A 66691-nucleotide genomic window follows, 5' to 3' on the forward strand; every position below is an offset into this window, starting at 1 on the left:
CTGCTGATCCATGAGGTCCTGGCCCCCGGCTGCCTGGATGCGTTCCCCCTGCTCTCGGCATATGTGGCGCGCCTCAGCGCCCGGCCCAAGCTCAAGGCCTTCCTGGCCTCCCCTGAGCACGTGAACCTCCCCATCAACGGCAACGGGAAACAGTGAGGCTGGGGGGGACTCTGAGCGGGAGGCAGGAGCTGTTGCCTCCCTTTCTCCAGGACCAATAAAATTTCTAAGAGAGCTGCTGTGAGCACTGTGTTTCCTGGGAAGGGGCTCAGGGGTCCTCAGCTCTCAGCCTTGAGGTCAGCGGGATGGCAGAGCAGAGGGCTAGAAAACGGTTCCTCTAGCACAGTCAGTGGCTTCCTGGAGCCCTCAGCCTAGCTGTGTTTACTGAACGTCACAAACCGGAAGAGGAAAAAGAAAGAGAGAGAAACAAAGAGAAATAACCATGGCCACTGTCCTGGAGCACCACACAGTGTAGAGAAGGAGAAAAGTCTCTTAGAAACATGCTTTCTAGGCACAGCAGGCGCCTGTCAGGGGGACAGACTCCAGGACAGAGGGAAATGAGGGATCCTGGGAAGGAGGGATGTGAGGAGTTCCCTGTCCTGGGACTTTGAGGGATTGGCTGAGTAGCTCCGAGCAGCCCACGCTGGTGGGAGGGTCATTCTGCTTGGATGGGGGCTCTCCTGGCTTCCTGCTGACTTGTGAGTTTTGGTGCTTCCTAGGCAAGCGATGACACTACTGTATTAGGATTCTCCAGAGAAGCTAAGCCAGTAAGATACTGTAGGGCAGGCAAAATTTTATCTCTGTCCTTTCAGAGTTTTTTGGCTGGGCCCGAGAACTAAAGACATGAGCAGGAGAAAAGCATTCCGATTTATGTAGGCTGGGCATGGTGGCTCATGCCTGTAATCCCAGCACTTTGGGAGGCTGAGGCAGGTGGATCACTTGAGGTCAGGAGTTCAAGACCAGCCTGACCAACATGGTGAAACCCTGTCTTTACTAAAAATACAAAAATTAGCCAGGCATGTTGGCCGGTACCTGTAGTCCCAGCTACTCGGGAGGCTGAGGCATGAGAATCGCCTTCTCTCTCTCTCCTGCCACCTTGTAAAGATGTGCCTGCTTCCCCTTCACCTTCCACCCTGATTGTAAGTTTCCTGAGGCTTCCCAGTCATGCTTCCTGTTAAGCCTGCAAAACTGTGAGTCAATTAAACCTTTTTTCTTCATAAATTAATCAGTCTCAGATAGTTCTTTATAGCAGTGTGAGAATGGACTAATACACTTTTGTTTTGTTTTTGAGACGGAGTCTCACTCTGGTGCCTAGGCTGGAGTACAGTGGTGCAGTCTCTGCTCACTGTAACCTCTGCCTCTCAGGCTCAAGCAATTCTCCTGCCTCAGCCTCCTGAGTAGCTGGGATTACAGGTGCCCACCACCATGCACGGCTAATTTTTGTATTTTTAGTAGAGATGGGCTTTCATCATGTTGACCAGGCTGGTTTCGGACTTTTAACCTCAGGTGAGCCACTCGCCTTGGCCTCCCAAAGTGCTGGGATTACAGGCGTGAGCCACTGCACCCAGCCTAATACACTATATTAATCAGAAACTGCCAACTAACTTCTAACTTGGGACTTTTCACCAGTCAAAATTGTTTTCTTTGTCTGGCTTCTGCAAATACATGATTAAGTTTCACTTCCCCTCTAATAGAAGCACTAGCTGCTTTGGTCTGGTGCTATCTTAATTCATGTGTCAGTGAATGCTCAAATAAGCTCTTTAAAATGTAAATGAGCTTAAGTTTATCTTTTAGCAGATCTGATGTCAGAAGTAGGATCCTTCAGAAGGACATCAGAAGGATCTGAAGGGTTTCTCCCCATCCCGGGCCCAATGGTGGCCTCCAGGAGCAATGAGCAAACAGGTGTAGGCATTTCACTGAGCCCCCTGCACGCTGCTTCCCGCAGCATATTTGAAGTTCATCACTGGTAAGTCCCACTCAGATACTGTATTAGTCCCTTCTCACACTGCTAAAAGAACTACCTGAGACTGGGTAATTTATAAAGAAAAGAGGCTAAGCCAGGTGTGGTGGCTTATACCTGTAATCCCAACACTGGGTTTTTTTTTTTTTTTGGTGGTTGTTGTTGTTGTTTTTTGAGTCAGAGTCTCACTCTGTCGCCCAGGCTGGAGTGCAGTGGCATGATCTCAGCTCACTGCAACCTCCACTTCCTGGGTTCAAGTGATTCTCCTGCCTCTGCCTCCCAAGTAGCTAGGATTACAGGCACATGCCACCACGCCTGGCTAATTTTTGTATTTTTAGTAGAGACAGGGTTTCACCATGTTGGCCAGGCTGGTGTCAAAACTCCTGATCTCAGGTGATCCACTCGCCTCGGCCTCTCAAAGTGCTGGGATTACAGGTGTAAGCCACTGCACCCGGCCAATCCCAGCACTTCAGGAGGCCGAGGCGAGCAGATCACTTGAGGTCAGGAGTTGGAGACCCGCCTGGCCAACATGGTGAAATCCCATTTCTACTAAAAATACAAAAAAAATTAGCTGGGCATAGTGGCATGTGCCTGTAATCACAGCTACTCGGGAGGCTGAGGTAGGAGAATCCCTTGAACCTGGGAGGCAGAGGCTGCAGTGAGCTGAGATCACGCCTCTGCACTCCAGCCTGGGTGACAGAGGCTTGATTGACTCACAGTTCTGCATGACTGGGGAGGCCTCAGGAAACTTACAATCATGGCAGAAGGTGAATAAGAAGCAAGGCACATCTTACATGGTGGCAGGGGAGGTAAGGGGGGAAGTTCCACACCCTTTTACATCAACAGAGCATGTGAGAACTCACTGTCACGATAACAGCAAGGGGGAAATTCGCCCCCATGATCCAATCACCTCCCACTAAGTCCCTCCCTCAACACGTGGAGATTACAATTCAAGATGAGATTTGGGTGGGGACACAGAGCCAAACTATATCACATACAAACTCCAGAACTTAAATTGAGTTCTCTGAGTTTAGCTGATCTGGATGGGGTTTGGAAGTTGTGATAGAAGTTTAACAAATTCTGTAGGGAGGCTTCAGGTATCTGACTGGGTCAGACAGAAACTGAAATGGTTTTAGTAAAAGACCTCTAATAGGTAAGGTTCCAGGAAAACAAACAATTCTGGGCTCATTTAAATCCAGGGGGCCTGGGACTCCATTGCAGGACTTGTGCTTTTCTAGAGAAATGAGTGAATCTTACCAAAAATAATTTAGAATTTTAGTGGCCACAGTGGGGAAGTTTTTACCTAAATAAAACTGCTCATCTCCAGACTGCATTGAAAAAAAAAGAGGGGGCATCCCAAACACCCCAGAAATAATGGGATGTATTTTTGGTGGCAAGCAGAGGGTTCTAAGTTCTCCATCTTTCTCACTAGCCTCCTCTGAATCTGCTGACTTCTTTGCTTGGTTACTTTCCCACCTTGACGATGCAATGAAAAAAAAAACCCCAGCTAGATAAATTATACAAGTTAGGCTGTCAAATCAACCATGTCTGCTTCTTTACCCTTATGCCATGGTTAAAATCTTAAGCTCAGAGCAATAATGAAAGGTATCCCTGTCCAGCATAGAAAATGCTTTGTCTGCCCTATTTGTTAATGGGTTCCACCCTGACCTCAGTAATCTAGTTACACATATGTTGATAGGACCTGAGAAAGCTCAAAATTGGATGCAAGAGGCAGAATGGTATTGCTCTGAGGACAATATCCAAGGTCCACAAGCCCCTATTTGGTCCATATATAGGCCAGAGAAAAACACAAACTTTTGGCCGGGCGCAGTGGCTCACGCCTGTAATCCCAGGACTTTGGGAGGCCGAGGCGGGCGGATCACGAGGTAAGGAGATCAAGACCATCCTGGCTAACACGGTGAAACCCTGTCTCTACTAAAAATACAAAAAAATTAGCCGGGTGTGGTGGCAGGCACCTGTAGTCCCAGCTACTCAGGAGGCTGAGGCAGGAGAATGGCGTGAACCCGGGAGGTGGAGCTTACGGTGAGCCAAGATCACACCACTGCACTCCAGCCTGGGCGACAGAGCGAGACTCCATCTCAAAAAAAAAAAAAAAAAAACTTTTGAGATCACGCCACCGCACTCCAGCCTGGGTGACAGAGCGAGACTCTGTCTCAAAAAAAAAATCGATGCCTGAAAGCATTTTAATTTATCAGTTAGTCTAGAAACTACATGAGGAGAAAGAACAAAATACCCTTAAACAACTACCCCCGGGCAGGGAGACTCATTTTCATGTCTCTCCGGGCCTGATACGTTTTGCATAGCTCGCATTCTTCACACTGCTCTAAGCTACTTTTCTTTCTCATTTCCCCCTTTTGATAGATATTTTTCTCTTCTGAAAGCATTGATGATCGACATTTTATTTATACGTATGATTTTTGTTCACTGTCACATAAGATTCAGGAATCAACGTTTTAGATGCAAATTTGTCCCATGTCACTGGGAAGGCTTATTCCCAGGTCATCTGTCCTACTTCAGAGGGAAAGAGGAGAGGTACCTACGGTTTAAGAATTTAGTGAAGGTGCCGGGCACAGTAGTTTACGCCTGTAATCCCAGCACTTTGGGAGGCCAAGGCGGGTGGATCACCTGAGGTAAGGAGTTCGAGACCAGCCTGGCCAACATGGTGAAACCCATCTCTACTAAAAATACAAACATTACCCGGGCGTGGTGTTGCATGCCTGTAATCCCAGCTACTCGGGAGGCTGAGGCAGGAGAATCGCTTGAACCTGGGAAGCAGAGGTTGCAGTGAGCCAAGGTCACACCATTGCACTCCAGCCTGGGTGACAAGAGCAAGACTTTGTTAAAAAAAAATAATAATTTAGTGTAGTCTCAAAGCCAAATGGATTAGAAACACAGAGGGACAAAGCAATGGGAACTTAGTCGAGCCATCTGCTTACAAAAGAGCCGTGACATGTGAGAGCATTTCTAAGCATGTAGCTATCATGATTTTATTTTTTGTTGTGGACTTAAGACATCTAGAAATGCAAAGCATAATCAATTAAAGAATAAAAAATACTGGCTGGGCATGGTGGCTCACACCTGTAATCCCAGCACTTTGGGAGGCTGAGATGGGCAGATCACCTGAGGTTAGGAGTTTGAGACCAGCCTGGCCAACATGGTGAAACCTGTCTCTACTAAAAACACAAAAATTAGCCAGGTGTGGTGGCAGAAGCCTGTAATCCCAGCTACCGAGGAGGCCGAGGCAGGAGATTCGCTTGAACCCTGGAGGCGGAGGTTGCAGTGAGCTGAGATGGTGCCACTGCACTCCAGCCTAGCGACAAGAGTGAAACTGTATCAAAAAAAAATATGATGCAAATAAAGACAGTTATTAACAAAACAAGTTGAAATCCAGATCTGAAAAGTGTTCTTATTTGTGAAGGTAACGAATCAAATAGATCATGTAATGGGTTTGTCTTTTTGACAGCTTGCAGCCATTTAGCCTTTTAAGTGATCTTTCCAAACCGAGTTTCCACTTCTCATTCAGGTTTGAAGAACAAGGTGACTGGTTGTGGTCAGCTTCGGTGGGACATCTCTGGTGATGAAAGATGTCCACTCAGGTGGGGCTGCCTTTTTGAAGTGAAAAAAAAAAAATGTGAATCCATGAGTCAATGCCCCTGATGTTAGCTGCACAAAGACTGGTTAACAGTACGTGACATGATCCCTTCCAACATGGTCGGAGGGAGTACTTTATTTGATGATGTTTCCAATAAACAAAATCTCCAGATTGGAAGCTGTGATCTTTGATGTCTGTCTCCAGGGAGATTACTTTTTAAAAGAATTCTTCATTAATTAAAATTTTTTTTTAAGTGAGAAGCTTTATAAGGACCTGGCAATCATGAAGTATAGCATTTTTAAGAAAAGCTGGCTCATAGACTCCTGCATTCAGGCACATGGCCTTCCTGTTATTTCAAAGAAAGAAAGCTGATGTTGTTGAAATGGGGTAGAAAGTGAATTAAGCAATACCAGTGGAACATTCTTAGGCCAGAGAAGTTTCAAGTTTCCATAAGCTTGACCGGGCACGGTGGCTTACGCCTGTAATCCCAGCACTTTGGGAGGCCGAGGCAGACGGATCACCTGAGGCCAGGAGTTCGAGACCAGCCTGGCCAACATGGCGAAACCCGTCTCTACTAAAAAGTACAAAAATTAGCTGGGCATGGTGGTGGGTGCCTGTAATCCCAGCTACTCAGGAGGCTGAGGCAGGAGAATTGCTTGAACCTGGGAGGTGGAGGTTGCAGTGAGCTGAGATCGCGCCACTGCACTCTAGCCTGAGTGACAAGAGGGAGACTGTCTCAAAAAAAAAAAAAAAAAACCAGTTTCTCTAAGCTTTGCCAATTTGATTTTTATTATTTGTGCATTTCACAAGTCTGGAAGACTGAGGGTGGTATGGACAATGGAAATGTTGAAAAATCAGCCATACATTACAAATAAACTGAATTATTTGACCAGTGAAATGGGTTCCTTAGTTTCCACGAAGATTGGAGGGAGCTCTCCAAGAAGGAAGAGGGCAAGATTTAAAGTGGTCATGGTCAAAGATGCAATCAACAAAGAAATTTGGTCGTTTTATTTTCTTGTGGCCTACTGGAACGGGAAGGGTTCCCCTGTCCCCCTCGCAGGGCGTGTGATGGGGCTGTGGCTCGCTTCTTCAGTGCCCCGCTGCTCAGACCCGCAGGGGAGCATACAGATGGGCAGGCTGTGGGCTCCAACCCACGGCAGCATCTAGGGGTGGATGTTTACAGCTCCTGAAGCCCCAGTGGGCATGTGTTACAGGGTGCTCTTTTAGTTTTTTTTGTTTTTGTTTTTGTTTTTTTTTGAGACGGAGCCTTGCTCTGTTGCCCAGGCTGGAGTGCAGTGGCGCAATCTCGGCTCACTGCAAGCTCCGCCTCCTGGGTTCACGCCATTCTCCTGCCTCAGCCTCTCCGAGTAGCTGGGACTACAGGCGCCCGCCACCACACCCGGCTAATTTTTTTGTTTTTTTGTTTTTTTTTTTTAGTAGAGACGGGGTTTCACCGTGGTCTCGATCTCCTGACCTCGTGATCCGCCCGCCTCGGCCTCCCAAAGTACCGGGATTACAAGCCTGAGCCACCGTGCCTGGCCACTCTTTTAGTTTTGCCATCTATAGGCAGCTTGTGTTAACCAGCAGCTCAATTAGACCCTCCGCTTTGTTACGAGGACAGAGGGATTTCTGTATCCAAGGTTCTTGCCTTGGTGTACTGGAAGAATAGGATCACACCTGGGCTTGGAGAATGAGTGCAAGGTTTTATTGCGTGGAGGTAACTCTCAGCAGCTGGAGGAAGCCAGAAGGGCATGGAGTGGGAATGTTTTCATTCCCACTGAGCAGTCAGTCAGGCTGCTCAGCGGCTCGGGCTCTCCTTTGACCGCCCAGCCAAACTGTGCCTCGTTCTGCAGGTGGATGGCCTGCCGGCATGCCGGCGTCTGTCGTGTGCTCTTCCACCAGCGTGCTCCCTTCTGTGGCGGATCCGTCAGAGAGGTGGGAAAAACTATAGGGAAAGGACGCAAACCTTCTGAAAGGTGGGAAGGTTCTGCAGAGCCCTGGGGGAGAAGAACTGAAGGTAGCTGTTCTATAACCCTGAGGCAGAGGGCAAGGAGTAGGTATAAGGGAGTATGGGGGATTTTATCTTAAATAGGCTTGTTTACTTATGTTGACCAGGAACTGACCTTTGATCATCTATGATCACCTATGATCATGTTTCAGGGAACATGAGGCTCCCTGAAAGGGGAACAATAAATATTAATTACCTACACATTGTGTTGGCTCCAGGTTTTCGACATTGTGCCTGCACTGAATAAAAGCAAAGCAGCTCCAGCTTCTTCCACTAGAGCCAGGCAGTCACCTAGCTGCTCTTACACTGCATACCTGTGTCTGGGTACTCATTTCATCTGTCGGCCAGGGTCTGCGGGACAGAGCTGGCACCCCTCAACGACCTCTCAATGTCCAGCTACTTGTGTCTTCTTCTGCCAATGTGTTCCTCTCCACGTCCAGTTGCTTGTGTGTCTGCTTGCTAGGGTCTCAGGGTTTTTATAGGCACAGGATAGGGATGTGGTGGGCCAGAGTGCTCTTGGGAAATGCAATATTTGGGCAGGAAAACAAAAATGCCTGTCTTCACCCAGGTCCATGGGCACAGGCCCGGGGGTGGAGCCCTAGCCAGGGACCACGCATTCCTCTACCCAGCACTTCCCTGCCCTCCTTCTGTATCACTATAATTCAATATAATACTTACAATAATGACTGATAATATATACCAACACATACCAGATTTTTAGGAATCTCATACAATTTTGGAACACATATTAATAACACATTTCATAAATATAACTCAAAGAAAGTTAAATGTCACTTCTTTTTTGACAATGCTTGCTGTGTAATTTTTACATGCCAAATAATACCAAGTTCTCTTGAACTTACATGGGTTTTTTTTTTCTCTTTTTCAAATGTTGAAAAGTTAGTTTGAGGTCAAAATGGCTTAATTTAGAATTCGAATTTTCATTTTTGGGAGTTTGTTAAATACCAAAGCTTTAAAACACTTGATATTAAAATAGAAAAGGTTTAAAAGACTTGTTCAAAATAGAATCATGGGGAACTTCAAAATAATAGTCATTCATTTAGCCAAAGTGATAATTGAAAGATTTCAGAAAAGCTGGGTGTGGTGACTCACACCTGTAATCCCAGCACTTTGGGAAGCCAAGGTGGGAAGATCACCTGAAGTCAGGAGTTCGAGACCAGTCTGGCCAACATGGTGAAACCCTGTCTCCCCTAAAAATACAAAATTAATTGGGCGTGGTGGCAGGTGCCTGTAATCCCCGCTACTCAGGAGGCTAAGGCAGGGGAATTGCTTGAACACGGCGGGGTGGAGGTTGCATTGAGCCAAGTTCACACCATTGCACTCTAGCTTGGGCAAAAAGAGCAAAACTCCATCTAAAAAAAAAAAAAAGATTTCAGAAAGCAAAAACCTTTATTGTTTGATAGAGAGGAGACTCAGTTTTCCAAACAATCAGAAGACCTAATGAAGTAATCATAAGGCAAACTCTCTCCTCTTTTTTTATTTTTTTCACTTTGCAGTTTACTCAAAAGGCAAACAAAAATCTTTTACTATCTCTTATTACTACTACATGAAAATCTTGTTTAAAAGAGAAAACTAAATTCTACCTTTACATTAGTGTATTATTAATGCTACAGCTAATTATAATAATTATAATAAAATCTTGCAAACAGATCCATCTAATCTCAATCACTTTTGACCACTACTCAAGATAAAGTTTCTATATACCTTTTATATTCTCTTACAATGTTTTTCTTTTTCTTTTTTCTTTTTTTTTTTTTTTTTTGAGATGGAGTCTCGCTCTGTCACCCAGGCTAGAGTGCAGTGGCACAACCTCTGCTCACTACAACTTCCGCCTCCTGGGTTCAAGCGATTCTCCTGCCTCAGCCTCTGAAGTAGCTGGGACTACAGGCACCTGCCACCATGCTAGGCTAATTTTTGTATTTTTAGTAGAGACAGGGTTTCACCATATTGGCCAGGCTGGTCTCGAACTCCTGACCTTGTGATCTGCCCACCTCAGTCTCCCAAAGTGCTGGGATTACAGGTGTGAGCCACCATGCCTGGCCACAATGTTTTTCATTGTCTTTCTTTCTCCAGCTTTGTTTATTCATTTGGCTTTATCTATCTCATATATATATGATATAATAAATACACACAGAGATGCATATATATACGTATGCATATATACACACACACATACACGAACACATATAATCATATATATTTCTTAATGGGATATATATAAATTTTAGAGATGGGGTATTGCTCTATTGTCCAGGCTGGAGTGCAGTGGCAAAATCAGAGCTCCTGGGCTCAGGCAATCCTCCTGCCTCAGGCTTCTGAATAGCTGAGACTACAGGCATGAACCACCATGCCCAGCTAATTAAAAAAAAAATTTATCGGGCCAGGCATAGTGGCTCGTGCCTGTAATCCCAGCACTTCAGGAGGCTGAGGCACGTGGATCACTTGAGCTCAGGAGTTTGAGACCAGCCTGAGCAACATGCCAAAACCTCGTTTCTACAAAAAATACAAAAGTTAGCCAGGTGTGGTGACACAGGCCTGTAGTCCTAGCTAGTTAGGGGGCTGAGGTGGGAGGATTGCTTGAGCCCGAATTCTTTTTGGTTTCTCCAATTTAAGTATCTCCCACTTTTCTGACTTGTAATCATTAAGAACAAGGATTGCTTTGTTCCTAAAGCCCTACAAGCAGGATATGGACGACTGGATTAAACATCAGAGAAAACCCCTCATGCCTGATGTAGGGAGCACTCGAGGAGTTTGCTGAAATGCCTTCTGCCATAAACAGAGATATTAAAACCACAAATCAGGAAAATATGCTTTGAGCTTCAATCTAGGAATCTTGATTAACTGACCCCTGGACTCAGAGACTAAATTTATGGTTTGTTCTGGTTATCTCCCTGAGCGAGAACTGAGCCCATTCAACCCAGATTCATATGTTTTCAAGGTGTCCTTGAAAAGGAGAGAGAGAGAGAGAACAAGGTGAAGACACACTTGTTCCCGGCTGCCCAGGCCTGGAAGTGACACACTTCATTTCTGCCCCATTTGGATGCAAGGAGACTGAGAAACAGTTTAGCTCTTTGTCTGAGAAGAGGAAATGAGTTTGTGATATCTAGCTAGTCTCTATCACATACAATCAACCCATGCTTTAAAAATGAAAAATAAAATAAAATAAAAAATAAAACAAATTCATGGCTATCCTGGAACTCAGTATGTACTAGCAGTGGTATCATAAATAAGTTTGAAAAGAAGAGTTATTTGGATAGCATTAGTGAAACTGATTCCACCTATTAAGAAAAATTACTGGAACCTCACACCATGTACAATAAAGTCTAAACAGATCAGTGGTTCTTGATAGGAGGCAATGTTGTCACCCAGAGGATATTTGGTAATATCTGGAGACATTTTTGTTGTCCCAACTTGTGGGGTGCTATTGACAACTAGGGATGCTGCTCAACATCCTCCAATGCACAGGACAGCTAGCAAATAAAGCCCCAGTGGCCATAGTGTCAAGGGTGAGAAGCCCTGCACTAGGGTTCACCTACACTTGAGAGAGAAAAATAAAATACTAACAGAAAAAAATAATTAAAGAAAGTTTCTTATGACCTTGGGCTAGGGATAGATTTCTTAAACAAGGCCCCTAAATGAATGAATTTAACTATATCAAAGCAAAAGATTTCTCTTTTTAAATTTTTAATGGATACATTGTACTTGTACATATTTATGGAGTACAATTTGGTGGTTCCATATACATATATGTGTTTTATAATGATCAAATTAGGCAGGCTGGGCATTGTGGCTCACATCTAGCATCCCAGAACTTTGGGAGGCCCAGGCAGAAGAACTGTTTGAGCCCAGGAGTTCAAGGTCATCCTGGGCAACATTATGAGACCCCCATCTCTATAAAAAACTTAAAAATTAGTGGGGTGTGGTGGTTCCTGCCTGTGGTCCCAGCTACTTTGGAGCTGAGGCGGGAGGATTGCTTGAGCCCAAGAGGCCAAGGCTGTAGTGAGCTATATTCTCATCACTGCACTCCAGCCTGGGTAATAGAGAGAGATCCTGTCTCAAAAACAAACAAATTAGGATATTTAGTGTGACCATCACCCATGCATTTATCTGAAGTTTTCTCTTGTAGAATGACTATTATTGTTTATCAGATTATCAGATAGATGATAAAGGAAATATTTGCAACATTTGACAGGAAGAGGGAGGACCTGTGGTTTTTAATGGTGGAGCTGGGATTCCCACTAATCCTTCAGAATACCCCAAAAGCCACAAAGACCATGAAAAACCAAAACATGCATTCCATCCAAATACACACTTTATCTCTTATGAAAGTAGGAGACTCCCAGCACTTTGGGAGGCCGAGACAGGCAGATTACCTGAGGTCAGGAGATCGAGACCAGCCTGGCCAACATGGTGAAATCCTGTCTCTACTGAAAATACAAAAATTAGCCGGTCCCAGTGGCATGCACCTGTAATCCCAGCTACTCGGGAGGCAGAGGCACAAGAATCACTTGAACCTGGGAGGTGGAGGTTGCAGTGAGCCGAGATGGTGCCACTGTACTCCAGCCTGGGTGACAAAGCGAGACTCTGTCTCAAAAAAAAAAAAAAAAAAAAGAAGAAGAAAGAAAGAGGGAGACATCGCGAGTGACTACAGTTAAGAGCATCTATGCACCAAGTAACATATCTGGGCACCTATACAACAAAAGCTCACAGGTAGACAAGGACTCTGGCAGTTTTAAACAACAGATTTCAAACTCTGCCATAGGAAAGCAGAGAGGCACCACCCTTCAATTGCTCTTGGGACATTTACTATAATAATTATGTATTATGCCTTAAAGGAAGTTTTAGAACATTCCAGGGATTAAGAGGGGTGGGGAGACGGAGAGAAATAGTACAGATGACAGTCTTTCATTATGAGGCAATAAAACGAAAAATAACAAAACCAGGAAACAAAATCCCCCTAACACCTGTACGTTTATAAATCTTTCGTAAAATGACTCCTGTCAAAGGAGAAATCAAAACCAAAATTGCAGAACATCTAGCGAATGATGATAAAGATGCACTATATGTAAGAACTATTGGTCTACTTGACTGGATTGCTATGGCTTTAGAATCAGTCTTGCTATCTGCCAGGGCAAAACCCACCACCCACCCCATCTTCTTCTTCAAAATTGTCTTGGCTATTCTTGGCCCTTTGTTGTTCTATATACATTTTGGTGTCAGCTTTCTCACTTCCATGAAAAGCCCTGGTGGGATTTTGATGGGAATTTGCAGTGAATTTATAGATTAATTTGAAAAGATGTGACACCTTTATGATATTAAGTCATCCACCTGGTGACAGCCCTGTGAACCAGCCTGGCTCCCCCATCCTCCCAGCAGCTGAGGGGCCGACTGGTGGGGACTGTGGGTGCACGATAAAGGAAGGAAGCCATAAATACTGGCCATGGCCTCATGACTGGCTGCAGCCACAGAGGTCCCCTTCAATGTCCTTTGTGGCTTTGAGTTTTGCATAGTGGGAGGAAGTTGTCTTTGCAAGGTGCAAAGTGGCCCCAGGAGGAAGAAAATGTAATAGAAGACAACTGCTCAACCTGTTTCTGATCATAAAAACTCAACAGTCTTTTTCTTTTTCTTTTTGCTGATTTATAAGATGAGGCCTGACATTTCTAAAACCTGAACCATTGAGGAATGGGGAAGACGAGTTTCACATTTCTCACAGTTTAGAAGGGGCATTGAAGGGGTGCGTAAGCTTTTCCTGGTGTCTGTCATCCCAGATAGCCATCAAGGACTATGAGGAGTGAAAAAGAAGAGACTAGAGCTTTTGTGTTAAGGGACAAGAGCTTTTGTATTAAGGGACAAAGGGGGTGTAGGCAAGACTTCAGGTGACAACAGGGGGATGGGCAAAGGACCAATGCAGAAACAATCGTTACCTAGACCTGATCTTCTGGGTTTCCGGGTGTGAGTTTGCTGCAGGGAGGCACCAGCAGGACTGGACCCAGGGAACTGATACCAGTACCTGGGGTCTGTGCATGCCCAAGACCTCCCTGGTCCTCCATGATGGAAACTGCAGACCGTGTCTAATGCGTCAGGATGGTATATGCCAAAGAGGGACCCTGAGACACTGGCAGAGTGAGGAGAGTGGCCACACCAGGACGGCAGCACGGAGGGTATTCCATGGCCCCCAAGCTGGGCCAGCAGGGACAGAGGCCTGGGCCTGATTCGTCATTTATTGTGCTGCTTGCCTTAAATACGTTCACCTCGTCCTTTGCGTGCCCCACCGGCCGTGATTGATTGACCTTACTCTTTCCAGTTTAAATTCATGGGAAAAAAAAGATTTCCGGTTCAAGACAGCAGGATACAACCTGAAATCCACTATGTCTTTCTCAAACACATCAAGACCAGAGAAGAAAAACTATAAAAACTTTTTTTTTGTTTTTAAGATGGAGTCTTGCTCTGTCACCCAGGCTGGAGTGCAATGGTACAATCTCGGTCCACTGCAATCTCTGCCTCCTGGGTTCAAGCAATTCTCCTGCCTCAGCCTCCCGAGTAGCTGGGATTGCAGGCACCTGCCACCATGCCCGGTTAATTTTTTGTATTTTCAGCAGAGACGAGGTTTCACCATGTTAGCCAGGATGGTCTCGAATTCCTGGCCTCAAGTGATCCACCCGCCTCGGCCTCCCAAAGTGTTGGGATTACAGGCTTGAGCCACCGCACCTGGCATGCATTTCCTATTTAGCATTCTTTCCCTGTATTTCTCCTTTACTCTGTTTTCTTGTCTTCAGTTGAATTGAGTTTTTTTGTGCTAGTCTCTTCTCCCCTACTATTGGAAGTTACACATTTTACTTTTATTTTTAGTGATTACTCTTAAATTTTTAGATCATACCTAAATTTCATGTCCAAGCAAAAGCTAATTAATATCTTTATCCCCCTTCCTGAATATGAAGCGAAAACAAAAACAGAGTGTATGTCCAGGTGCAGTGGCTCACGCCTGTAATCCCAACACTTTGGGAGGCCGAGGTGGGCGGATCACCTGAGGTCAGGAGTTTGAGACCAGCCTGGCCAACATGGAGAAACTCTGTCTCTACTAAAAAAAAAAAAAAAAAAAAAATAGCCGGGCGTGGTGGCGCATGAGTGAGCCGAGAGTTCACGAGTTCAAGAAAAAGTAACAATTTGGCCAGGTTCAGTGGCTTATGCCTGTTATCCCAGCACTTTGGGAGGCCGAGGTGAGTGGATCACTTGAGGCCAGGAATTAGAAACCAGCCTGGCTAACATGGCAAAACTCCATCTCTACTAAAAACACAAAAATAGCCAGGTGTGGTGGCACACACCTGTAATCCCAGCTACTAAGGAGGCTGAGGCAGGAGAATTGCTTGAACCTAAGTGGTGGAGGTTGCAATGAGCCAAGATCACACCACTGCACTCCAGCCTGGCTGATAGACCAAGACTCTGTCTCAAAAAAATAAATAAAATAAATAAAATAGAAAAATTAACAATTCATCAAGAAAACTTTCTTTATAAGTGATCAAAATTGGCTCAAGGAAATAGATAAATAACCATAAAAGAAATGGAGGCCAGGCGCGGTGGCTCACGCCTGTAATCGCAGCACTTTGTGAGGCTGAGGCGGGTGGATCATGAGGTCAGGAGATCGAGACCATCCTAGCTAACACGGTGAAACCCCGTCTGTACCAAAAATACAAAATATTAGCTGGGTGTGGTGGCACGTGCCTATAGTCCCAGCTACTTGGGAGGCTGAGGCAGGAAAATTGCTTGAACCCGGGAGACGGAGGTTTCAGTGAGCCAAGATCGCACACTGCACTCCTGCCTGGGTGACGGAGCAAGACTCCATCTCAAAAAAAAAAAAAAAAGAAAAAGAAAAAGAAATGGAGATAGTGTTTCAATCACCCCTAAGCAGAGGTCCCAGCTCCAGATAGCTTTACAATAAGTTATAGACATGCTTCAGGAAATACATAATTTTTAACCTGAGCAAACTCTTCCAAAATGTGGAAAAAGATGGGAAGTGGCCCACCTCATTTTAAGGGGCTAGCATAATCTTGTAGCAAAACTGAACAAGATCCCCCGGAGAAAGTAAAACTAGAGGCTACCCTCTCTTGTGAGCACTGGTGTAGAAACTGAATAAAATGTTAGCAAAACAAATGCAGCAGGACAGTGAAATCATATTACATCATGACCAATTGGTGTTTATACCCAGAATAAGAAAAAATAAGAATAGCAAGCACTTACATGGAGATTAAAACATGTAATCGTCACAACATCACCTTGAAACAGAGAGAGGCCAAGGAACTTGCTCCATAACACGCAGCTGATTCAGTGTAAGAATCCAGAATTAAGTCCAGAGAGGCCTCCTTCTGTGTTCTCAGCCACTGCGCTCTGCTGCCCCGTTAGGTCAACAAATTAGAAAAATGACTGATGTGATTAACCACAGATTAAAGAAGAAAAACAACATCATCTCAGATGCAGAAAAAGCCTTCCATGAAACTGAGCACACCTTCATGATAGAACTGTGCTCTCAAAGGGAATTTTCATAACATAATCGTGGTCTCTGCCAAAAGCCTCAGCAAACCACATACTTACTGGTTGCTATGACAACTGTCACACATACTAATTGTTTTAAGATAAATAGGCCAGAGTTCTCAGCATGTTTTACCTTCATGCCCGATAGAAGGAGAGGCCTGCTTCCGAGATGCCTCTGAGCAACCAGGCAAGCCATACCCAGATTAGTTAGGGCAAATGGAATTTTGTAGCCCTGAACTACAATTACCTACAACTCAGTTTTGTTTTTTTGAGACGGAGTCTTGCTCTGTCACCAGCCTGTGGTGCAGTGGTGCGATCTCGGCTCACTGCAACCTCCAACTCCCTGGTTCAAGTGATTCTCCTGCCTCAGCCCCCCAAGCAGCTGGGATTACAGGCACGGGCCACCACGCCCGGGTAATTTTTCTATTTTTATTTTTATTTTTTTCAGTAGAAGTCTTGCTCTGTCTCTCAGGCTGGAGTTCAGCGGCGTTATCTCGGCTCACTGCAAGCTCCGCCTCCCGGGTTCACGCCATTCTCCTGCCTCAGCCTCCCAAGTAGCTGGGACTACAGGCGCCCACCATCACGCCCGGCTAATTTTTTTGTATTTTTAGTAGAGACGGGGTTTCACCGTGTTAGCCAGGATGGTATTGATCTCCTGACCTCTTGATCCGCCCGTCTTGGCCTCCCAAAGTGCTGGGATTACAGGCGTGAGCCATCGCGCCCGGCCAATTTTTCTGTTTTTAGTAGAGACGGGGTTTCCCCCATGTTGGCCAGGATGGTCTCAGTCTCCTGACCTCGTGATCCACCCGCCTCAGCCTCCCAAAGTGCTGAGATTACAGGCGTGAGCCATCATGCTCAACCTACACACCCAGTTTTTAAGCAAGCCATTTGGAAGCTAAAGGTACTTTCTTAAGAATGCAGTGGGTGTCATGAAAGAAACCTCTGGGTGATTGGGGAAGAAGACATAGCAGAAGAGGACAATAACAAGATGTCAGAGGCCAGGTACGGTGGCTTATGCCTGTAATCCCAGCACTTTGGGAGGCCAAGGCAGGTGGATCACCTGAGGTCAGGAGTTCGAGACCAGCCCGATCAATATGGTGAAACCCTGTCTCTACTAAAAATACAAAATTAGCTGGATGTAGTGGTGTGCACCTGTAATCCCAGCTACTTGGGAGAGTGAAAAAAAAAAAAGATGTCAGAGAAGAGAGTAAGCTAGAGACTGGTGAATGTTTCCGACTGCCATCTTTATCTAATGAGGTTTAAGGTGTTATTGTTGAGAATTTTATCTCCCTTTGCGCCTGGATCGACAGTTCTTTTCTGCAGTCACTCTGTCTTTACCTTATTTTTCACAAGTAGCTACTAATAATTAGGGGGAATATAATCAGAAACTGACACACAGGAATTCTGTTTCTGAGCATCCAGCGGAAAACTTCTGGCCTAAGGCATTTGATATGAAAAGATAAAAAAAAATTAACAAATGGAACTGAGGACCTTAATATTGTCAACAAAAAGAGTCAAACTCTGTACAATATTTGAAGAGATGTATTTTTATTATTTTTTTTGGACAGAGTTTTGCTCTGTTGCACAGGCTGGAGTGCAATGGCATGATCTTGGCTCACTGCAACCTCTGCCTCCAGGTTCAAGCAATTATCATGCCTCAGCCTCCCCAGTAGCTGAGGTTACAGGCATGCGCCACCATGCCTGGCTAATTTTTTGTATTTTTAGTAGAGACGGGGTTTCACCATGTTGGCCAGGCTGGTCTTGAACTCCTGACCTCAGGAGATCTGCCTGCCTCAGCTTCCCAAAGTGCTGGGATTACAGGCGTGAGCCACTGTGCCCAGCTGATATTTATTCTAGGTTGAATAAGAGTGACTGGTGGTCTGTGACACAGCCCCCAGGAGATGCTGAGAACATGTGCCCAAGGTGGTTGGGCCACAACTTAATTTTATACATTTTAGGGAGACATAAGACATCAATCAAGACATGTAAGATTCTAGACAATAGGAAGCAGGTTGGGGGCTGCTTCCAGGTAGTAGGTGGACTCAAAGATTTTTCTGATTGGCAATCAGTTGAAAGAGTGATCAACAGAAAGGAATGTCTAGGTTACAAAGGGGTTGTGGAGACCAAGGTTTTGTCATGCAGATAAAGCCTCCAGGTAGCAGGCTTCGGAGAGAATAGATCATCAATGTTCCTTGTCAGATGTAAGAGTCTGTTCTATCAGTAATTCTGAAAGAGAGGAGTGTGTAATGAGGCATGTCTGGCTCCCCTTTTCATCACGGCCTGAACTAGCTTTTCAGGTTAACTTTGGAAAGCCCTTGCTGAGAGGAGGGGTCTACTCGGATGGGTGGGGGGCTTAGAGTTTTCCTTTTGGTTTATAATATCAAACCTTTACACATTCCTGTTAAAGTCACACCCCAGGTAAGGAAGCTTGCTATCACTACTATTCAGCCTTATCCTGAAGTTTTTAGTTGGTGCAATAATGAAAAGAAACGAGACACCTGATGTTAGAAAGGAAGAGACACCATCCTTACTATTTCTCAACAGTGTGATCACCAGCAGAGAAAACAGAAAAGCAGGCCGGGCGCAGTGGCTCAGGCCTGTAGTCTCAGCACTTTGGGAGGCTGAGGTGGGAGAATCACCTGAGCCTGGGAGGGCAAGGCTGTGGTGAGCTGTGATCATGCCACTGTACTCCAACCTATGTGATGGAGTGAGACCCTGTCTCAAAAAACAACAACAACTACAGCAAGAACAAAACAAGAAAAGCTTGAAAGGATACAATTTTATTTATTTTATTTTTTACTTCCCACACTACACTGATGTAGCCTTTTAAAAATCATTTATTTAGTTAGTTTTTTTGTTTTGCTTTTGAGACAGGGTCTCGCTCTCTTACCCAAGCTGGAGCACAGTGGTGCTATCAGGGCTCACTGCAGTCTCACCTTCCCAGGCTCAAACCACCTTCCCACCTTAGCATCCCAAGGAGCTGGGATTACAGGTGTGCACCACCATGGCTGGCTAAGTTTTTACTTTTTTTTTTTTTTTTGTAGAGATGGGGTCTCACTCTGTTGCCAGGGCTGGTCTTGTACTCCTGGACTCAAGCAATCCTCCTGCCTCAGCCTCCCAAAGTTCTGGGGTTACAGGCGTGAGCTGCACACCTGGCCTGGATAAACTTTTATAATAGCAGAGTCCATTAAGTGATCTAGATACAATATCAATAAGGGTAAATCGATAATATTCCATTCACAAGCAACAACCAATTAGAAATGTAATCAGAAAAGGGATTACAAAAACATAAAACCACAAAATACCACATAAAATTCCTGCACTAAAAAATTATAGACTTAAAAAATAATTCTAAGTCTTTAGTGAAAGAGCTAAAAGATCTGAAACAATGGGAGTGACCACATTCCCGGGTGGGAAGATGCATGATTGTAAAGACATGGTTCTTCTCTGAATTCATTTAGAATTCTGGGCACTAAGTTAAACACTCTTGGGACACTTGCTGTGTGTCAGGCATGGCTCTGAGCACTTTACAAGCACCTCATTTACTTTCTCAGTAACTCTAACCATCACTCCTTTAGGGTATATGTTATCCTCATTTTCCACTTGAGGAAACTGAGGCAGGGGTCATAAAATCTCATTGGTAGGAAGTGGCAGAAGCAGGATTTTGAATCCAAGCCCTTAACCTTGAAGCTTTGGCGTCACTTGCAGATAATCATGTTTCTAAATCTATTTGTGCCAACATAGACTAATCTCAAAAACATCGTGTTGAATGAAAAAAGCAAGGTGTAGACTTATTACATCGAAATACTAGGCTGGGTGCAGCAGCTCACGCCTGTATTCCCAGTACTTTGGGAGGCAAAGACCAGAGGATTGCTTAAGCCCAGGAGTTCGAGACCAGCCCTGGGCAACATAGAGAGCCCTTGCATATACAAATTTTAAAAAACTAGCCCGGTATGGTTTCGCACACCTTTGGCTCCAGCTACTCAGGAGGGTGAGGCGGGAGGATCCCTTGAGGCCGGGAGGTCAAGGCTGCAGTGAGCCATGATCATGCCACTGCACTCCAGCCTAGGTGACAGAGCGAGACCTGTCTCAAACCAAACATACAAAATGCCATTACTGCAAATAAAAAGCACCAAACACTCATATTTTTCTGTGGGTAAATATATACACAAGTAAAATAATTTTTTAAAAGGATTGGAAGATGATATCAGATTCAACAGCATTTGGCTCCAAGATAGTAAGAGGGGACTTTACAATTTTTTTGTAAAGGTCTAAATTTCTTTTTTTTTTTTTTTTTTTTTGAGACAGAGTCTCACTCTGTCGCCCAGGCTGGAGCGCAGTGGCGTGATCTCAGCTCACTGCAAGCTCTGCCTCCCGGTTTCACGCCATTCTCCTGCCTCAGCCTCCTGAGTAGCTGGGACTACAGGCGCCCGCCACTACCCCTGGCTAATTTTTTATATTTTTAGTAGAGACGAGGTTTCACCGTGTTAGCCAGGATGGTCTCGATCTCCTGACCTCATGATCTGCCTGCCTCGGCCTCCCAAAGCGCTGGGATTACAGGCGTGAGTCACCACGCCCCGCCTGTAAAAGTCTAAATTTTTAAGAACCAGTATATTAATATGCTACTGTGAAGTGTTTTAAAATCACCTAGAAAACCGGCTGGGCACAGTGTCTCACGCCTATAATCCCAGTACTTTGGGAGGCTGAGGTGGGTGAATCACCTGAGGTCAGGAGTTCGAGACCAGCCTGGTCAACATGGTGAAACCCTGTCTCTACTAAAAATACAAAAATTAGCCAGGTGTGGTGGTGTGCACCTGTAATCCCAGCTACTTGGGAGGCTGAGGCAGGAGAATCACTTGAACCCAGGAGGCAGAGGTTGCAGCAAGTTGATTGCACCACTACACTCTGGCCTGGGTGGCAAGAACGAGACTCCATCTCAATAAATAAATATTTTTTAAAAAATCACCTAGAAACAGTAACAGGTATTGTCAGGATGGTCATAATATGTTATTACTTTCTTCTTGCTTTTTTGGTATTTCTCCAATTTCAAACACAGGAAAAAAATTGATGTTTTTCATTTTTCAAATATAATATTTGATTACAATATTGAGTAAGTCCCTCCCTTGAGAAGCTCTGTGCTGGGGGTTGGGGAAGATCTGATCGTGCCTTACTCACACAGGGTCTGACAATAGGTGCTCAAGATAGTTGTATGGGGTTGTTGTAGGACCAACAGGTTTGTATGCCCATATGTATGCAGTAACAGACCAATTACACTGAGATAGCAGGGTTTGCAGCAGAGAAAGAGTTTAATGATTGCAGGGCACCAAGTTTGGAGATGGGAGGAGACCTTCAAATCCATCTCCGCAAGGAGTTTTGGGCGGGGTTTTTTAAGGAGATTGTGGAGGGCAAGGGGCTGGAAATTTGGGATTGTTGATTGTCTAAGCAAGGGGCATGAAATAATTGGGATTGGAAACCTCATTCTTTGGTGAGCCAGCTCCTCATGGGGACCAGTTGAGTCAGTAGTTTTATCAGCATGCAGGACCTGAAGGAATATTTCAAAAGGAAAATTTAACCTTTCATGTCCAAGTTGTTATTTGTACAGCAGTTAAGGGCAGCTATAATCTGGGGTCTTTGTGACTCCGGGACAACAGGCACCAACTAGCCATGAGGAAGCAGGTCAGAGAGGAGCTGACCTCATGATGAATGCTGAGTGTGCTGCAGGCTTGGTTTATTTTCATCTTTCCCCCCTACTTCTTCCCTAATTGGTTTTATAAAGTTTATAGGGATGGTTGTAGGGTGGTTGCAGAAAGCTTCCTGGGGGAGGTGACGTCCAAAGGGCTCCTAGGAGGAATAGGGCCAAGTCGGGAGGAAGACAGATCCTCTGGTGCAGATCCAACTTGTATGGGCAAAACCAAAGGAGCTGGAACTGGGGAGGTTGACAGGTGGCAGCCACAAAGGACCTTGAATGCCAGGCCAAAGGGTCTTGAGCTTTGTTCTGAGGGCAGTGGGGAACCACAAAAACTCTCAGGCAGGAAAGGGGCAAAACGAGTCTGAGATTTATAATAATCCTACTGTTCTATGTTTGCAGAGAACGGGCTGGAGGAGCCAAGATGTGAGGGTGGGAGGCCCCAAGGACACATTGTTAATTTCAGGTGAGAGATGACAGGGCCACAGCCATCTCTCACTGTGCAGGGAATGTTTGGAAGGTAAAGTTGACCAGATAGACACAGTGGATGTGGGGCCAGTGGGACAGGGAGGAGCCCTTGATACCTCTTGGCTTGTGGCCTGGAGGCTGGCTGGGGAGGCTGATACACAGAGTGACACAGGATGGGATGGGTGCTGAGGAGGTGAGAGCCAGGACCTGAGACACTGCAGAGAAGGCTCCTTGGAGATGACATCGGAGTGGATCTCCTTCTTCGCTTGAGAAGCCTGGCAAGTAGGTGCTCCAGTGGGTGGGGACCAGTGGGGCATTTGTTGTTAGGAGACCTCAGGCCGAGTTCTGACAGTTGTGTCATCCTACAGGCTACTCAGCAATGCTGATACCCTGCTTCTGAAAACAGGGCTCATCATTCCTGAGGCTGGAGTTTTGGAGGATTAAGGAGGCAACACAGGCAAGTGCTTGGCCCAGAGCCTGGCACTGAATGAACAGAGGATCCTTCCCCTCACTCTCCGTTTTCCACACCCCCCATGCCCAGCATCTCCTGTCCGCAGCATCCCCAATCTGCCTCTCCCTCAGCCTGTATTCCTTTGACCCAGTTAGAGAGAGATGAGGAAGGAACCCACCCGCTGGCTCTGACCTGCCCCCCTTCTTCTGCCCCAAAGGGAGGGATCCGAGGACTCAGGTCTGAGCCTGGATTAGCTGTGTAATCCCCAGCTTTGCCTAGGCAACCTCTTTCCCTGACCAAGAGAGGGGGCCTGGGGCTGGCAGCCAGGACTCCTGGGCTCTGGGCCTGATACTACCCTATCTGTCTGGGAAACCTCAGACAGGGAAGAGATCTCTTGGTGCCTCTCTTGGGAATGTCACTGATGTCCACAGTGACTGTCACATGTGTGTCAGTTGTTCTGTGTGTTTGCTGTGTGCAGGGCACTGTGGAAGGGAAGAAAGGCCTAGATTCCCGTCCAGCTCCACCACTCAGCAGCTTCATGCCCACAGACAAAGGACAAAATCCCCCTCAGCCTCAGTTTTTTCGTGGACAAAATGGAGTGAACACCTTGCGGGGCTGCTGTGGGGTATGTGAGAAAATAGCTGCAAAGGAGTTTTGTAAATAGCACGTTTTAGAGAGATCAGGAAGGATGATTACAGCACAAAAGAAGAGATGGTTCCTCCCCATGAGAAAAGAGCTGGGGAGAGCAGGCCAAAAAGGTCACTCTTATCACGAGGACCACAGCACAGGGTTCCAGGAAACTGAAAAAGACGAGTTCATCAGGCTTCCAAGACTTCCTGGGAAGGCAAAGGACAGAGGGACCTCCTCAGGTCAGGGGAAAACCGAGGCAGGGGGACAGCCACACAAACACCCTAAAGTCTAATGACAGCAGAAAAGGGTCTTGGGGGACGGGAGTGGGGTTCACAGCAGTGGCCTGGGCGTGATGATCCTGGCGAAGGACGGGGTCGCAGAGCCCTTAAATCCTGGACCAGTGGCTGATTCCAAAGGCAGCAGGGACCATGCCAGGATTTTGGGCAGAAGCACAAAGTGCTGGACTCTCCTGACAAGAGCTGAGAGAACTCAGCGGCGCCAGCAAGAGGATGTGCCGTGCACTGACCATCTGCATCCTCTCTGCCTCACCTCAGCCTAGGATTCCGTGACAGGCCCTCCGGGAAGACCTCCGCGAGCAACCCCCTGCCTTGGAGTCTGCAATCCTTCCTCGAGCACACGGACGCCCGGGGTGGGGAAGCCCACAGTCTGGCAAGGCTCGGACTGGGCAGAATAATTGCAACGTAGTCATGAGGATCGGGCTATGACCTGCCTGACTTTTCCCTCCTCCCATGATACACGGATGCATACCGCAGGTGCACACTAAACGCCGAATCTATAGAAAGTGGAACACACCAGGACCCAGCAGAAGGCGACATGCGAGGTTTGTTTACTTGTGGCATCAAAAGCTGGGAGCCGGCGGGCGTAGTCCACGAAGTGAAGCGGGCTAAGGAGGGAGCGAAAGAGCGGTGGGGACAGCTGCCGCTAAATGCCAGCCCGGCGGATAAAGGAAGGCGGGCCCCACGCCGGCGGGACCACACCTCCCAGAAGCCCCGGCGCCAAGGCACTGGCCTCGCCGTCCTCCCCCGAGGAGGCGGGGCCGCAGCGATACCGGTGCGCGGTGCCGGCGTCGGGCGCGTGACGTCTTTCCTGCGCGCCACCTAGCGTCTCTATCGCGCCAGTTCCTCAGCCTCAGTGCTGTGAAGGTGACAGCGTGAGGTGACCCAGCTGGCCCCCCGCGATGCTGGCAGCACGGCGGCTGCTCGGCTGGTCGCTTCCCGCGCGGGTATCTGTGCGTTTCAGCGGAGACACGGTGAGGCCCGGCCTGGCTGGGGCCAGGGGTGTTCGGGGCCGGGTGTCGCGTCCGCGCCTGTGCACGAGCAGTCCCTGGGGTCTGTAGTGGCCTCTGGAGAGCCCTTTTCCCCAGGCCAGGCGGGAAGGCCCCTGCTCCGGCCTGGTTGAAGTAGGGGAACGGGTCCCAACGCGGGGCCGACTCCCTTGGCCCTCTGGCTTGCTGGCTTCCCTTGTTTCACAGTCCTCGGTCTGGCGGAAGTTTTGCAGGTTATGAAGCGCCCTAGTCTTTCATTCCCTCTTTGTCACAGCCTTGTAGGGCGTGAAGGGGTCATTGCCCCATTTAGGGATGCACACCTCCTGATTTCCCGTCCACTGCTCTGCGCCCTGAAGTGGCTGAAAAGTGCTCTTAAACGGATGGGAATCCCGTCGCCCTCAGCTGGGGCGCTCTCCACTGGGTCGTGGGGCTCCTCATTTCATCCTCAGTGTGCCCCTCCATCACCTGTGTGTTAAGGAGGCATTTCTTTCCCATCAGTAAACACATTTCGCCTCTTCGGCCGAGTTAGGAATATAAAAGGCCCCTGGCCTACCCAAGTTTTGGTCCAGCAGGGGAGCCAGGCCAGGAAAGGGCCAAGCCGCCACACTCGGCTTGTGGGGCGGTGTGGTGCCGTGATGCAGCTGTGGGCTTTGGCCACTGACAGACCTGGGCTCAAATTGGACTTGCTGCTTTTGACTGAGACTTTCCATAAGTTCCTTTTGCTCCGAGCCTCAGTTTTCTCCTCTGTGAAATAGAGAAAATCGTTCCTATCAGAGTTGTTAGGAGGATGAAATGGGATTTTGGATGTAAAATGCTTCCATTCACTACCTGCTAAACAAAATGCTTACCAATGGCCGGGCGCGGTGGCTCACTTCTGTAATCCCAGCACTTTGGGAGGCTGAGGCGGGCGGATTGCTTGAGGTCAGGAGTTCGAGACCAGCCTGGCCAATATGGTGAAACCCTGTCTCTACTAAAAGTGCAAAAATTACCCGGGCGTGGTGGTGAGTGCCTGTAATCCCAGCTATCCAGAGGCTGAGGCACAAGAATTATTTGAACCTGGGAGGTGGAGGTTGCAGTGAGCTGAGATTACGCCACTGCACTCCAGCCTAGGCAACAGAGCAAGAGTCTGTCTCGAAAAAAAAAATGCTTACTAAGTGGCAGTGGTAGCTATGATGCTATAGATGCTTCCCTAGCCCTAGCCCAGCCCCTCCTAAATAGGGAGACCCAAGATTCCGTAGTTTCTGGCCCAATCCCTCATGGCTCCAGAGCGCTGCTGGGCCTCCTGACCCTTTGTCTCCCTAGACAGCACCCAAGAAAACCTCATTTGGCTCGCTGAAGGATGAAGACCGGATTTTCACCAACCTATACGGCCGCCATGACTGGAGGTGAGACAGTGCCCTTAGTGTGCAGGGTCCCGGAGCAAGGCGTCCCCTTCACTGCCTTCCCTATTCTGTCCAGGCTGAAAGGTGCCCTGAGTCGAGGTGACTGGTACAAGACAAAGGAGATCCTGCTGAAGGGGCCCGACTGGATCCTGGGCGAGATCAAGACATCGGGTTTGCGGGGCCGTGGAGGCGCTGGCTTCCCCACTGGCCTCAAGTGGAGCTTCATGAATAAGCCCTCAGATGGCAGGTGTGTGTTGGGGGGGTGGGGCAGATGTGGCTGTGGGAGAGACCTTGGGGGTGGCTGGGGTTTCCCTGGGCCTTTGGGCTCTTTCCTTAGAAACTTAGCATGAACGAGGTGGGCACATGTTCCCAGGCCTTAAATGGATGGGACTTACTCTGTGGACTTCCACAGGAGAGACTTATGTAGCAGAATCAACACATGATTTTGACTCAGGCAGACTTAGTTCAAATCCTAGCTCTGCTTCCTAATCATAGAGGTTTGGGCAATTTCCTGGCCTTTGTGAACCTTAGCTTCCTTTTTGTAAATAGGTACAGTGATATCATGCAAGGATTAAAGAGATAATGTTCATACAGCTTTTGGCCCGTAGGCTGGTTGGCACATAAAGCAAATGATAAATGTCACCTGCTTTACCTCCTTTTGATGGTAGAGCTTGAGGAATGCTCTTTGTCACCAAGAGTAGAATCTGGCTCTCAGGGGCAGACACAAGGGGAGATGTTTGGATGAGCTGAATGAAGACCTTTCTTGTGGTCATAGCCACGCAAAGATAGAATAGGCAGTGAGTTCCCTGTCATTGGTGGTGAGCAAGCAGAGCCTCTGGGACATGTTGGGAGAGCAGTGAAGGATTGGCTATCAGAGGAGACATCTTTGAGGCCTCCCTGGGTGGAGTGGGGTGGCATGGAGTTGAAGACCCAGTCCTGGTGGCCCTGTAGCCTGTCTGACCTGTGGGCCCCTGCAGGCCCAAGTATCTGGTGGTGAACGCAGATGAGGGGGAGCCGGGCACCTGCAAAGACCGGGAGATCATACGCCATGATCCTCACAAGCTGGTGGAAGGCTGCCTGGTGGGGGGCCGGGCCATGGGCGCCCGCGCCGCCTATATCTACATCCGAGGGGAATTCTACAATGAGGCCTCCAATCTGCAGGTGGGCAGGGAGCGACGTGGACAGATGAAAAGGTGCTCAGTGTGCACTCACACACCCCTCACCCAGCACAGTTGTTCTGAGGTGTTAGTACCTGGTCTCTCGGTGGTTGAACTGGGGGAGTGGTGGCCAGTCCTGCATGCATCCCAAATGGAACTTGGCTCCCAAAGCCTCCTTCCAGGGCTCCTAATGCTGCTGGTGTAAATTTTTTTTTTTTGCTTCAAAAATATAGTATTTTTTATAATAACAAGTAGCAAGAAGAAAAACCCTAAGTGGAACTACATGTTTAGCAAGAGAGCTGAATAATTATGAATATAAACAATTCCTATTTGGAGAAAATACATTATGTTCATTGCTTGGAACTATGAATAATACTTATATCTGTAGGAAATATAGAAAAATAAAATAGGTTAAGGCAATAGGATATAGGCAATTACATTTTCATTTTAATTTTATAAAGACTTTTATTTTTCCTTACAGACTAGGGTAGTTAGGAGACCTGATAATAGCTACTTTGTTTTTATTTTCCTGGCAGCAAAGCAGCTTACTTACGTGTTCCTTCTTGCTTATCTGTTCCGGATCATAGTCAAGTTTTCCAATTCGTTTTACTAAGCTAGCAAAATTTTTTATACCAGGAGCATTAGGAGCTTCACTGTGGGAAGCCTTCAAGGGCTTCATGACTCCTGAAGTTATAGGCTGACTCCTGGGCTGGGGGTGGGCTGGGAAACTCACACCTTTGTCCTGCAGGTGGCCATCCGAGAGGCCTATGAGGCAGGTCTGATTGGCAAGAATGCCTGTGGCTCTGGCTATGATTTTGACGTGTTTGTGGTGCGCGGGGCTGGGGCCTACATCTGTGGAGAGGAGACAGCGCTCATCGAGTCCATCGAGGGCAAGCAGGGCAAGCCCCGCCTGAAGCCCCCCTTCCCCGCAGACGTGGGTAAGGCCTGGCGCAATCCTGGGTCAGACTGTGTCCTGTGATACCCAGGATCTGGCTAGGCTCACTTTGGATTGTTCTTAGGGATTTCTGAGTGCCTTCCCGGCTGGGGCCAGGGGCCAGATAGAGAGTAGGCTGGCAACAACACGCAGGCTCCCCCAGGGCCGCCTACAGTCCCTCCTCCTGCCTCGGTGCCCCCGCACCAGTGCTGCTCTGTGGCTCCACCTTCACAGTGCCTGTTCTGAAGCTAAGGGCATGGTGGTGAACAAGGCAATGAGGCATCTCTGGAGTTTGGGGTCCAGCAGGGATAAGAATGATAAGGGGATATTAGAGCAGGGGCTCTGCCATGGTAGCAGGACCCTGGGACACACCTCCCTGCCAGGAAACTTGCCCCACCCCCTAGCAGCCACCAGTTCTCTTCCCATTTCCCTGAAGGAGTGTTTGGCTGCCCTACAACTGTGGCCAACGTGGAGACAGTGGCAGTGTCCCCCACAATCTGCCGCCGTGGGGGTACCTGGTTTGCTGGCTTTGGCAGAGAACGCAACTCAGGCACCAAACTATTTAACATCTCTGGCCATGTCAACCACCCTTGCACTGTGGAGGAGGAGATGTCTGTGCCCTTGAAAGAACTGATTGAGAAGCATGCTGGTAAGGCCTGGGGCCAGCCAGGTGGTGGGGGGTGCGCAGTGGGGGTAGGTGTCCACGAAGAGAGCCTGGGTGGGAGGGCTCAGGAGACGGGGCTGGGTCTAGAGGCTGACTAAGGGCCTGGGCTCAGGACTAGGCAGGTGTGCTGGCCCCAGCCCTGACCATGCATCCCTTTGGGGACCGACTTGGGGCTCCAGGGGGTGTCACGGGCGGCTGGGACAACCTCCTTGCTGTGATCCCTGGCGGCTCGTCTACCCCACTGATCCCCAAGTCTGTGTGTGAGACGGTGCTGATGGACTTCGACGCGCTGGTGCAGGCACAGACAGGCCTGGGCACAGCTGCGGTGATCGTCATGGACCGCTCGGTAAGGGTTCACACATCAGCCCCGGTCCCTGCCCTCCTGGTTGCTGTCTCCCTCCCTGGGCCTCCCAGAAAACCCTCTTGCCAGCACTCAGGTCTCAGTTCCTGCAGCCTGAGATAAAGCAAGGTGGAAGAGGAGGGAGGAAGGCTGCTCTGAAGAGAATACCCCGGAGTCTGGACAACACAGGGGACCCAGGGAGGCTGGAGGAGGCCAGAACGCTGGGTGGGCTGGGAAGAGCTTCTGGAACTGGTGGAGGGGCTGCTGCTAGGGGGCTGAGGCCCAGGCTTCTGTCTGGCCGTGGGTGCCTGCTGATTGCCCCTCGTCACCCAGACGGACATCGTGAAAGCCATCGCCCGCCTCATTGAATTCTATAAGCACGAGAGCTGTGGCCAGTGTACCCCATGCCGTGAGGGTGAGCATCGGGCAGGTTGGGGGTTTGCTTGCTGTGGCTTCATTTAACCTCTACCCCACCACGTGGCCTGCACCCCTCAAGCGCCGCCCCACATCCTGGCTGGGGAGATCATCAGGCCCTCTCTTGTGGCTGTGGCTACAGGTGTGGACTGGATGAACAAGGTGATGGCACGTTTCGTGAGGGGGGACGCCCGGCCGGCCGAGATCGACTCCCTGTGGGAGATCAGCAAGCAGATAGAAGGCCATACAATTTGTGCTCTGGGTGATGGGGCCGCCTGGCCTGTGCAGGTATTCACTACCCTTCTGCGTAGCACGGAGGGTGGGTGGCATCAAGGGCCCAGGGTGTTGGGGAATTTTTGGACTGTGTTTCACACGCTCCCCCCACCGACCCTAGGGTCTGATCCGCCACTTTCGGCCGGAGCTCGAGGAGCGGATGCAGCAGTTTGCCCAGCAGCATCAGGCCCGGCAGGCTGCCTCTTAGCCCACCACCCTGGCCTGCTGTCCTACGTCTATCCTTCTGGAATGCTGGACAATAAAGCGAGTGCTGCCCACCCTCCCGCTGCAGCTGCTGTGACTGTGCTCTTTACCCTTTACCCAGCACAGGATCTTCAAGGGTGGGAGGGGAGAACAGGGTCCAGTCTGGCCCATGGCCAGAGAAAGGACAGGGTCTTGTCTGGCTTGAAGGAGATGTTTATTTAGGCTCCATGATTTGGGGTGGGGTGAATGTGAAGGCGGGGAGAGAGGAAACACCTCTCTGACTTGGGGCTGGGCATGATGGGTAAGGCAGCCCCAGCCTCCACCATTTTTGTGGGGACGTTTCAGGCAGCTGTAGTGGAGGGGCGGCAGTCAGGGCCCATGGGCTAGTCGCTGAGCTGGACAGGCTTGCTGTCCAGCGGGTGCCACAGCTCCAGGCAGTGGTCACTGTGGCGCAGGCAATCCCCACTGGCATGGCTGCCCAGCTGCACCCCGCCTGCCTTGGGGGATGGGTCAAGAACTGCCAGGAGCCTACTGGGCCCCCACCCCAGCTCCTCATGTTCTCACTCACCAATGAAGTCATCAGCCGTGCCTAGGTCATAGTCCCACACGGACACCAGCAGCGTCTTTTGGGCCAGCTCCTCCCGTGGGCCTGAGTAAAAGAATTCCTGCAGGGAGAAGGGCAGAGAGGCGGGAAGGAGGCAGCCTCGGCTCTCCCACAGCTTAAGAAGCAGGCCACGGTAGGGTAGTGGCTCAGCATGTCAAGACCAGGGTTGGCTGGGACCTGCCTGGCCCTGGCTCACCTCATTGAACTCAGGGTTCAGGGTCTTCCTGCGAACACTGGTCTTGAATTTAGATTTCTTCCCTGCATTCGGATGCAGGAAACTGATCGGGGAAGATCGGTGGGTTAGGTGTGGCCCTGGAGAGGTGAGGAGTCACCGCCTTGTCCTCACCTCCCGCCTGCCTACCCCAGTTCACTCACAGGCGCACGAAGGGGTCTGAGTAACTGTTGGCATCCATGGGGGCCAGGTGGGCGCAGCGCAGCACACCCACCAGCAAGCCACCCCGCTGAGAGCTGTAGCACAGTGACAGCAGGATGCACCCATGTTCCTCCCAGGCCACCTCTGTCTCCACCTCCTCCTGCAGGTGTAGGCTGAGGTCAGCCCCCATCCAGCCCAAAGCCCACCTCCTTTAGCTTCTGTGCTCTGGGCAGGAAAGCTCAACCCAGCCCCAAAGAAATCGGGGGCAATGACTTCATTTCCCAATACAGCCACTTGCCCAGTGCCATGGAAGTGGCCCTATGGGTCAGCTGTACCCTCCAGGGCCTGACCAAAGGCAAGGCTTGCTGACCACGTGACCAGTCAGATACGTCTGTCATGGAGGGGAAGCGAACTGGCTGACATGCCAGTAGCTCCCTAAGTGGCCTCCCATCCAGTGCCTTAGCCACCCCTGTACGCAAGCGGCTCTGAGAGGATGTTCACTTCCCAAGGAGAAGCAGATCTCTTCAAAACCCCACCCTCTTCGCCCCCTACTTCCCTGGGGACCAGATTCTGAGTGTCCTTTGTCACACTCTGGGCTCTGGTGCTGCTGAACAGGCTCAGGGAGGAAGCCCTGGGAGGATGCACTGCTCTCATCCGCAGGGTAGGTTTCCATTTGCAGAAAGCCCCACCACTTTGCTCACAGGCGGTTCTCAGGAATGCGAGAGTGCTCTGTGAGCACCCACCATGCTCCGGGCGCTGTTGTGCTTGGGATCTGGGGCGGAGGGTACACAGGGCTGGCGCTGGGTGAAGTGGCCTGTCCATGCCACCTTGGGCTTCAGCCACTTGGGCTCAGCTAATCGACAGCTGCAGCAACTTGTGGCTCCACCAGGGGGCAGGGCACCTGGCACTTTGGGGAGGAGCTGGTAGGGGGCCCTGCTCTCAGCCTCCCAGCTGCCTCCCCCACCGACCACAGGGGTTCTAACTAGGTCTTTGGTCTCCAGTGGCGTCAAAGAAACCCCTGCAGTCACCCTCACTGCCTCCGGACAAGGGCCTGTCTAGGACAGCCTGCCCCAGGAGTGGCCTCCACACTCCCCTCAGGCCAGACCCCAGCCAGGGAGCCCCACCCATCTGTCCTCTTCCACCTCGCCTAGCCTCCCATCTCGGGCCATGGACAAATACCGCCAGTTTCAGCCTCTGCCTCAAGGCAGGTCTCTGCCCAGCTGCGCCCCCAAGGGCTCTGCTTGTCCCAGTGCCCCACAGCTCCTCTGGGCCGTCCTGGCAAGGGAGTCACACTCACTTTGCCATTGGGTATCTGGCTGTCCCCTGTGAAAATGAGGGCTCACAGGGCCTATGAGAGCTGGCCTCAGGTTCCTCCAAGTCCCCTACGCCCCTGCCACCAGGCCTGCCCCCTCATCCCTGCTCAGCCCAGCTGTCCTACCCACCTCATAGAGGGACATGCCGTGGGCTGTGTCCAGGCTCTTGGGCCTCTTGGCCTGAAAGGGCAGAGGGCCCAGTCATCCTGGCCAGATGCTGCCCAGGTCCCCCTCCCTGTTCCTCCCCTCCAGCTCCCCCTATCACAAGGTTCCTGGCCTCTGCAGTCCCACCCTGTGCTCCAGCCCCACTCACCAGCCTCCGCTTCTCCAGACAGATGTTGAAGCTCCTGGCTCGGTTTGGCATCAGCTTCCTCAGGGGCACCCGCAGCTCCCCCAGGGGAGGCACCTGCTGCCGTCGCCGCAGCCATGGGTCCTCGCACACACACAGCCTGGTGGCCGCCCAGGTCGGACCTGGCCAGGCCAGCCCCATCCCTCTGCTCCACCCCCAGGTGGCCCAGGCCGGATCCTCACCTACGGGTGTTGCATGCAGCATCCTGGCGGGTGAAGCCGTGATAGGTGAGTATCTCCTACCAGACAGGTATCCTCATGCCCCGAACGGTGCGTGTCCGAAGCTGGCTGGCCTAGGGCCCAACAGGGTGGGTCAGGGCCTCCTGGGGCTAGGACTGTTCTGCAACCCCCTACCCTACCTCCCTGGTAGGACCGCCCACTATTTGCACATCCCAGCAACTGAGACCTAGGCCTTGCGGGGTGGGGAGGAGCCAAGCAGAGCCAAGTGGGTGCCCCAGGCTGGATGTTCCACCAGAGGGCAGCAGTGGGGGCCTGGGGCTTGCCCTCACCTTGCTGGCCCCTGGCAGCAGATTGGCTTTGACATAGGCGTCCACGGAGCCTGAGGCCAATGGCTTGAGGCCCTGGGAACAGACAGTGGGTATGAGACAGGCCCATGGCCCAGCCCTCTGTCCCAGGAACACCCACCCCCATCCTCACCTTGGCACGATGAGCCCTGCAGTGCAGGGCACTGTTGTCCGCATCAAAAAGAAATGTGAACTCCAGGGTGCCCAGGGCAGCTAGAGGCAGGTGGCAGGCAGGGTCACCTCCTACCTCAGCTCAGTCTGCCCCCACCCATGGCACGTGCCTCCTGCCTTGCCCCTCCACGGCCAGATGGTAGGGACACCCCCCTCCCTCTCCTGGCTGGGCTGAACTCAGGGTGTCCCCCTCTTCCCACCCCACTCACTGCTGTCGTCTGAGTCTCCTTCTGGCTCTGGGTCGGGCTGCAGCTGGGGTGCAGAGCAGATGGTGGACGCCGCTGCGGGGCGCAGGTCCGGAGGGTGCGGGGCAGGCTCCGCAAAAGGGTAAAAGTGCAGGAAGTAGTGGGAGATGAGGCGGATGGGCCGGATGGGGCCTGGGCTCACATTGATGGCCATGTGCTCCTGCATGCTAACCCGGGGAGGCTGCCCACCTGCTGCCGCAGTGCCCGCCATGGGGACCCAGACGGGGGGGCGGAGACTCAGAGAAAGGCCTGAGGACTGGGGCTGGCGGGAACACACCCGGCCTCGGAGAAGGGGTGAAGAAGCATCGCTGATACCATGTGGGGACCTGAGGACAGAGCGCAGGGTTGAGGGAGCGAGGGAGCGGCCGGGGGAGTCCCCAGCCTGGAGGGTCGTGGCAGGCTTTGGAGGGGACTGGGTGTGTTGGGAGTCAGTCCAGCTCCCGGTCCTTACCGCTCTGGGAGCTACTTCACCCAGTGTGAGTCGCTGCTACTGGCAGTGGATGTGCACTCTTGGGGGCAGAGCCCGTGACTGCTGTGTCCCGTGAGTGAGGGTGACCCAGAGCTCAGAACCCTCCCAGAGCTCCTTCCTAGCACTGGGGCTCAGCTTCCCTCCTCCCTCTGCCCCCTTCACACTTTGTCAAAGGGAGTTATTTTTACCACCATCATGTGGCCCTGCTCCCAGGTGAGGAGGCTGGAGGGCCGGAGGTAACAGAGGGCTGTGGAGGTGATAAGTGGTTTGTGGGAAGGAGGGAGCGCATAGGAGGAGGGGAGGGGGTGCATGGGAAGGTGGGAGGGGAGGGAGGTCTGGGGAGGAGAGGAGGGGAGCCACAGGAGGGGGCCCCTGTGATGGAGCCCTGTGGGGGTGGCCAGTTTACACTCTGAAACATGAACCAGATCATCCCGCCTCCACCCCTGCTTGGAATAAAATCCGAACCCTTTGGTGAGGCACGGCCCCTTTTCACCTCACCAAGGAGTGTCCCCTTGGCATCTCACAGTAACGGCCCGCTCCCCTCCCAAACTGGGCCACCCTCCCTGCCCTTTGACCTGACCACTCCTACTCACCTTTGGTTTCTGGGTCACCTCCTGCAGGGGATCTTGGCTGGTTTTAATCATCCAGCATTCCCTCTCCTCTCTTCTCCCCAGTTATTCTTTTAATTTTTAATCAACATAACCATAGGTGTGTATGGGGTACAATATGGTGTTCTGATGTGATATGTGTAGAAATGCGATTTCTACAATATGCATTGTAGAAGGGGTCAGTCAGGCTAATGAAGAAAAGAACACTTAAAATGTACTCTTCAGGCAACTGTGAAACACACAAGGCGCTATTGTTAGGGATGTTTGTCATGCTGTGCAACAGGGCCTTCAGCTTACTCTTCCTGACTGGAACTTTGTACCCTAAGTGCAATGTCTCCCCTCTCCCCATCTCTAGTCCCTCACTCTCCAGCCCCTGGCGACCACCATTCTCTCTGCTTCTAGGAGTTCAACTTTTTCAGATTCCACATAAAAATCAGACCGTATAGTATTCTTCTTTCTGTGCCTAGCTTATTTCACTTAGCATATCGTCCTCCGGGTTCATCCATGTTGTCACAAATGATAGAATGTCCATCTTTGTTAAGGCTGAACAGTGTAGACAGACCATCCTATCCATCCGTCTGATGCTGGGCAGTCGGGTTGCTGCCGTGTCTTAGCTGCTATGAATGGCACTGCAGTGAACATGGAGGCAGACACCTCTTCAGCATGCTGACTTCAATTCCTGTGGATACTACCCACAAGTGGGGTTGCTGGATCACACGGTAGCTCTATTTTTAGTGTTCTAAGGGACTGCCATATGATTTTCCAAAATGGCTGTGCTCATTTACCTTCCCACCAACAGCACATAAGGCTTCCCTTTCCTCCACATCCTCACGAGCATTTGTTACTTCCCATGGTTTGGTAGTAGCTTTTCTAACAGGTGTGAGGTGGTATCTCATTGAGATTTTAACTTGTATTTCCTGCACGATTAGCGATATTGAGCATTTTTTCACGTGTCTTTTGAGAAATGGATGTTCAGGTCCTTTGCCCATGTTTAAATTGGGATATTTGTTTCTTGAGTTCCTTGTTTCTTTTGGATATTAGCCCCCTTATCAGATGTATGGTTTACAAAGATTTTCTCCCATCCTATAGTCTCTCTCTTCACTTTGTTGTTTCTTTTGCTCTGCAGAAGCTTTTTAGTCGGGTGCCATCCCATTTGTCTGTTTTTGCTTTTGATGCCTTTGCTTTTGGGGTCCTATCCAAGAAATCATTGCCCAGACTAGAACTTTCCCCATATGTTTCCTTCAAGTAGTGTTACCATTGCAGGTTTTTGTTTTTTTTTTCCTTTAAGATAGGATCTCACTCTGTCGCCCAGGCTGGAGTGCAGTGGCACAATCTCAGTTCACTGCAGCCTCTGCCTCCTGGGCTCAAGTGATCCTCCCACCTCAGCTTCTTAAGTAGCTGGGACTACAGCGTGCACCACCATGCCTGGCTAATTTTTTTGTATTTCTGTACAGACGGGGTTTCACTACATTGGCCAGGCTTGTCTTGAACTCCTGAAGTCACGGTGGTCCGCCTTGGCCAACCAAAGTGCTGGGATTACAGGCATGAGCCACGACGTCCGGCTCACTTCAGGTTTTTACAGGCCATTTTGAGTTGATTTTTGTCTAAAGTGGGAACCTCAATTGTTCTTTGGGAACCACTGCTTCTCAGTCCAGGGAGTTCCCCCTCCTACCCAGGCAAGCATCCCAGACTCTATCCATCAATGTATTGTAAATCCAACCGGCCATGTGACAGGCTCAGGGAAGGACATGTGACTCAAGGCAGGCCAGTGAAGTGCACTTCTGGGTTAGACTGGCCAGGAAGGAGCAGACATGTTTTCTGTTGATGGACGCTGCTGCCCTCTCCTCAACCTCTCACACTCCGCATTAGAGACAACCTCCCCGGAGCTGAGGCCAGCACAGCGCAAAGCACAGCAAGAGGGGAGCCCCTGAGCCCCTGGATCCAGCCATCCTGCCACAGCAAGCTCAGACCACCCGCTCCCTCAACTCTTGCACAGAACCCTGGTCCACCTAGTTGATGTCTTATAGAATTCCACTATTATCTGTGATTAATTAATGTGGAACCACATGATTATCTGTGTGACCTGGTCTGAGGTCTCCCCTAGACTGAGCACCCCCTCTGGAGGGCAGGTGAGCATCTGACTGGTCCACAGCTGTGGCCCCCACACAGCAGCTGGCACACACAGGGGCTCTGTGTGTTAGACCCCTGCAGTAACACCCAGGGGCATGGGTGTGCCTTACTCCTCTCTGGGATCCCGGAGCCCAGCACAGGGTCAGCCAGGAAGAGCAGAGAGAACAGGAGGTGCAGGCTGAGACATGGGCAGTGCAGTGCCTAAGAGTCTGGGCTGTGGAGTCTGAGAGCTCAGGTTCCAATCCCAGCCTGGGGCCCTTAGGCAAGGTGTCTCTCCTCCCTGAAAGCAGTCTCACCAGCCAGACAGTGTTGGCCCCGCCTTATGGGCTGTTGTGAGGGTGAGATGAATTGATTCTAAGTACTTGGCACCCAGGAAGTGTCCACTGCTGTGGGGCATGGCGTGACTGGAAGGAGGAGCCCCAACCAGCAACCTGGAGTGGTCTGCCCAAGGTCAAGGCCCCAGTACAGCAGAAGCAGGAGCTCTAGAGCTGTCAAAGACCTTTATTCAGTCCTGGAGTGGAGCTGGCCTGGCAGGGTGAAGCCAGAGGCTGTTTAGGGTGGGCCAGACCCTCAGCCCCTGAGCAGCTCAGGCCAGCCAGGAGGGGCTGGTAGGTACCAGGTGCCAGCAGCTGCAGAGCAAACTCGGTGATGACAGCTGTGAGGCCCCAGACCCGGTGTGGTCCATGCAGGAAGACGGGTAGTGTGTAGCGGAAGTGGCCACCCTGGCAGAAGTGGGTATAGCCCTGATTCTTCGTCTGCAGCAAGTGGGCCAGCGGCAGTGCAAACACCTCATCTACCTGCAGGCAGGAGGCAGAGAGGGTAGACAGAGGACTGGAACAGCCCAACCCCCTCACATCCCCCAGCTCACCTCCTCCGAGTTGGGCCTGAGGCTCTGGGGATCCAGTGGGCCTACACCAGCAAGCACTGGCACCACGGTGGCCTTTTTCTGGGGAAGAGGGCAGGTGATCAGGGAAGCATGGCCTTGGCTGGGTTTGAAGGCTGGGGAGGGGAGAGAGGAAGACCCCCTTTGCCATGCATAGGCCTTTGGTAGTCCTGTTCGGGTCCACCTACCTGTGTCCTCCAGCCATGCTGACTCAGGTCCCCTCAAATGCACTAGACCTGTTCCCTCTGCTTAGGACAATCTCCCACTTGGCATTCAAGCCTGGGTTCAATCCCTGCCTACCCCATGAAGCTTCCCTGATCCTAATCCACCAAGCTGAGCGGAGCTGGCCCACCCCATCACCCTGGGCCACCTCTACTCAGGACACCAGAGCCTTCCCAATCCCTTCTCAAGGGGGTGTGTGGGGTGGCGCATGTGACCAGGCAGGTTAGGGCCACCCCTCCACACTTTGTGCCTGTGGGAGTCCATGACCACTCTCCTGGTCCCTGGGAGCCCAGCTCCAGGGCAGGCACAGAGTGAGTGAATAGGGTGGGGTGACCTCAGCCAGGTGGCTCACCGGATCATACACAGGCCGCAGCAGGCCCCACACGTGCTCCTCGGGCACTGCCAGGCCCAGCTCCTCCCTGGTTTCCCGCAGGGCCGTGTGCACCACGTCTTGGTCAGCCGGGTCGCACTTGCCGCCTGGGAAACTAAACAGACACAAGGAGTCTGGTCCTTGGACTCTTGGGGCCATGGAGAGGTCGGGGTGTCGGCAGTGCGGGGGGGCCAGTGGCCCACCGAAGTATCGCCTGCCTCTGCCCCTAGTTTACTGGAAGGCCCCAGGCAAGCCACGCGACCCCTGGAGGCCAGTTTACCTCCCTGAGCAATGGGGATAAGGAAGAGAGGCCCGGGGCAGCGCAGGATAAGAGGGTCTGTAGCAGGGGCAAGAAGATCCTGGGGCTCAGATACCCAAATTCGGCCTATGGTGGCCCCAGTAACACTGACATTGTCCTCAGGATGTTCTTAATTCTCGCCGGGCGGGGCCCGAACCTCTCCGTAGTCGCCGGCAGGGGGCGGCGTCCGCCCTCTTAGCGGGAAACAGCTCAAAGGGGTGTCCCGGGCCCAGGCGTGCGCGAGGGGCCCACGCGGAGAGGACGTGGCGCCCGGGCAGGTGCACCGGGGCCGACGGACACGGATCGCTGACCTCTCGCCGCAGCCCTTGGGCGGAGGGACTCTCCCCAGACCCATTTTACGGAGGCGGAAACCGAGGCTCGAAGGGGCTAAGGGCCCTGCCGGAGGTCCCCGCCAGCCCCGGGCTCCTGTGGCCTCCGGCAAAGGGCGAGGAGTTCCCGGCCGCTGTACCTGACGTCGCCCTTGTGCCTCCCGGTCAGGCGGCTGGACCGCAGCGTGTACAACAGCGCCGGGACCCCACGCACTGAGCAGAGCGGCACGAGCACCGCGGCCGACGCGGGCCGCGCGCGGAGCCGGGCCGTGGCCCCCGCCAGCAGCCGGCGGCAGCGCAGCTCGCCCTCGGCCGACAGGCAGTCGGGCAGCATGTCGAGTCTGGCGCGACCGGGACACTGAGGGCGCGGGGTCGGGCGAGGGAAGAGGCGGGGCGGGGCGGGGCGGGGCGGGGCGGGGCGCTCAGCCCGGGTCCCTCCGGAAGCTGAGAGGGAGAGGGGCAGCTCGCCCGATGCGTCCCGCACGGGGGGCTGCGGAGCGGCAGCGGTGTCGGGGGACCTCGGTGGGGTGGGTCTGTTCGTGGGCGGGGCCTGCCCGGAGACGGGGCCTCGGTGGGACTGGGTCTGCTCGGGGGCGGGGCCTGTTTGAAGGCGGGGCCTCGGTGGGACGGGGTCTGTTAGGGGGCGGGGCCTGCTTGAAGGCGGGGCCTCGGTGGGACGCGTTGAGTCCCCCGGATGGGACGGAGGGAGGGCGGCGGGGCGGGGCCTGCGCGGGAGCCGGACCCGGACGTTACTGCGAAAGGGCGGCGGGGCCTAGTAGGCAGTCGAGGCTGCGGCGGGCTCGGGGCGGGGCCTGGACCGGAGCTTTTGCTACGAAGGACCGGGGGGCGTGGCCAGGCAGACTGTGCTTCCGGCAGGGCCGGGCCGGGGCCAGGGCCGGGGGCGTGGCCGCGGGGAGGGAGATGGGCGCGGAGCTGGAGGACCTGCCGGTTGTGTCCTCCAAGATCCTGGAACCGCGCGAACCGTGAAGCGCCCGGCGACCGTCCTCGGTCCCGTTGGGTCCTGGCGTTGGGGTGTCTGATGAGGCCCCGCCGGCCCCCGCTGCTCCGTCCCTCCCCTAGGGGCTCCAGGATGTACGGAGCTGGGATCCCACGGGGACGCCCCTCTAGGAGCCCGAGGTCGATCGGTGCGCGAGAGGAGCATCCGGCCCAGCCCTCCCTCCGGTCCTCCCTCCCGATGCCGCTAGGTGGCGCGCGCCGCCCCCAGTCTTGTCTCCCCCTCTGGCTCCGTAGGACTCCAGCCGCAGGCCTTTGACCTCCTTGTCCCAGCGTCCAGAGCTCTTCTCCCTTCCTGCCTTGAGTCTTGACCGGATTCCCAAATCCCTCCCCCGTTCCTACCTCGGCCCCTGTGGTCACTGACCACCGTGGTTCTGCGCCCTTCCACCAGACCCTGGGCTTGGGTACCAGATGACCCCAGCCTTGCACACAGCATTTAAACGTGGGGTGGCGGGTGTCCGCCATGCTCTGCTGTGTGATCTTGAGCAGGTCCCGTGCCTCTCTGAGCACCAGTTTCGATCCTCATCTGGGCAAGTGCAGCCCTGCCACTGGGCTGGAATCACCACTTTTAATATTACTGTGTGCTCCCAGGGATGCGGACGGCACTGGGCAGAGCTTCGGGATGCCTACAAGGCTGGTGTGGGGACTGTGATGGGTCTAGGAGTTCCTGAGGCCCCCACCCACCCTGACCACGAGGACAGAAGTGCTCTGACCACTCATGCCAAATAGTTTAATGTTAGGGGGAAGGGAGAGATAAGGCAGGGTTTTCGAGAGTTACCCCCAAAGCAAGAGGGCACAGTATTCAGGCTGCTGGGGTTGGGAGGTAGAAGACCTGGTTCCAAGCTTGCCATAGTCCCAGGCTTGCTGTGACCCTGGGCAGGTAGCCTCTTTCTCTAGACTTTCACCTACCCTGCTTTCCTTGAGACAGAGGTGGGGCTGGAGGGGGCGGGGCAGAGGCTGATTCCCACACCAGGTGTAAGGTCCAGGGTAGCAGGGCTTCCCCACAGGGCTTCTGCCATCACTGGGAGTCCTGGCCAGGCCCCAGGCACACCACAGTGGGGGACAGGAGCCCCAGCCCAGCTGGGAGAGGCAGGCCTCCTTGATCCCTATCAGCCCGGATGTTGGGGAGGGGGTATGGTGCTGGTCGGGTCCTTGGGATCCCTAGGTGGCTCAGAGCCCCAGAGTACAGGCTCTGATAGGTGACAGGCCTGCAGGTGGCCGGGGCCAGCAGGGCCTCAGGTGGGGGCAGCAGCTGATGATGGAGCCGAGCAGGGGTCTTGGAGGTGGAAGCTGAAGCTTTGTTGGGGTCTGAGGGAGGAAATGGTCTGAGTGGACTCTGGGCCTCCCATCACATCCTCATCCCTCATCCCTCATCCCAGGCCTGCCCTGGTCCCTTCCTGCTCCTCCTTCCCAAGTTACCTACCTCTCAGCCTTTGCCTTTGCTTTTCCCTCTGCCTGGAATTTCTTCTTCACCTTCTCCCTCTGTCCAAACCCTTCCCAGTCCTCCAAGGCCCAGCTTGAGAGCCACCTCCTGCAGGAAGCCTGCCTGGCACCACCTGCCTGTGCTCTCTGCCCTGAGCCCCATATTGTCTTAGGCATGTCTGCTTCCCCCTCTGTGTGTCAACACAGGGGCCCTGTGGGTTTGCTGAGCTGCTGAAGCCCCTTCCTGGAGGTCCTGTCCCTTTGCCTCCCGCCCACCGTGTATGCCTTAGTCCCACGATGTCTGCAGGCCTGGGGCCTTACCTTTTTCCCTGTCTGTGGCGCCCTTCAGCACACAGGGACTGAGGCTGCTGTGACTCCGGGCTGGGACACTGAGCAGGGGCCGTGGGGCCATAGGCCTGAAGATAGAGCAAGCAAGAATGGGGGGAGGGGATCAAGGGGAAGAACCCGGGCCAGGGATCATGGCCAGATGCAGATGGTGGGGCCCCAGGATGGGTCAGAGGGTGTGATCCTGAAACAACGGTCAGAAACTGAGGCTTTAGGATATGCCTGGGGTGGGGGTGAGGGGCTAGGGTCAGGGCAGACAGTACCAGGAGTCCAGGTCACTCTCTCTAAAGCCCTTGGCAAAAGGGTTGCTGGCGATTTTCAGCTGGGTGATCTGCGGGAGACAAAGTGCATTGTGGGGTGGCCAGGAGCCAGGCTCAGCCACCTTGTCCTCCCGGGAACCCGCAGTCAGGAGGCCCTGGCATCGGGGCCCCTTGGCCCAGGAACTCTGAGCTGACAGGAGTGCGGGCAGGGCCTTGACTGACGGCAGATACTCAGGGCAAGTGGGGAAGGCAGTAGTCTGTGCCAGTGAGGGCTGCAAGCCTCAGGGCTCAGTCTCCACCCCTGTGAAATGGGCGTGCAGCGGGTGCTCCCGAGCTGGTTCACCCACCCTGTGGTTCTGATAGGCTGTCACGGCTGTGAACTGGGTCTCCGTGAAGATGAAGGACTTGAAGTTCTCCTGGGCATAGCGCTCACTGTCCTTGCGTGGGTCCACGAAGACCACGTGGAAACGGGGCTGGTAGCGATGCATGGAGTTGAGAATGATCTGTGGAAGGGACAGAGCAGGGGTACAGGGGTGAGGTGGACTACAGTGGACTCCCTGAGGCTGGAGTCCTTCCCTCCAAGCCGGGAGCATACCCCAGGCCTGCCACCCTGTTCCTTTCATGGCAGTGCAGGGTCTGAGCTGGAGAGGCTGCGGTTCCGTGTCAAAGGCCCCTTTGGATCATGGATCCTTCCCTCCATGTCCTCTCACACCCCACTTCCCAGCTGCCACCCACTGCCTGTGTGCCAGCCCGCCACTGTCACGTTCACCGGTTTCCTCGGTTGCCTCCTGGCCTGTCCCCTGTCCCTGCCGTACCCCTCTGTTCCTTCTCCACACAGCTGCCCGGGAAGCTGCATCACATAGCCCCCTGCTCCTAACCTTCCAGCAACTTCCACCCCACACGGTAAAAGCCATAGTCCCCCGCAGTCAGCCCGGCTCCTCAGGCATTCGCCTCGTTGGCTTCCCCTCCTGGCTCCACTCCGGCCCCATGGATGCATCTTGCAATTCTGCCGGCCCAGGATTCTCTGGCCTCAGGGCCTTTGCACCTGCTGCCTCCTCTGACAGGCATGGGCCCCTCCATCCCCCACCTCCTTCAGGTCTTCAGCTCCCTGCACCCCCTGAGAACAGCGGCACCCTTTCTCTGCCCCCCTTCCGTACCTCTGCTTTCTCTCTGGCATTTGTCCCTATCTGAGACCCTGGACACAGTGTCTTCTGGACCCTGCCTCTGCCCCAGGAAGTGACCTCTGTGAGGGCGGGGATCATTGGCTGTTTGACCAAGTGTCAATGATGCTGTGTCCGCACATAAAGCGGGCCCGGCCTAGGCTGGGCCTTCCATACCTTGTCCTCCCTCTCCTTGCAGGGGACAATGCATGCTGGAACATTCCCCCGCCCACACCCCCTTTTCCACCTGCTTGGACAACCCTCCCTGCTGTGCCACCCCCAGCCAGGTGAGCTCGCCACCCCCGCTCCCCGCCCCGCCTTGGCCATCAGCAGCAGGCAGAGGTGCTGGGCACCAAGGCCATTGGCCACCAAAGGCCCTAACAACCCTGACCCCAGGCCCTTCCGTCCCCGCCGTGGCCCGGGCCTCACGTGGCCATTGTCATCCAGCAGGTTGTTCGTCAGCTTGAGCTTGTCGAAGGACACAATCTGGCGCATCCACTGGGCACCCTTGGCCGGCGAGTCAGGGTGGAAGTGCACGCGGCCAGGTGTGGCTGGGTCTGCCTTGCCTGCCACCAGCCAGGCCGAGCTGTGGAAGGCATACCTGGGGAGCACAGCGAGGTAGTGAGGGCTGCCCCAACCAGTCACACCTGAGCAATACAGGCGGGGTGAAGGGGCTGCTGCTGACTCCAACACTGCTCACCCCACCTGATGGGCACCTTGCTAAGGAACCCAAGGCTCAGAGAATCCTGTTGAGACCTGAGCTCCCTGTGGTTGCATCTGGCTGGTGGATGATAGGATAACCCCTGCTGCCCTGGGCTAGACCTCTCTGCCTGCCCAAGGCTAGCCCACTGCCCATGGAAGTCTGCTGGGTACCCTGAGCTGGGCTCCCTCCTGCCCTCAGGCTGTTGTTGCCTGTCTGTCGTCCTGCCCTTAGGCTGGACCTCCCTGGCATTGTTTGGACAGGCCCCTGCCTCACCTTGGGGTGCAGGAAGGGTCTAATTCCTGGTCTCAGCACCTGAGGCCTGAGCCTGTGCCCCAGGCCGGTCCCCGCACCTGTATCTCTTGTCGTCCAGGGGGATGAAGTCCATGAGCAGGGCGTAGTCGGCCAGGCAGTCCATGCCCAGGATCTTCACCTGGAAGGGGGGGAACATCCTCCTGCGGGAGGGAGGTGCTCAGCAGCCGGATGCGGCTCCAGCCCTGGCCCCTGCCCCACCCCGCCCCCGCTGCTCACACCTGCCTGCCTTGGTGACGATCATCTCAGTGCCCAGCTGGTTGAATTCCTCCCACAGAGGCTTCATCTCCAGCTGAACCGTCACACTGGACACACGTGGGTTCTTGGGGCCCTGCCCAGTGGGCTCGGCCACAGCTTGGGCCCCAGTAGAGCTGGTGCAAGGGCCTGATGGGAATGGCGACCCCAGCTGGGGCTCCCAGCCAGAGCTGGTTGTGGGTAGGGGGTAGGTCTCTGAGGGTGCAAGTATGCCGAGGCCAGCAGACAGGAAGGCTGTGGAGAGAGGACGGAAGTGTGGGCCCCACGCATTACCCAGCCAGCTCTTATCCTTCAGGCTGCACCTACATGCCTCTTCCTCCAGGAAGCCCTCCCTGACTGCCAGGGCTGTGTTCTCACAGGATCCCCCACTCAGCATCACTCTGTGAGATAAATGCTCACTTAAAGTCTTTTTTGCCAGCAAGCTCCTTGAGGGTAGCGTCAGGGCCTGTCTTGCTCCCCAGAGAATGTTTGGGTCATCTTGTGTCTATGTGGCCTCAAGCAAATTGTTTCACCTCCTGGACCCTCAGTTTCCACATCTGTCGGAAGGGGTTCTTAATACCTGCCTCACAAGGCCGATGTGAGGATTAGTGACCACGCACAGGGGCTGGTGCACAGGGGGCCCTTCACAAACAGCACCTGTTCTAGATGATATGTGTGTGTGTGGGGAGGGGGCAGGGGTCTTCCCCAGCTCTGTGGGACCCTGCCTCCCGGTGCTGCTGAAGGAGAGCTGAGCCAAGAAGAGCCCCCCATTCAGCACCAATTACCTATCCCTGACCTTGACAACCCGCCCAGAGCCTGCCTCCAGAAACCCATCCTACCGTCTTTTTCTCTGGTCTCTGCACTCTTTTCTAAACATCTTGTCTTTTGATCTGCAATCCTGGCACAAGTCTTGGCCAAATGCTTTGTCACCCTTCACCCCTCCAATTAAAAAAAGTCTTAGCTAAATAAGATACCATTTTATACCCATTAAGATGGCTATTAGAAAAGAAACCAGAAAATAAAAAGTGTTGGTAAGGAGATGGAAAAATTAGAACTCCCCTTTTTTTTTTTTTTTTTTTTTTGAAGCAGGGTCTCACTCTGTTGCCCAGGCTGGAGTGCAGTGGCAGCTCTGTCATAGCTCACTGCAGCCTCGACCGCCTGGCCTCAAGTAATCCTCCCATATCAGCCTTACAAGTAGCTGGGACTATAGGCGCACACCACCACACACGGCTACTTTTTTTTTTTTTTTTTTTTGTAGAGATGGGATCTCCCTATGTTGCCCAGGCTGGTCTTGAATTCCTGAGCTCAAGTGATCCTCCCACCTCGGCCTCCTAAAGTGTTGGGATTACAGGTATGAGCCAGTATGCCTGGCCTCAAGAAATTGGAACTCTTGTGCACTGCTGGTGGGAATGTAAAATGGTGCAGCTGCTGGGGAAAACAGCATGGTAGCTCCTCAAAAAATTAAAACTAGAATTACTATATATATATATATTTTTTTCTTTTTTTTGTTTTGAGACGGAGTCTTGCTCTGTCACCCAGGCTGGATGGACACGATCTCGGCTCACTGCAACCTCCGCCTCCCTGGTTCAAAAGATTCTCCTGCCTCAGCCTCCTGAGTAGCTGGGATTACAGGCATGCATCATACTTGGCTAATTTTTGTATTTTTATTAGAGACGGGGTTTCACCATGTTGTCTAGGCTGGTCTCGAACTCCTGACCTCAGGTGATTTGCCCACCTCAGCCTCCCAAAGTGCTGGGGTTACAGGTGTGAGCCACCATGTCCAGCCTAGAATTACCATATGATCCAGCAATTCCACTTCTGGGTCTATACCAGAAAGAATTGAAAGAAGGAACTCAAACAGATATTTGCACACCCATGTTCGTATGAGCATTATTCACAATAGCCAAGAAGTGGAAGCAACCCAGTGTCCATCGGAGAATGAATGGATGAACAAAATGGGGTCCATCCGTGCAAGGGAATAGTATCCATCCAGCCTTAACAGGAAAGAACATTCTGACACATGCTACAACATGGATGAGTCCTGAAGACACTGTTACGCGAAATGAGCCAGACACCAAAGGACAAATACCATATGATTCTACTCATAGGCGGTACCTGGTGAGGCCAAATCATAGAAACAGAAAGTAGAATGGTGGTTGCCAGGGGCTGGGGAGGAGGAAATGGAGAGTTGTTGTTTCATAAGGATAGAATATCAGTTCTGCAAGATGCAGAATGTTCTAGAGATGGATGCTAATGACGGTTGCACAACAATGTTGTTAGAAATGCTTGTTTTCTGGTGCCGTAAAGAAATAGCACTTGAACATAAATTTAACTTCCTCAGCAAGGCCATTTTTTTTACTTTTTGCAGAAAGGGTACACTCGCAAGCAGTTTTGCCACGAGAGTACACCGAACAAAGGAGACAGGGTCATTTATAACCTGATGTGTCCACCCTACTGCTGTGTCCGGTTCCCATTGGCTGGAACGGGACCTCACATTCTGTGATTGTTCTGATTGGCTAGCAACTTAGAACTTTTAAAAGAGGCAAAGGCAGAAGAGAACAAAGGAAGGAGGAAGTAACTTGTAGAATGCTGAGAAAGGTAAAAACACCTTCAAATAAGGAGGAGGAACAGGCTATGACCTAATGTTTGCTTGGACCAGTATAAGCATGCCAGGGCAAATATTTAGGCTAAATTGTGGGAGCTAAGAACATAAAGTATATTGATTTTTTTTATTATTGCTAGCAGATATTTAAGAATGTTAGTACAGATCTTTGAATAAATTTTGCTTCTAAGAGAAGTTATTATTTATTCCTAATTAGATGGCGGGAAAGTCTTTGAAGAGGAACCTCTACTTAACTTTTTACAATGTGAATGTAATTAATGCCACAAAACTGTGCATTTAAAAATGGTTAAGGTGGGCTGGGCGCAGTGGTTCGTGCCTGTAATCCCAGCACTTTGGGAGGCCGAGGCGGGTGGGTCACTTGAGGTCAGGAGTTTGAGACCAGCCTGGCCATCCTGGCAAACCCCATCTCTACTAAAAATACAAAAATTAGCCAGGAGTGCTGGTGGGCGCCTGTAATCCCAGCTATTCGGGAGGCTGAGACACAAGAGTCGCTTGAACCCAAGGGAGTGGAGGTTGCAGTGAGCCAAGATAGCACCACTTCACTCCAGCCTGGGTGACAGAGCGAGACTCTGTCTCAAAAAAAATAAATAAATAAAAAGGTTAAGATGGTAAATTGTGTTATGTGTATTTTACAATTAAAATGTTTTAAATGGAAAAAAAATCCTGAAAAACAGAACTATTATTTTATAGCAGCCCCATAAGGGGCTGAGAAGCTGGAAGGGTCATGGAAGCCACAGTGGCTGGGAGTCAGAGGACAAGGTTTTATTCCCAGCTGTGTCCCCACCCGAGTGGCTTTGGGCTATTTACACGACTGTAAGACTATGGGATGCCTGGAGCAGAGGGGGGATGCTGGGTATTGGAGAGATGGAAGAACTGGCAGACAGGCGGGTAACGGAAGCTCCCATGGTGGCATAGCATCTGCTGAGGTACCAGGTGGACAGCACCTGGCCAGGGTGAACTCTTAGTAGGTGCCTGGGGAGAATGTGGAGCCCAAGGCCATGGCCACGTCCTCAGCAGCCCTGAGAGCTGCGTGCAAAGCCCCTGGGATTTCTGCAGCCTCTCGGGGGAGGGGATGTCTTTGTGACAGCGATGGGTCACATCAGGTTTGAGGACCCTGGGCAGGATGGATAGATGGGCTGATGTCCCCCTGCCCCTGTGGCCAGTCCATCAGAAGGGTAACTGCTTGTCGCCCGGCTGCCCTGCCGGGGCGGGTACGTCATCCAGGCGATGCCAGCCCGCCCTGGGTCCATGGCGATGGGTCCCAAGGTGGGGGGCTCATGATTTCACTGGGCCTGGAGGCTTTGCCGGTGGTCACTGGCTCCCAAGTCCTCTAGGGGCTCACCCGCTGCCCATCGCAGCCAACGTGCTGCCCCTCAACACTTTCAGGGACTCTAGGGAGGGAGCCTGTCCTTTGCTCAGTCCCTCTAGAAGCCAGCACTCAAGGCCCAGAGATGACAGCTTGCCGGAAGCATCGAGTATCAAGTCTGGAAGGGAAGCTAAGGCTTCTTGTCTAGCCCCCAACTTTGGTGCTCAAGGAGCTGGGGCTCAGGGAGAGGTCCAAGGTCACACGTGCCCAGTGAGTCGCTCATCTCCCGGAACAGCCTGGTCCCTGGCATCTCCCATAATTGCACTTGGGCAGCCGTGAGCCCTGTCCCGTTGGGATCTCAGACCTTAGCCTGGGGTGCCCCTGCCCCACCCTCTTGTGAAGGACCTGGGTTCAGCAGGGCTGCTTTGGTTCCCACCCTGCCCACCCACCCTGGAATCTGAGCCTGACCCATGAGGCCACCTCTGCTTCACGTAGCCTACCTGCCATGGAGACAGAGCGGCTGTCCGGCTCCTGGAGAAACTCTGCTTGGCTGGGGCTGGGCTGCAGCTGCCACCCAAGGGGACCCTGCCTGCTGGAAGGGGTGGTCACCACTCGTCCACTCGGCACCTCAGCTCAGCCCTCAGGTGCTCACACAGGCTGTAGTCTCTCGGCAGGTCTGTCCTTGCCTCCTCGATCGCCCTTCGTCCACGTCCCGAGGTCGTGGTCTTCCCACTCGAGCTGGATCCCTGGTCTCTGAAGGCGAGATGCAGGCTCTGGGGCATGCAGGGGCCCTTCTCCAAGCCACTCTTGGGCTGTGCTGTCCAAGGCTGTGCGGGAGGAGGGCAGGTGGGAAGGTTCTGACGTTGCAGAGCCCCCCTTCCTCCCTCCTCATCCTCCCTCTTCAGGTCCCTCCCTTCCCCAGCTAAGAGCCCCCCAGCCATTCCTGATCGATGCGCCCAGGCGTGGCAGGGGTGAGGGGGTGGGAGGGTGGTTCTGGAGGACGGCTGGGCATCTGCAGGGGTCCAGGCCTGGCTGACTGGAGGGGCTGGGGCCCCGGGGTTTGGCAGGCACAGTAGGAGCAGCAGATCACGGGCCGAATGGTGGAGGAGGTGCCCTCCCACCAAGACCCAGACCCCTGACCTGAGGCAGGCCCCAGCCGGCCGGCAGATGCGCAATTTTCAGGAGCTGTGTGAGCAGGAAACGTAAGGGGGCAGCAGCAATGAGTGCAGTCAGCATGGAGCCCCAGACTGGGTGGTGGGAAGCCCAGGTCCTGTGGCAAGTGAACCCACACGCACAGACACATGGAGGAACTCAGGGAGCTGAGCAACACTGGCAGGTCCGACAGTCTCCGTGCCTCAGTCTCCCCAGTTAACCTAAGCACATAATCTCTTCTGCCTGTGATGGTCTAGCCCAACCTGGAGAGCAGTAAGCCCATCCCTCCTGGAACTGGGGGCGCTGCCCTGGCTGATGGTGCCCACAGAGCCCCCATCTAGGCATGAGTGGAAACGGTGAGGCTGGCCCAGGTGAGAAGTGGGCGTCCGCTCTGCCTGTGGGTCTGTCTGTTCTCTCTGGCCTGACCGGGCACCCTCTCCAGGCTGTCTGCAGCCTGTGCTGGGCATTCAGGGGACACATGGATCACTCTGCAGGGAGGCAGAACCTGGAGGTCCCCCTGAGCTGCTGCCAGTTCCTTGGTTGAGAGTGCACGTTGGCCTTTTGACTCTTGCCGAATGGCACAGAGTGGGTCGTCTGGCTGGAGCCCCCCATACCTCCTCCAGAATCCTGTCTTGGGGATGCTGGGTTGGCAGTGGCCTTGATTCCTAAGAGGGGGCACGGAGGGGCTGGGGGGTGGCAGGGCTGCTTCTCCCTGAGCACTGTGTTCTAGGCCCTCCTCCCTGCAGCTCAGGGATGCCTGTGGCTCAATCCCTTGTGTCTCAGATCTCAGCCTGCAGAGCTGGATGGAACCCCACACAAAGACGGTAGGCTGGCTCTGGGGGATGTAAAAGGAGGAGGGCTGGCCCCTGGCCCAACCCTATGCCCAGCTGTGTGAGAGAAGGCTGCTAGTGCTCTGGAGCTGCTGCCAGGCAAGATGGGAGTGCTCTGTGTGAGATGGAGGGTCCCAGCAGCCCCTTGGGGCTACACAACAAGGTGTAGTCATCTGCCCTGGCCATGGCATGGTGGGTGGGAAGTGGGGGGATGATGGAAGGAGTTGGGGGATCCATTCCAGTACTGGTGGCTCCCCTTCACCGAGACACCCAGGGGAGGGCCAGGCTGGGATTGTAGTGGCCCGTGATACGTGTGTGTGTGCGATGTTGATCTGTGTGATGGGAAACAACCCCCTCCCCCACACACACACACAAGCACACTGACATGCTAACCCGCATGCACGCAGACACACGGATGAGCTCAGAGCCTGCTGACTCGCCACATGGTACACATATGTACAGCTTCTGTGCACATGGACTTACCACACAGCATGCACACAGACACAGGCATGCACATGCACACACACACAGGCAGGCCTCCCTGCACACCCCTCCCCGGCTGGCCCGCCGTGCCTGCCCGAGGCGCCTGCTGGCCCCCTGCCCCTTCATCCATCTTGCCTGCCAGCCTGTCCCTGGTGCCCCCGTATCCTTCACACCTTCTCATCTCACTGCTCAATACCAGGAGGTGGCGTGGCAGCCGTGGCCCCAGGGAAATGGATGGGCCGGGCGGGGGTGTAGAGGGCTGGGGGAGTGGCACTGCGAGGGGACTCTGGACTCCAGCAGCCCCAGCTGTCAAACAAGAGTCCATTAGGCTTAGGCAGGTGTGGGCAGTGAAGCTGCAGCCAGGTCGCATGGAGCCCTGACTATTTGTCCTGCTGTGACACCCTGAAGGGTACCAGCATCAGGACAGAGGGGCCCTCAGCAGTGGGCCTCATGCCAGCTTGCCCGACATCAGTGTGCGGTGTCCTGGGGATGGCGGAAATGGTGGCTTCCCAATTAGAGCTGGGAAGTCCCTCTGCCCCAACCCAAGCCACCTCCTCCCTGCATCTCTGCAGTTGGACAAGCTGCCCTGCATGGGGACAGCCTTGTCCTGCTGTGGCCCTTACCCCAGCCCTGACTCCCTGCTTGAGCCGCCATGGGCACCGGGCTCATTACACACTTGAAAATGCACATCTGGCCACGTAGGGATCCCGTTAGAAAGCCCAAGGAACTGAGGCTCTTGGAAACACGTGTGTGTGGGAAACGCACAGACACGCACGCCAAAGAGCACCCGGGGCAGGCGCCACACACAGACAAACACACACGTGTGCACAGACATGGGCCTGGCTCTGCGCTCCCCACACTCACCCTCTGGCCCCAGGACTGTAGAAGGGTTGGGGGGTCCCCCTCTGGGTTGTGGCCTTTTCTGGAAGCCCCTCTACTGGATCCAGAGCAATCCTCCAGGTTCTCCTCCTATGCTCTGGAATCCTCCCCCGGGCATGGATGGACAGCTGTGGGCACAGAGGCAGCCACCACTGGCCCCAAGACACTTGCGTGTCCAAGGCTGCACTGGCCAGACCTCCCCCAGATCCTGTGGTCAACCTCCCTTCCTCCATCCACTTCCCCAGCCAGAGAGGAGCCGTGCAGGACAGAGGACACAAACCATGGACCTCTGGACATCTTCCATTTTATAGACTGGGAAACTGAGGCCAGGGGTTGGGGAGGCCTGGCAAGGAACATGGTGCATGGTAGGTGGCAAAAGGGACCTTTGTGCTCAGAGCTGTGCCTCAGGACCCATAGTTCAGATGGGAAGACTGAGGTTGGGGAGGTGTGGCTTGGGTTAGGAAGCTGGGCTCGGGTCAGGGGTCAGCGCGGGCATGGCAGGCACGGTGAATGTGAACTTCTCAGTCTGGACAAAAGCAACGCCCTTCTCATAGTAGGCAGCCTCGTTAATGAACATGGGGTACACCGTGGACTCCCCCTCATAGAGCAGGTCCTCCCCACTGAACATCTGGAAGATGGGAGCACCGGGCTGCAGTGGCTGGAAGTCTCGGTCCTGGGAGGAGAGCCAAAGGCCAAGATTGCTGGGGCCACCTCTGCCCTGGCCCCAGAGGGGGGCGACCCCAGCTTGGCACCCAAAAGATGCCCCTCATTCATGGCCTTTCCCACCCATGCTTCACTTCCTTAATCCATATGACGGCAGGTCTGGTGAGATACCAGTCTGCTCTGTGTCTAGAAATGAAGACACAGGTCACCTTGGGGAGGCATGTGCCCATGTGGAAGTGGACCCTCATGGATACGGGCACAGGTATTGAAGCTGGAGTTCAAATCCTTGCTAGCTGTGTGACTGTGAGCAAGTCACTTAACCTCTGTTTTTCAGCTTTCTTGTCTGTAAAATAAGGATTACAATATCTCCTCCTATCATTCTGAAGTTTAGACTAAACAGGTTAATAGTGCTTAAAGCAGTGTCTGGCACACAGTAAGTACAATATGATTCTTTATTAAATAAATTTTGGCTGGGTGCAGTGGCTCACGCCTGTAATCCCAGCACTTTGGGAGGCCAAGGTGGGTGGATCATGAGGTCAGGAGTTCAAGACCAGCCTGGCCAACATGGTGAAATTTCTCTCTACTAAAAATACAAAAATTATCCAGGTGAGGTGGTGAGCACCTGTAATCCCAGCTACTTGGGAAGTTGAGGCAGGAGAATCACTTGAACTCAGGAGGCGGAGGTTGCACTGAGCCGATATTATGCCACTGTACTCCAGCCTGGGCAACAGAGCAAGACTCTGTCTCAAATAAATAAATAAATAAATAAGGTCAGGCACAGTGGCTCATAATCTCAGTGGCCTGTAATCTCAGCACTTTGGGAGGTCGAGGTGGGCAGATCACTTGAGGTCAGGAGTTTGAGATCAGCCTGGCCAACATGGTGAAACCCCATCTCTACTAAAAATACAAAAATTAGCTGGGTGTGGTGGTGAGTGCCTGTAATCCCAGCTACTGGGGAGGCTGAGGCAGGAGAATCGCTTGAACCCAGGAAGCAGAGGTCACAGTGAGTTGAGATTGTACCACTGCACTCCAGCCTGGGTGATGAAGCAAGATTCTGTCTCAAAAAATAATAATAAAAAATAAAAAATAAAATAAATTTAAAATTGTAGGAGGAGCCACCCAAATTGACTGTTATGACTTAACATCTGCAAGGTAGCTGGGCATGGCTGGATTAAGACCGTCTAGCCCTAAACATGGACAGGATGGTGCTGTCTCCATTTGTAAGAAGGTAACTCCTCAAAATGAAACTTCAGGGCACAAAAGGCCACAAGACTGCACCAGACCCTATTCAACAATGACCCTTTGTGGCAGCAAGCAGAGCAGCAGCCACTGGGTTCTTCCCAGGCACCCAAGGGAAAGGTGTGGAAGCAGGATTGCCCAATCCTGGAACATTCAGGAAGGTAAGGCCTGCAGAGAGACATACTGCCGACAGGCATGGGGATGCTGGAGGAACCAATTGAAAATCAGAAGAGAGTTTTGTATTTGCACCTCCAAGCAGGTGAATTGAGTCATGCCTGCTCCACGTCCCCTCCCTCTGCCTTTTACAGCCAGGGTAGGGTTGTCTCCATCATGCCCTCCACAGGAGCTATGGGGATCACTGTGGCCTCTTGTGCTAGGCCTGAGTGTAGGGTTCCAGGGAAGGCAGCAGGGCCAGGGGAAGTGGGATGGTAGAGCCCAGCCTCCCATCCTGCTCCTCCACCCGAGATACTGGTGAGCTTGTGGGAGGTTTGGCTGCACCCTCTGGGATTCAGTTTTCCTTGACAATCCTCCTCCCCAAGGCTGTGGCCCCAGCAATCACCCCCCACCACACACACACACACCTGCAGCTGAGGATGCACAGTGCCTGCCAGGTTCCCGGCCTCAGTGCGGGGGAAGTCCACGACGCCCACGGGTCTATAGGCTTCCATCTCAAAGGCAGGAAAGGCCGTACCTGTGTGGGAGGCTGGGTGTGTGAGCCCATTCCTCCCTCCAGGCTAGGGGACAGACTGGGCCGTGGGGGGACCTCAGGGCTAGATCCCAGCCCGCCTGTGGGCCTGGCTCCCCAATCCCGGAGCCAGGCCTGCTCTTCCCCAGACCTGTTTCCCGAAAGTCCCCCGGGGTCTCACCCTGGTTGAAGAGTTCAATGAAGTCCAGAACTGTGGCCACCAGGGTCCTCATCCTAGAGAAAATGTCAGCCCGCAGCACACCCTGTGGCTGGGGGCCCAGCTCCAGACCTGGGGACCAGGAAGCAAGGGGTTAGGCAGGTGCAGGACCCATATACTCCATGAAGAGGCCCCGCCCCTTGGTGCCTGGCCCCACCCCTCCAACCCTCCTGGCCCCGCCCACTTCTCGGAAGGCTGCGACCCACCCAATCCATTTTTGGCCACGGAGTCCAGGTTGTAGCTCTCCTCCCCAGACCGCTGGTACAGGAAGACCTGGCAGGACAGCTCGGGGTACTGCAGCTGAGGGCGAGAGAGGCAGGTTAGGGGCGCAGGCCTACTTGGGAAGGGAAACTGAGGTGGGAAGGTGTTGCATGGAGGAAACACAGGGCACCACCCTCCTTGGCCAGGTCTCCCTCTACCCTCTGGCAGGGTGGTGGAGGGGGTACCGGGGGCCTGGAGTGCTGGCGAGTGGCAGACCCCAGGGACTGGAGCCCAGGGGATACTAGGCCCGGGGAAGAGGGGCTAAGCAAAGGAGGTTCCAGCATTGACCCACCTGCCCTCCCTCCCTCCCTCTCCCCTCTGGGGGGCTGTGTGCTGGGGGCCGGGGCCACCTGCAGATGGCGGCACAGGTGCATGGCAAAGACTTCGTGGGAGGACTTCGCGATTAAGCAGGTGCCCACGTTGGCCGTGGTGTTGTGCAGGTCAAGGACAAAGTCAAACGCCCGGCCCGAGGCCTTGGGCCCCAGCAGCTGGTTCAGCTCTCGGGCTCTTGTCACCTCGTATGGGTCGTCCGGGGTGGGCCTGGAACTGTGGAGACGGGAATGGGGGACACCGACCCCCACAGTCTCAGTCAGTCTTCAGTGGTTTAAGGGGGAAGGGGCAGGGGCCCTGCAGGAGCCACTCTGAGCAGCTCAAGGGCTTTCCCTTCAGCCGTTGTGGCTGTGTCCACCCCTGCCCATGGCCCTCTCGGCTCTGCACTTCCCGGTAAAATCCAAGCCCTCAGCCTGGCCTGCCCTCCCGCCTGCCTGCCCACTTGCCTGCCTCTCATGCCCTCACTCCAGCCACGCTGCCTGAGCACTATGCTGGTCTCAGCCCCAGGCCTGTGCTGTGCTTGCCCCTCCCCTAGAAACTCCCTCTCACCTCTCTTCCCCTGGCCAGCTTTTACTCAGCCTTTGGGGCTTGGCTGAGATACCATGGCCTCCAGGAAGCCTTTCCTGACTGCTCTCAGCCAGGTTAGCTGCTTTGTGTAGCCCCCGGCCCTGCCTTTAGCCTCCCGGGTTATGGTTGCCTGGTTCTTCCTCTGTCTCCCCATTAAGCTTGAAGCCAACACCTTGGTCCTATTCCCCATTCTCTCACCTGAGCTGGCCAGAGCCTGGCCTGGAGATAGGACTCAGTGACTATTCATTGGAAGGAGGCATGAACAGTGGTCAGGGCACACGACAAGTAAACATGGCCTGTGGTGCTAATCTGAGGGAAGTGCTAGGTCTGGGATGCCCAGAAGAGGTCCTGAACCAGCTTGCAGTCAGGAAGGGCTTCCTGGAGGAGGTAACATCAATCTCGGTTTCTCTAAATGTTCGGTTTGTCCCCGTGGAGGAATGGGCCTCATAGGCTGAGGGGAAGCAGGAGTGAAGGCAGGGAGGGCCCTGCTGGTGGCTGGAGGGAAGGTTTGTGGTGGGGACTCGGTGCCCAACTGCCTGGGCCAACCTGGCGGCAAGAGCACTCACTTGAGGAAGCTGCTGGTGAAGGTGCGGTTGAGGTCGTGGTCCACGTAGCGGCGGCAGCCAGCTGTGGCTGTCGGGTTGGCCAGCACAGGCACAGCGGAGAAGCTGGGTCTCTGCAGCTCTGCGGGGGCCTGCAGCCAGTGCCGGGCCAGGTAGATGCCCGACATCTCGTTGCCATGCGTGCCCCCAGTCACAGCCACGCGACGCAGGGGCTCCCGGGGCACAGGCAGTGAGCACATGCTGGTGTGGGGTGCAGAACCTGGGAGTGGGCATACTTAGGAGACCCCGGCCCCGATGCAAGGGACCCGGGCTCAGAGCAGGGATGGCGGTGGGAGACCACACAGGGCAGCTGCCTGTCAAGAGGTGTGGCCGGCTGGGAGTGTCTCAGCTGTGTCCCACCTGCACCCCCAGTGGCCGTTTCTCTGAGGAGACAATTTTCCTGCTCCTTTGGAGAAAAGAAGTTTCTTTTTCCTAAATTGAGAAGAGGGGCCCAACTGTTCAGGAAGATGGGTTCACCAAGGCACACTCCCTATAGGAAGAGGACTGCGCTCCTTTTTATAGACAGGGAAACTGAGGCACAGCATGGGGAGTGGAAAGTGTCACCAGAGTTCGCTCTGGAGTGTCTGGGTTCTAGGCAACAGCCTTGCCTTCCTGCCTCTCCTGTTTGCTCCTCCGAGCTGGTGCAGGGGTCTCAGGGCAGGGGGTACTTACCTGCTGATGCGGATCTGGGCTTCCTGGGCCACCAGGACTGGCGTCTAACTCGCAGACAGGCTGGTATTTATGGGCCTGGAGATCCACAGATGGGAAGTTCTGTGGCAAGCTGGCAGACAGCAGGGGGCGGGTGGGATGGGCTGAGGTTCACGCAGCCAAAGGTCGGAGTGCTGGGGTCTGCTCCACTGCCCCTGCCCCACCCGCCCCACTCTGCTACTTGTGCTGCCATGGCCCAACGAGTCCAGGTCCTGCGGGCAAGTTCCTGCCCCTGCCCTTCGTCCTTCTGCTGGGCCCCAGAGGGGCCACCTTCCTTAACACTACTAAGAGGTTCACCTGCAGTGGGGTGGTGACTTGGTTTTGGTCACCACCAGAGCAGGCTATTGAAAGTTACTATAGACATGTCACCTTGATGGCCACCAAGATGACAAGCTGCCCCTCCTTTACCACCTTGGCAACATGCCTCTGTCCTTGCAGCCCCCAGAGGGCTGTGGTCACTCCTGAGTCACCCTTACCCAAAGGTGCCATGTGGAGCCCCAGTTTTACAGCTCTTTGTTGCTTTAAGCAAAATTTCAAAATGTTTGATCTGGGATTTCAGTCATTTTCAAGGACAGTGTAACTCAGATGACTCGCTTTGCTCTGTTTTGGAAACGACCCTCAGGCTCATTTTATAGATGTGAAAACTGAGGCTCAGAGAGATGTCTGCAGGCACACAGAGCCCTAGAGGCAGGCTGCAGGTGGCACACAGAGCCCTAGAGGCAGGCTGCAGGTGGCACACAGAGCCCTAGGGGCAGGCTGCAGGTGGCACACAGGGCCCTAGGGGCAGGCTGCAGGTGGCACACAGGGCCCTAGGGGCAGGCTGTCCGGGGTACACAGAGCCCTAGAGGCCGGCTGCCCACAGGCACACAGAACCCTAGAGGTGGTCTGCCCAGGGGCACACAGAACCCTAGAGGCGGGTCACACAGAGCCCTAGAGGCAGACTGCAGGTGACACACAGAACCCTAGGGGCGGGGGTGTTGCTGTTCAAGGGGACACAGAGCCCTAGAGGCGGGCTGCAGGTGGCACACAGAACCCTGGGGCGGGCTGCCCACAGGCACACAGAGCCCCAGAGGTGGGCTGCAGGTGGCACTCAGGGCGTCCAGTCTGGCTCCATCCTCTCCTGCTGCCTCTCAAGAGCAAAGTGGGGAGGGATGAAGGTGAGGTCCCCTGCACTCAGCCCTGGGGCCTCTACCTCCCACCAGCCTCAGCTGTCTGCTGGGAGGAGCTGAGGCCCCTCCAGAAGTCACTGGGGAGTGAGGCAAGCCACTTCGCCAGGGCCTGCTGGATGCCAGGTGCTGGGACCCTGAGCTGGAGCTTCCCCCAGGCATCCGATCCTAGGCCTTCTTTACCACCACACTGGGTCTCCCCGGGCCAGTCCAGCCCTGCTCCAGATGCCAGGCCCACCAGCCTGGGGGGCTCTGGGTGGCCAGGACCCTCTAAGTTACACCCTCTTGGAAGCTGCCCCAGATCACACTCAACTCTTTGTGGCCTGGGCTCTCCTGCCCTCCACACCCAGGTCTCCGTGAGCTCAGAGCATGGTGATTGTGGAGACAGGGGATTTGTCATCCTGGTTCCCATCAGGGCAGCTGGGACCTTGACAAGGTGTCAAGAGGGGTGGATGGAGTGTGAGGCTGAGCCCTCAGCGGGCCGGGGCTCCCTATGAGCCCCCTCCAGGGGCCACTCCTCCTGGCACCTGGAGCCTCAGCAAAGGGAGGGCAGAGACTGCCATTAGGGGGCCATGCCATGCCATCGACTCCTGTAACCGGCCCAGCCCTGGGGGCAGCTGTCACTGGCTCCATTTTGCAGGTGTGGACTGAAGCTCTAGGGGTTGGGTGACTTGACTGAGTCCTTGGCAGATGGTGGGAGAGGGGGTCAGCAGAGGAGCCTGTTGGCCTGGGTCTGCTCCCTCCTTGCTTGGGGTAGGGGTCTCAGGGACCCCCATGCTGCTTTATGAGTCCCAGGCCATGGTCTTTGTTGGAAGGCCCACCCTACCCCCACAGAGGCTGGGATCCTGCTGACTCGGTGTGGTGCCTCTCAGGAAGGAAGGGCCTGCTTGGCAGACCTAGCTATTTTGGGGGCTTCTGGGGACCAGGGTGCTTTCTGCCACGAGGTGCTGGGCCCCCAACTTTGGGGAGAACAGAGTAGGGGTGCTGGAAAGTTTCACTTCCCTTGGCTGGGGTCCAGCTTCTGCATTTCAGTGAGTGTTTATGGAACAGACGGGGGCCAGGAGCCCATGCAGGAGCTCTCAGAAACAGCAGCCCCCAGTCCCGGCAGTGTGTGTGCATGTGTGCATGTGTGTGCATGTGTGTGCATGCATGTGTGCATCTGTACACGTGTGCGTGTGCATGAGAGCATGTGTGTGTGTGTGCACGTGGGCGTGAGAGCATGTGTGTGCGTATGTGTGTGCATGTGTGTGAGAGTATTGTGTGCCTGTGTGTGTACATGTGTGCATGTGTGCATGAGAGCGTGTGCATATGTGTGTGCATGTATGCCTGTGTGTGAGCATGTGTGCGTGTGTGTGTGTTGTGTGCACACGTGTGACCTGGCTCTGACCCCACCTCCCTGACAGGCTGTGTGACCTGGAGAGATTCAGTGCCCTCTCTGGGCCTTGGCTCCACCCTGCGAAAGTCCTGGCCAAGGGCAGCTGTGGGGAGTGAGGAACAAAGGGCGGGCACAAGCTTGAAAATGGGCACATGGAGACCCCAGCATGAGTGAGGGCAGAGGATGGTGGTGTCATGGGCATCATCACTGGGGCCAATTTCCTCACTGCAGTTGGGGAAACTGAGACCCAGAGAGGGGTCAGAGCTGTGGTGTCCCCTGTGTCATCATCCAATTAGATCATTGCCTCCCAGCATCACCTCATTGCAAGATGCAATCAGATCACGCCTCATTACCCTATGCTTATAAAATCTGCCCCAGCCCTCAGCTCGGGGAGACACCGCTTTGGGAGCTGTCTCGGTGTTCTCCTCACTTGTTGCAAGAAATAAAATCTCCTGTTAAATCCTCTTTAGTTGACACCCGCCAAGCAACTGAGCCCACCCATCGTGTGGGTAACAAAACTCTGGTGACCCAGATGGGGCCTACTGCGATTCTGATCCTAACTCCTTGAGGCTCACTAAGGTGAAGCAGTGGGCACCTCCCCCGGGCAAACTCACCCACGTGGCCCCAGAGGGTTGAGGGGGACTCCTGGGGATCTTCTGCTTGCTGCGCGGCCCGTGGGGCTGTCACTCGGCCCTACCCCCGAAACAGAGGAAGCAGCTGCCTGGAGCTTTTGTTCGGCGCTGCTCCTTCAGGGAAGAAAGTGGACTTTGTCCCGTGGGTTGACTGAAAGGGTAAATTCTTTGGATCTAGCAGTGGGATCTCTAGACTTCAGCGCAGGGCACCTCTGCTTTCGGTTTCTGTCTCTGGCTCTGCGTGTCCTGGGGGATTGAGAGGCATCTCCGGCCAGGCCAAGGGCAACCCGGAGCTGGGCAGACAACAGTGGGACTAGTTTGGGGAATTCTTTCTTTTTTTTTTTTTTTTTGAGACAGAGTCTGACTCTGTCACCCAGGCTGGAGTGCAGTGGCGCGATCTTGGCTCACTGCAAGCCCCGCCTCCTGGGTTCACACCATTCTCCTGCCTCAGCCTCCTGAGTAGCTGGGACCACAGGCGCCCGCCACCGCGCCCTGCTAATTTTTTGTATTTTTAGTAGAGAAGGGGTTTCACCGTCTTAGCCAGGATGGTCTCTGTCTCCTGATCTCGTGATCCGCCCGCCTCGGCCTCCCAAAGTGCTGGGATTACAGGCGTGAGCCACCGCGCCCAGCACGGGAATTTGTTCTTTTTTAGAGAAACAGAATTTTTCACAGGAGGCTGAGCTGCTCCATCTCCCAGAGCCCCCGCTTGCCATACCCCAGGTTACCAGAAACAGGAGCTCTGCCATTTGATGAAAAAAATATTTTTTTCAGATAAATGTTTTTATTATATTATCACACAAAGCAGGTAAAGTTGTATATATACACATACAACTTTTTACAAACGTGATCATTATGTACAAAGGCTAGAAGGAAATATACAGAAAAATATGTATTAAAATACTGCGGTTTTTTTCATTATTTTATAAGATACTCTACAAAACATTACAATGAGGTAGGACTATTTTAGTGCTAGAGAATCTCATTAAATGAATTTGTTCAAGAGCTTCTTTGTCAGCTGGGTGCAGTGGCTCACACCTGTAACCCCAACACTTTGGGAGGCCAAGGGGGGCAGATCGCTTGAGCCTAGGTGTTCAAGACCAGCCTGGGCAACATAGGGAGACCCTGTCTCTACCAAAAAAAAAAAAATTAGTGTGGGCGAGGTGGCTCACACCTGTAATCCCAGCACTTTGGGAGGCCGAGGCGAGCGGATCACCTGATGTCAGAAGTTTAAGACCAGCCTGGCCAACATGGTGAAACCCCGTCTCTACTAAAAATACAAAATTTAGCCAGGCATGGTGGTGGGTGCCTGTAATCCCAGCTACTCGGGAGGCTAAGGCATGAGGCAGAGGTTGCAGTGAGCCGAGATCACACCATTGCACTACAGCCTGGGCGACAAGAGCAAAACTCTGTCTCAAAAAAAAAAAAAAAAAAAAAGATTAGCCAGGTGGTGGTACACACAGCTGTGGCCCCAGCTACTCAGGAGGCTGAGGCAGGAGGATCACTTGAGCACAGGGAATTGGAGGTAATTGTACCGTGCATACAGTGAGCTGTTATCATACCGCTGCATTCCAGGCTAGACAACAGAGTGAGACCTTGTCTCAAAAGAAAATAAATAAATAAATAAATAAATAAATAAAGAGCTTCTTTGTCAATATCCTTTTGTGGGTATACATCATAGTCCCACAGTACTTCTTCAACCCAAGGAGATACATGTGTATTTGTCTGAAGACCCAGGAGAGAATCTTCAAGACTTGGCACTGTCACTAATGATGATCTGATTCCTTACGTTATGACAAATGTATTCCCAGCTCTGGCCTGTTCTGCCTCATTAAGAGAATATTTGAAGACATTATTCATGATAATAGCATCAGCATTTTGCAGAAGAAACCCTGGGGACAGACGTCTGCATGAAGCACCTTTATTCTGTGAGTAAACTGGTATTTTTTAATGACCATTTCTTGCAACTGGCAAAAGTCTCCATTCAGTTCTAATCCACAGAGTTGCACTGCTAAACTATAAGATCACCCCATAAAGACTGTGCTGAGCCTGGAGGTGATGTCAGCCACAAGGTCTCCCGATTGATCAGGGAGTGCATGAAGATACATGAACTTCAATTCCATGAGGGAGAAGGAACGAGCAATCAGTCTAAAGGTTCTGTTTGGTGTGAACCACCCAGTAGTTTCTACTCATTTTCCCTTTGTCATATAATGAATCAATGAAGTCTTCATCACAAAGGAATGCATCAGCGTGAATGGTGGGTTCTGGCTGCTGCTGTAGTTTTTGAAGGGTTAGATGTTCTGAGGAAAGTATGGTTTCTAGAGGCAAGCAATTCTGAAGGTCTTCTGCAGTGGGTTTTTTTTTATTTTGAGACAAGTTCTGGCTCTGTCACCCAGGCTGTAGTGCAATGGCCCGACTGTGGCTCACTGCAACCTCCAACTTCCAGGTTCAAGCAGTTCTCCCATCTCAGCCTCCCGAGTAGCTGAAACTACAGGCACGTGCCCAGCTAATGGTTTTTTTTGTAGATGGGGTCTTGCTATGTTGTCCAGTCTGGTCTCAAACTCCTGAGCTCAAGTGATCCACCCCCTTCAGCCTCCTAAAGTGCTGAGATTACAGGTGTGAGCCACCACACCCAACCTTTCTGTTGTGTTTTTAAACACAATGTCTTTATTACCTTCAGTGAATTCATCAAAATCTCGGGCAGTTTGCATCTGCTGGAGCAGCGCCGGGCGGTTGGCAGAGCCACAGTGTAGAGCAGTCACAAGATTTCCTGCCTTGCCGAGTGAAATCTATGCCTTCCAATTTAATTAATTAATTTTTTAAAAATTAGATTGGTACAAAAGTAATTGCAGTTTTTGCCATTACTTTCAATGGCAAAAACAGCGGTTACTTTTGAACCAACCTAATATTATAGAGACAGGGTTTCACCATCTTACCTAGGTTGGTCTCGAACTCCTAAGCTCAAGTGGTCCACCCACCTCGGCCTCCCAAAGTGTGGTGATTATAGGCATGAGCCACCATGCCCGCCCCTCCCCACCAATTTTTTTTTAAACTAGTTGAGCGTGGGCCAAGAGTTGTGGGATCTGTGTCACCACCAATCCTGCCTCTAAGCTGCTGGGTGGGCAATATGGGAAAACAGTAATTGTAGCAGGACTCCAGTGGCACAAGCCATGCGGATAAACTACAAAAAGCAGAAGGGACACTGGGGATACTGACATCTCAATTGGTTGAGATTGCCCTTAAGGTATTGAGCAACTGTGGCCAGGTCCAGGAAGGGCAAATAAAACCAACAAGGCCACACAAGACAAGAAGCTACCGAGTCTCTTGGCTACAACCAGCCAGTACATAAGAAACAGTTCACTGCGGCTGGGCGTGGTGGCTCATGTCCGTAATCCCAGCACTTTGGGAGGCTGAGGCGGGCGGATCACCTGAGGTCAGGAGTTCAAGACCAGCATGGCCAACATGGCTAACCCTGTCTCTACCAAAAATACAAAAAAATTAGCTAGGCGTGGTGGTGGGCACTTGTAATCCCAGCTACTCAGGAGGCTGAGGCAGGAGAATTGCTTCAACCCAGGAAGCGGAGGTTGTGAGCTGATATAGCGCCATTGCACTCTAGCCTGTGTGACAAGAGCAAAACTCTTTCTTGAAAAAAACAAAAAAACAAAACATTTCACTGGAGATGATCAGCCATAAGTAAGATCCCTAGGGACCCCACTGCCTGGCCAAAGGGCCTCCCGCCCTTGAGACCACAACAGTGTGCATATTGTAAACAAGAGGGCCATTGGGTACTAGAGAGTCCTAACTGTCCCCAGTGGGTAGGGAAAGAAACTTCTCCATCAATCAGCCCACCAGATACTGCAGTTTGCTAATGGTGACCAGAAGTGATGGGACTCGGGGACTCCTCTATGATCTAGGAACCCCTAGATCAGGTAACAATTGCTGTGGGAGAGACTCATGGGTTTTCTAACTGACACTAGAGCCAAATTTTTGCCTGTCTCCTTTCTACCATGTTCTTCCTAAAATTTAGGAAAGGGCTTCTGCAGTATGGGACAGATAAATTTTAGCTAAAATTGTTAGTTGGACGGAGACAGAGTTGGAATCTGTCTTTTAAGTAGTGAATTTTACCTGACCCATGGCTAAACTTTTAAAATTAAGACTACAAGATCGTTATTTGTATCTGGTAGTATGTACAGGTCCAGTTATATTTGTCTGTGGTACCAAATTGGCTTATAAAGAAATGAGTACTCATAAACTAAGCAAATAAGACCAAGTGCTTTTCAAGTTCACATGATGGTAATCTTTTGGTGGATGGAACTAGTCTAAAATTGTTGGTTTGATGGGAATGCTGTGCCTTCTGAAATGTAACTTACAGGTTCTTACTTTTTTTTTTTTTTGAGACGGAGTCTCGCTCTGTCACCCAGGCTGGAGTGCAGTGGCGTGATCTCAGCTCACTGCAAGCTCCGCCTCCCGGGTTCACACCATTCTCCTGCCTCAGCCTCCTGAGTAGCTGGGACTACAGGTGCCTGCCACCACGCCCATCTAATTTTTTTATTTTTATTTTTAGTAGAGGTGGGGTTTCACCATGTTAGCCAGGATGGTCTTGATCTCCTGACCTCGTGATCTGCCTGCCTCAGCCTCCTAAAGTGCTGGGATTACAGGCATGAGCCACCACACCCAGCCTTAAAGGTTCTTACTTTTGTGATAGTTGCCTGACATGCAGCTATATAAAGGTAATTAACAGATAAATAATTTGAAATGATGACTAGCTTTGTCTAATGTATCAGTTCTCATAAGTAATACTGGTAAACTGCTAAAAATAAATAAAGTATGTAAAGGTAAATGGGATAAGTATCTATCGACTTTTTAATGTAATTTGAAATCCTCTATTAAGTGATGGATACTCATTAACTATGTGAGTTATTTCCAAATAAGACAAAAACTGGAACAAATTGCTGACCATAAATATGTTTGCCCTTGGTCTCTTAAATTTAATACAAAGACTAAATATGTTTGGGACTATAAATATGTATAAAAATTATGCCATAGGAAAACATGTTTCTCTAACAATTTCAAAATGGCTCTTCCCCGTAAAATACCAATATGTGATAGGCAGTTCAAGATTTTGTGCTTCCTATGTTTTCAACAAAATTTAAGGGAACTGGATGGGCACTGTGGCTCATGCCTGTAATTCCAGCACTTTCGGAAGCTGAAGCAGGAGGATCGTTTGAGATCAGGAGGTCCAGACCAGCCTGGACAACATGGTGATACTCTGTCTCTACCGGAAAAAAAAAAAATTAGCCAGGGGTGGTGGCACATGCCTACTGTAGTCCCAGTTACTCAGGAGGCTGAGGTGGGGGGTTCACTTGAGCCAGGGAGGTCAAGACTGCAGTAAGCCAAAATCAATGCCACTGCACTCCAGCCTGAGTGATGGAGCAAGACCTTGTTTCAAAAAAAGAAAAAAGATAATTAAAAACAAAAATTTAAGAGTACTAAGGGTTTTTAAAAATCCTAATATACAATTCTATATAGGAAGTGTGCCAAAAGTAAGGAGCACTTAATAAGAAAACAATAAGAAAGGTATAAAATATATTCTTTATTGAGAAAAAAAGTAATTTGTCTAATTTAGCAGTTATTTAAAGGGAGTTTTAAAATATGGATTTAGGAAAGAAATAGAAAAAAGATTAAAAGGAACCAGCAAATAGATGAGACAGAGATGTAAAGAAAATTACAGATGTGAAGCAATGAGAGTAATTTTGTATAGGAAAGAACCTTGTGTGGTCAATCTCTGTCTTAGACTAAAATGACTAGACATTTAAGAAAGAGGAAGTACAGGGCAAGTCCAAGCATGCCACAGGTGTCTGAATAAGTCATGATAAGGCTTGTGAATGGGAACTTATGATGGAAATGTGGGGTGTGATTAAATTGGCTGTAATTAAACGAAATGATTTGTAATAGTTTTTTTTTTTTTTGAGATGGAGTCTTGCTGTCTCACTCACTTGCTGAGGCTGGAGTGCAGTGGTTAGATCTTGCCACACTGCAACTTCCGTCTCCTGGGTTCAAGTGAGTCTCCTGCTTCAGCCTCCTGAGTAGCTGGGATTACAGGTGTGAACCACCATGCCTGGCTAATTTTTGTATATTTAGTAGAGATGGGGTTTCACCATGTTGGCCAGGCTGGTCTTGAACTCCTGACCTCAGGTGATCCTGGCCTCCCAACATGCTGGGATTACAGGCATGAGCCACCATGACTGGCCTGTAACAGTTTTTCTAGAGAATGAATTTGGATGTTAAAACACATGACACATAACTTACAATTTTAGTCCCCTTTTTTAAAACAACAGCAGTTTTGGCTGAGCGCAGTGGCCCATGCCTGTAATCCCAGCACTTTGGGAGGCCGAGGCAGGTGGATCATGAGGTCAGGAGATCGAGACCATCTTGGCTAACACGGTGAAACCCCATCTCTACTAAAAATACAAAAAATTACCCGGGCATGGGGGTGGACGCCTGTAGTTCCAGCTACTCGGCAGGCTGAGGCAGGAGAATGGCATGAACCCGGGCGGAGCTTGCAGTGAGCCGAGATCGCACCACTGCATTTCAGCTTGGGTGACAGAGCGAGACTCCATCTTAAAAAC

At 52.4% G+C, this 66691-nt stretch overlaps 7 protein-coding genes and 1 long non-coding RNA gene across 13 annotated transcripts in view; 2 read left to right on the top strand and 6 right to left on the bottom strand.

The window, feature by feature from the left end:
• The window catches only part of GSTP1 (glutathione S-transferase pi 1), a 3228-nt gene extending 2997 nt beyond the window's left edge, over positions 1-231 (top strand). Inside the window, exon 7 of the mRNA XM_055270120.2 lies at positions 1-231. This exon is cut by the window's left edge and continues 33 nt beyond it. Within this exon, the coding sequence (XP_055126095.2) occupies positions 1-156 (156 nt within the window). The 3' untranslated portion in view covers positions 157-231.
• Positions 232-5364: 5133 nt separating this feature from the next.
• LOC134732096 (uncharacterized) lies at positions 5365-16144 on the bottom strand. Its single transcript, XR_010115018.1, has 2 exons — positions 15835-16144; positions 5365-5584 (listed from the first exon to the last, which is right to left on the bottom strand). It is a non-coding gene; the product is annotated as an uncharacterized lncRNA (long non-coding RNA).
• Positions 16145-20512: 4368 nt separating this feature from the next.
• LOC129478619 (uncharacterized protein NDUFV1-DT-like) lies at positions 20513-24211 on the bottom strand. Its single transcript, XM_063635748.1, is given in 3 exon segments — positions 20513-22075; positions 22077-23566; positions 24129-24211. Coding segments are annotated over 2 exon segments (756 nt in total). The 5' UTR covers positions 22641-23566; positions 24129-24211; the 3' UTR covers positions 20513-21883.
• NDUFV1 (NADH:ubiquinone oxidoreductase core subunit V1) lies at positions 23933-30100 on the top strand. Of its 3 annotated transcripts, none has more exons than XM_055270151.2 (10): positions 23933-24201; positions 25952-26030; positions 26104-26274; positions 27005-27188; positions 27933-28122; positions 28555-28767; positions 28962-29128; positions 29456-29537; positions 29679-29824; positions 29931-30100. In XM_055270151.2, the coding sequence occupies exons 1-10, from the start codon at positions 24195-24197 to the stop codon at positions 30015-30017; spliced, it is 1326 nt and encodes a 441-aa protein (XP_055126126.1). In that variant the 5' UTR covers positions 23933-24194; the 3' UTR covers positions 30018-30100. The 3 variants fall into 3 exon arrangements, with proteins under 3 accessions (XP_055126126.1, XP_055126111.1, XP_055126121.1); XM_055270136.2 differs by lacking the exon at positions 23933-24201 and adding an exon at positions 24419-24630 and having other exon boundaries at positions 25948-26030; XM_055270146.2 differs by lacking the exon at positions 23933-24201 and adding an exon at positions 24471-24603 and having other exon boundaries at positions 25948-26030.
• A 57-nt stretch (positions 30101-30157) lies between these two features.
• Positions 30158-37192, bottom strand: LOC129478614 (double C2-like domain-containing protein gamma). The gene is given in 11 exon segments (XM_063635740.1): positions 30158-30506; positions 30582-30678; positions 30814-30895; positions 30993-31150; positions 32433-32483; positions 32617-32752; positions 32835-32944; positions 33161-33232; positions 33309-33388; positions 33556-33917; positions 34654-37192. Coding segments are annotated over 10 exon segments (1143 nt in total). The 5' UTR covers positions 33803-33917; positions 34654-37192; the 3' UTR covers positions 30158-30396.
• An 87-nt stretch (positions 37193-37279) lies between these two features.
• Positions 37280-39729, bottom strand: NUDT8 (nudix hydrolase 8). The gene is made up of 4 exons (XM_055270205.2): positions 39041-39729; positions 38256-38388; positions 37667-37744; positions 37280-37595 (listed from the first exon to the last, which is right to left on the bottom strand). The coding sequence occupies exons 1-4, from the start codon at positions 39232-39234 to the stop codon at positions 37290-37292; spliced, it is 711 nt and encodes a 236-aa protein (XP_055126180.1). The 5' UTR covers positions 39235-39729; the 3' UTR covers positions 37280-37289.
• Positions 39730-40478: 749 nt separating this feature from the next.
• Positions 40479-51816, bottom strand: TBX10 (T-box transcription factor 10). 3 transcript variants are annotated; one of them, XM_063635731.1, is made up of 10 exons: positions 51606-51816; positions 49417-49546; positions 48777-49103; positions 44335-44602; positions 44155-44256; positions 43531-43702; positions 42289-42444; positions 41945-42012; positions 41658-41752; positions 40479-41222 (listed from the first exon to the last, which is right to left on the bottom strand). In XM_063635731.1, the coding sequence occupies exons 3-10, from the start codon at positions 48781-48783 to the stop codon at positions 40933-40935; spliced, it is 1158 nt and encodes a 385-aa protein (XP_063491801.1). In that variant the 5' UTR covers positions 48784-49103; positions 49417-49546; positions 51606-51816; the 3' UTR covers positions 40479-40932. The 3 variants fall into 3 exon arrangements, with proteins under 3 accessions (XP_063491801.1, XP_055126194.1, XP_063491800.1); XM_055270219.2 differs by lacking the exon at positions 49417-49546 and having other exon boundaries at positions 51606-51636; XM_063635730.1 differs by lacking the exons at positions 48777-49103; positions 49417-49546; positions 51606-51816 and having other exon boundaries at positions 44335-44861.
• Positions 51817-51904: 88 nt separating this feature from the next.
• Positions 51905-56935, bottom strand: ACY3 (aminoacylase 3). 2 transcript variants are annotated; one of them, XM_055270235.2, is made up of 7 exons: positions 56857-56935; positions 56149-56404; positions 55036-55231; positions 54631-54724; positions 54389-54496; positions 54104-54213; positions 51905-52293 (listed from the first exon to the last, which is right to left on the bottom strand). In XM_055270235.2, the coding sequence occupies exons 2-7, from the start codon at positions 56382-56384 to the stop codon at positions 52078-52080; spliced, it is 960 nt and encodes a 319-aa protein (XP_055126210.2). In that variant the 5' UTR covers positions 56385-56404; positions 56857-56935; the 3' UTR covers positions 51905-52077. The 2 variants fall into 2 exon arrangements, with proteins under 2 accessions (XP_055126210.2, XP_055126219.2); XM_055270244.2 differs by lacking the exon at positions 51905-52293 and adding an exon at positions 52593-52626.
• Positions 56936-66691: the final 9756 nt, after the last annotated feature.

Source organism: Symphalangus syndactylus, chromosome 1, assembly GCF_028878055.3.
Source record: "Symphalangus syndactylus isolate Jambi chromosome 1, NHGRI_mSymSyn1-v2.1_pri, whole genome shotgun sequence".
In the NCBI taxonomy this organism is placed as follows: Eukaryota; Metazoa; Chordata; class Mammalia; order Primates; family Hylobatidae; genus Symphalangus; species Symphalangus syndactylus.

Excerpts from the sequence above, each read along its gene's own strand:
- ACY3 (XM_055270235.2), bottom strand. The coding sequence starts at position 56,384 with ATGTGCTCACTGCCTGTGCCCCGGGAGCCCCTGCGTCGCGTGGCTGTG. Across the intron at positions 54,497-54,630 it reads CGTGGCCAAAAATGGATTGG|GTCTGGAGCTGGGCCCCCAG; the intron begins GTGGGTCGCAGC and ends CCTGGTCCCCAG. Across the intron at positions 52,294-54,103 it reads CTGTGCATCCTCAGCTGCAG|GACCGAGACTTCCAGCCACT; the intron begins GTGTGTGTGTGT and ends CTCTCCTCCCAG.
- NDUFV1 (XM_055270136.2), top strand. The coding sequence starts at position 24,559 with ATGCTGGCAGCACGGCGGCTGCTCGGCTGGTCGCTTCCCGCGCGGGTA. Across the intron at positions 24,631-25,947 it reads TGCGTTTCAGCGGAGACACG|ACAGCACCCAAGAAAACCTC; the intron begins GTGAGGCCCGGC and ends TTGTCTCCCTAG. Across the intron at positions 26,031-26,103 it reads TACGGCCGCCATGACTGGAG|GCTGAAAGGTGCCCTGAGTC; the intron begins GTGAGACAGTGC and ends TATTCTGTCCAG.
- TBX10 (XM_063635730.1), bottom strand. The coding sequence starts at position 44,744 with ATGCTGAGTGGGGGATCCTGTGAGAACACAGCCCTGGCAGTCAGGGAG. Across the intron at positions 43,703-44,154 it reads CTGGACGACAAGAGATACAG|GTATGCCTTCCACAGCTCGG; the intron begins GTGCGGGGACCG and ends TGTGCTCCCCAG. Across the intron at positions 41,753-41,944 it reads GAGAGTGACCTGGACTCCTG|GCCTATGGCCCCACGGCCCC; the intron begins GTACTGTCTGCC and ends CTCTATCTTCAG.
- NUDT8 (XM_055270205.2), bottom strand. The coding sequence starts at position 39,234 with ATGCTGCCCGACTGCCTGTCGGCCGAGGGCGAGCTGCGCTGCCGCCGG. Across the intron at positions 37,745-38,255 it reads TGCGGCCTGTGTATGATCCG|AAAAAGGCCACCGTGGTGCC; the intron begins GTGAGCCACCTG and ends CCTCTTCCCCAG. Across the intron at positions 37,596-37,666 it reads TCAGGCCCAACTCGGAGGAG|GTAGATGAGGTGTTTGCACT; the intron begins GTGAGCTGGGGG and ends TCCTGCCTGCAG.